Genomic DNA, 72,089 nt, shown 5'->3' with positions numbered 1-72,089 from the left:
AAGTTCAGTGTTAAAATTGAAGAGATCAATGTTATGCAGCCTGAGGATGTTGATGATGATTATATCCTTGCAGCTTCTTTTAGTACTTCGTAGATGACAGAGATATACTCTATGTATGCATAGTGTTGGCTCTTGGACTCAGGTGCGTCCTTTCATGTGACACCTTACCGAGAGTGGTTTCATTCATACCGTACTGTTTCAGGTTCTATGCACTTGGGTGATGACAACTCTCTTGATATTGTGGGCATTGGTGATGTTAGGCTGCAGTTTCCTTCTGGTAGTAGTTTTGTTATGCAGGATGTACGCCATGTACTTGCTTTGACACGCAGTCTCCTGTCAGCTGGAGAGCTTGATGACGCAGGTTATCATGTATCTTTTGGAGAATCTGCATGGAAGATCACTCGTGGCAGACTTGTGATTGCGAGAGGTGCCAAGACTGGCAGTCTCTATCCCTTGATTGTATTAGCTTCTTCCCTTGATCATGTTTTGTCTGTGGGTTCTATCCCCCATGTATCTCTTTGGCATGCCCGTTTGGTCCATATGTCTTTGAAGGGAATGAAAATGCTTTCTGGTTTGCATACTTACACATAAGAAGTTTAGTAGGCCACGCATGAGTGAGCCCTTGGCATTGGTACATTCAGATGTCTGTGGGCCCATGCCTTGTCAGTCTATGGGTGATGCAAAGTATTTTGTTACGTTTATAGATGATTTTTCACGAAAATTTTGGGCTTATCCCATTGAGCTGAAATCCGATGTCTTGGTTGTGTTTCAGAGATGGCTTGCATTGGTTGAGAACCAGTCTTGGTATAGGCTAAAATGCCTAAGGATAGATAATGGGGGTGAGTATGTCTCACGTGCTTTTGAGCAGTTATGTGATGAGAGGGGTATTAAGCGTCAATTGACCGCCCCCTACACCCCCCCAGAATGGTTTGGCTGAGTGGATGAATAGAACCATCCAGGAGCGTGTACGCAATATGCTTAGCCATGCAGGCCTACCACAGAGCTTTTGGGATGAGGCAGTTAGTACAGCTGTGCATGTCATAAATAGATCACCTTCTAGTGGTTTGGATTTCCAGGTTGCAGAGGAGGTATGGACCGGAAAACCTCCCTCTTATGCGCATCTCCGTGTCTTTGGATGTGAGGCATTTTGCCATGTGCCCAGGGACAAGAGAAGTAAGCTGGATCCTAAGAGTGTCAAATGCATTTTCCTTGGTTATGGAGATGCAGGCGAGATGAGTTATCGTCTCTGGGATCCACAGGCACAGAAAGTCATCCGCAGTCATGATGTAGTCTCCCATGAAGACAAGATGCATAGGTAGCCTGAGAGAGTTGTTGAGATCCACAGGGTCATATTTCAGGAGGAGCCGAGAGCTCTCGCACAGCCAGTTGGACAGCCTACAGCTGCAGTAGATGCTCATGGTTAGGCTGTTGGACAGGCAGCTAGGCAGGCATCAAAGCCATCGTGAGACGGTCTACTAGAGGCAGATGTCCAACTGATAGATTTCAGCCCTCGGTGCATTATGTCTTGGTTACAGATGCAGGAGAGCCTTTCACTTATGATGAGGCTATGCATAGGGGTGACAGTCACTCCTGGGAGAGGGCTATGCAATCTGAGATAGACTCCTTGCATAAGAATGAGACTTGGGATTTGGTTTCCTTGCCTACGGGCAAGAAGGCTTTGCCATGCAAGTGGGTGTACAAGCTGAAAAGTACCCCTAGACACCCCAAGCCGGCATACAAGGCTAGATTGGTAGCAAAGGGTTTTAAGCAGGAGCATGGTATGGACTTTGATGAGGTCTTTTCTCTTGTGGTTAAGATGACCACCCTGCACTTAGTCTTAGCTTTGGTTGCTCAGCTTGAATTGGATTTAGACTAGATGGATGTCAAGACGGCTTTCTTACATGGGGACTTGCATGATGAGATTTATATGGAGCAGCCTAAGGACTTTGCAGAACCTCGCAGGGAGCACCTAGTGTGCAAATTGAAGAAAAGTCTTTATGGCTTGAAGCAAGCACCTAGGGAGTGGTATCATAAGTTTGATGCCTTTATGCAGTCACAGGGCTACAGCACGAGTGCTATAGATCCGTGTCTTTACACGAAGAAAGCTCGTGATGGTTCTTTATTGATTTTGGTACTCTATTTGGATGATATGCTGATAGCAGGGAAAGCTCATGATGAGCTAGATGCTCTTAAGGCTCAACTCAAGAAGAGCTTTGAGATGAAAGATCTGGGACATGCCTCTCATATACTTGGTATGCGCATTAGATGCGACAGGCATCAGGGACGACTCTACTTGTCATAGAGGGAGTACATTTATAAAGTCCTTGAGCACTTTCGCATGCAGGATGTAAAGCCTATTGGTTGTCCATTGCCTTCTTATGTGAAGGTATCATAGGCTGATTGTCCATAGACAGATGAGCAAAAGGCCGAGATGGCCAAGATTCCCTATGCATCAGCAGTGGGTAGTCTTATGTATGCCATGATAGCCACTCGTCCAGATATTGCCTTTGCAGTTGGTGTTGTGGCACGCTATATTGCTACACCTGGCAAGAAGCATTGGGATGCCGTGAAGGGTATCATGAGGTACGTGAAGGGCACTGCAGATATGTGCATATGCTATGGCAGCCAGGATACAGGAGTCGTAGGGTACACTGACTCTGATTATGCAGGACATGCAGATAGTAGGAAGTCCACTTCCAGCTATGTATTCACCTATGCTAGAGGTGTTGTTTCTTGGATGTCCAGGGTGCAGAAATGCACGGCCCTTTCTACTACAGAGGCCGAGTATGTTGCAGCCACTGAGGCTTGCAAGGAGGCCATTTGGTTGGGTCGTTTGGTTGCTGACCTTAGTATTGATGCTATCCCTACACTGCATTCGAATTCTACGAGTGCTATTCAGTTAGCCAAGAATCCGGTATTCCATGCAAAGACGAAACACATTGAGGTGAGGTATCACTTCATATGTGGGGTCGTTGAGGACAAATCTGTTGACCTTGTCAAGATCTCGACTGACCAGAATCCTGCAGATCTGCTCACGAAAGCCTCTCTACAGAGTGCTTTGCCTTCCTCAAGAGGTTAATAGGCATGGGATGAGATTGTCAAGATTGTGGGAGAGAAGGAAGGAGTCTCGCTTGAAGCTTTCTTGCTTGCACAATGGGGGAAGACACACAAGGGTGGAGGCTGAAAACAGTTTTCCTCTTCTTAGTTGTGTAAGCCAAAAGAACTCAAGTACAAAGAAATAGAAGAACCCTATATATGGGTCTCAAACCAAACTCAACTAACTAAGGTGGCATACTAACTGAGCCACGAACTAGAGTAGATAAGGATAGCTATCATGTAGCTATTATTCATGGGCGGTGTACCAACCGCGTCTGCAACTGACAAGTTGGTGACATAAATACACAACGGTCACCCTGGCGTATCACGAGTGGAGCTCGATATCTCAACACTCCCCCTCGAGCTCAATCCCAATTCCTGCACACCAAGCAGGTCTCTGAACTTGCGCAGCTTCTCTGCGCCCAATGCTTCGTGAATATGTCAGCTACCTGATCCTCTGTGCTGACATAAACTAGATCAATAAGACCTAGTAAAACCCTCTCTCGCACATAGTGATAATGCACCTCAATGTGCTTTGTTCTAGCATGATAGACTGGGTTATTTGCCAAGTTTATACTACTCATGTTGTCACAATAAATGACAACTGGTCCATCTGTAGACTGATGCATATCATAAAGTAGCTTATGCAACCAAGCTACCTCACATGCAGCCATTGCTGCACCCCTGTACTCAGCCTCTGTGCTCGACAAGGCAACTGTAGGCTGTTTCTTGCTGCTCCAAGTGACTGCAGCACTCCCAAAAGAGAACACATATCCACTGGTAGATCGTCTATCAGAAATACTACCAGCCCAATCAGCATCAGTGTATCCATGCAACTGTATCTGAACCCCAGTCTCATAAAATAGTCCATACTGCAATGTGGACTTCACATACCTGAGTATGCGTCTAGCCGCATCCAAATGTGGTTTCCTTGGAGCCTGCATAAACTGACTTACCAATCCAATAGCATAGCTCAAATCTAGCCTGGTAATAGTCATATAAATCAAACTTCCTACTATGCGTCTGTACATAGTAGGGTCTTCTAGAAGCTCACCTGCATCTGTGCTCAGCTTCACATTTTGCTCCAAAGGAACTGAAATAGGCTTACAACCTGTCATCCCATATTTGGACAGCATGTCCAATCCATACTGCCTGTGCAAGAGCTGTATCCCACTTGGTGATCTAATCACCTCAATGCCCAAGAAATAACGCAGCTCTCCCAAATCCTTCATCTCAAACTTCTGCTTCAATAGCATTTTCACATGAAGGATATCTTCATCACTGTCACCTGTCATAATCAAATCATCAACATAAATGACAAGTAGCATAATACCTTTCTCTGTTTTTCTCACATAAAGTGAGAAATCTGCCTTGGAAATCTGAAAGCCAATAGTGACAAGATACTGTCCTATCTTGTCAGACCATGCTCTAGGTGCTTGCTTCAAGCCATACAAGGCTTTCTTCAACCTGCAAACAAACTCAGGATGAACAGCATGCACATAACCTGGTGGCTGCTCCATATAGACCTCTTCTTGCAAATCACCATGCAAGAAGGCATTCTTTACATCCATCTGATGTAAAGACCATCCAGCAATGACTGCTCTTACAGTTGCCATTCTTGCAACTGGACTGAATGTTTCTTCATAGTCAATGCCATATGTTTGTGCATACCCCTTGACTACTAATCTTGCCTTGTATCTGTTCACAGAACCATCTGCATTGTGCTTCACCTTATAAACCCACTTACAGCCAATTGCATTCTTACCTTTAGGCAAAGGTACTAACTCCCATGTAGCATTTGCTTCCAAGGCATCCATTTCTTCATCCATGGCTTTCTCCCATTTTTCTTTTCCCATGGCTTGCTCAAAAGATGTGGGTTCTGGTTCCTGTATCACTTTGACCATATATGCATAGTGAATGGCTATAAATCCATCATATTTCAGCCTATCCACAGGATACCTAGCTCTCGTAGACCTGCGCAAAGTAGGTTCACTCCCAGGTGCTCTCAAAACATCCCTGGTCTTCCTTACTCCAGGTGTAACAATAGAAGGAATACCCAACTCATCATCAATGCTCTGTTCTGAGCCACTGGATTCACCATCCACATAAGAGTGACCTGCATTCACATCAAACATGGACTGATCAACCTTCTCTTTTCCTTTTCGTGATACCTGCATACCACTATCTGCATTACTTTGAGAAGATTCTCCTTATCTCAATCTGCCTGTCCATGGTGAAGAATGTGAACCACTACTAGAGGACGCTCCAGGTCCACTAATATTTTGTGACTGCTGCTGTGAATTTTGTGCAGCATTACCATTTTGTGCATCTACATCATCAATCACATTTACTGGTTTATACCAGCTACTCATCTCATCAAAAACAACATCTCTGCTCACTGTAAACTTACGAGTAGAAGGGTTATAGCATCTATACCCTTTTTGCTGCAGAGAGTAACCAATAAAGATGCACTTCTCAGCTTTTGGATCCAACTTGGATCTCAACTCATCTGGCACATGTACATAGGCAATGCAACCAAAAATTTTCAAATGAGAAATATCTAGTTTCCTACCAGTATACCTCTCCTCTGGAGTCATTCCATGTATTGCTACAGTGGGAGTCCTGTTCATTATGTAGACTGCTGTAGCAACTGCTTCAGCCCAATAAAAATCTGGCAAGTCTTTTTCATTGAGCATGGCACGAGATACCTCTCCAATATGCCTGTTTTTCCTTTCTGCAATTCCATTTTGTTGTGGGGTATGACTGCATGAATATTGCTGCTTTATGCCATGCTCCTGCAGGAACCTTGCAAACTCATTTGAGAGGTACTCTCCCCCTCCATCTGACCTTAGGCATTTTATCTGCAGGCCTGTTTCTTTTTCAACCATCGCTTTAAGAGTTTTGAAATGCCCAAAAACTTCACTTTTCTTTTTCATAAAATACACCCAAACTTTTCTGCTATAGTCATCAATAAAACTGACAAAATAATGACAGCCTCCAAGAGATGCAGCTTTAGTTGTCCACACATCAGAGTGGATTAATTCCAATGGCTTCTTACTCTCTTGAACATGTCTAGGAAATGGTTTCCTTGCTTGTTTTCCAAATTGACAGGCTTCACATACCTTATGCATTTCTGCAACCTTGAATTTCGGCAAACCTACAACATTATTTTGGGCCTGCATTGATTTAAGTCGTTGTACATTAACATGACCAATGCGTTTATGTCAGATATCAATATCTGCAACTACACCGGTCCCATGTGCAAACATTGCTGCACTCAATTCAGACATGTCTGCATCCAATGTAAACATTCTGCCCTTCTTCTTTCCTTTTGCTATCAAGCGACCTTTATTTTTCATATCCTCAACAAAGCATCCATGAGGATTAAATCTGACCTGCAAGCCCTATTCAACCATTTGATCAACAGAAACCAGATTCTTGGTGATATTCGGGACATGAAATACATCGGACATGTATTTCTTTTTCCCATCCTGCATAGACAATGGAATTTTTCCAATCTGCACAATAGGATGTGCAGTATCATCACCAGTCTCCACAAATCCTGGTTTTTCCATTTTCCTTGCATCCTCCATCCATTCTGCATGACTTGTCATGTGGTTTGATGCACCTGAGTCAACATACCATACATCATTGCTTTCTTCTGCATTTGTCACAGAGTTGTTCATGTGCTGCACCATAAACAGATGCTCATTTCTGTCATCACCCTGTCTACTAGAGGATGCATAATTTCCTTGTTGCAGTTTTCCATTCATGATGTCATTCTGCTTTTTATAGCAGTCTTTAGCCATATGACCCATTTTACCACAATAGTAGCATTCAACATTACTGTTTGCATTTTGGCCTATTTGCCATCCACCACGACCTCTTTGGCTCCCCCTGCCTCTAGAGTTACCACGTCCTCCTCCATAGGACTGGTTTTCTTGAGTTTGCTGCATATTTTGATTTCTACCACGGCCTCCATATCGGCCTCCTCTACCTCTGCCTCTACCTCTTCCACCATTTGAGTAGAAGACAGCTTCTTTTGAAGTTCCTCCTGAAGAAGATGCACCACCATTTCTTTGCTCCTCAGAAATTAGAAGAGAAATCAGCTCCTCAAAATCAGGAAATCTTTCACGAACTGAAATGGATATCCGAAACTGTGCATAATCCTTTCCTAGACCATTCAAGGTCACAGAAACTAAATCATCATCTTCCACTGGTGACCCAATGGAAGCAAGTGCATCTGCAATCTTCTTCACCTTCATGTGGTAGTCATTGATGCTCATATTTTCTCTTTGCACATTGTGCAACTCTTGCTTGAGCTGCATTTTTCTGGCTTGCGTATTTGTGCTATACATTTTTGACAAAGTATCCCATGCCTCCTTTGGCGTACTTGCATCCTGAATATGCACAATCATAGAGTCTGAAATGCTGATAGACAGCCAATACATAACTTTTCTGGCTCTTTCATGCCATGCTTTAAATGCCTGCATTTGCTGTTGATTGGGAACATCAGGAAGAACTGGTTCTTTTTCATTTCCTGCAACAAATTCCTAATATCCTTTTCCCATAAGGAAATTCGTCATTCTAAACTTCCATGCTTGGAAGTTGTTCTTGTCAAGCTTTTCAGTGACAATCTGTGAAAGAGAATCAGATGCCATTACAGAAGACTGCAAAAAAATTCTGTCACTGCAAAAACCACAGCTTCACCCTCACAAGGGAAAATCTGCAAAACTGGCGAAAGTGGTATTTGACCACACAGTCACTTCCTAGTGACGATTTTGCATCAATAGGCAACAGGGATGATTCTGTAACTCCCAATGTCTCTGCGCACAAGCATACAATGCAATTTTTACAATAACTATTCACCGACCTGTAGAACAGTGGCTGCACAGTATAAAACTGAGCCTTTTCTTGAGTGCGTGCAGAAAACTTCCGCCTCCAAAACAGGCCCCGAAATGGCCTCAAATCAAAAAAACAAGGTCGTCAAGGGCTAAAGACCTCTCCCGCAACATATACTACCCTCTTGCTTCACCGCGAAGGGCGTCTCAACCTGAGACAATGCACTCCTGCACTTTCCGGTTGTGCTACCTGCAGAGATCTGCTCCCAAAACAGAATATGAAAGCAACACTGCTCCTCTTACCAGAACACCGCGAGCTTGGCTTGCTTTCTTGAGCTCCTTACCACGAACAAGGCTCTGATACCATGTCAAGATTGTGGGAGAGAAGGAAGGAGTCTTGCTTGAAGCTTTCTTGCTTGCACAATGGGGGAAGACACACAAGGGTGGAGACTGAAAACAGTTTTCCTCTTCTTAGTTGTGTAAGCCAAAAGAACTCAAGTACAAAGAAATAGAAGAACCCTATATATGGGTCTCAAACCAAACTCAACTAACTAAGGTGGCATACTAACTGAGCCACGAACTAGAGTAGATAAGGATAGCTATCATGTAGCTATTATTCATAGGCGGTGTACCAACCGCGTCTGCAACTGACAAGTCGGTGACATAAATACACAACGGTCACCCTGGCGTATCACGAGTGGAGCTCGATATCTCAATAGAGATGACGTCTTTCCTCATCCTGTTGTACATGTGTATATGTTGTACTGTCTTTTTTCTTTTTTTTTCACTCCTCACTAGGGCAGATTCGCCTTTAAGTGGGAGGTTGTTGGGGGTAAAGGCGCCTCCGTCTAGTCGCCCATGTATTACTACACTAATAGTCACCACCACTGCACACTGCAGGTGGCGGGCGCTCGTCACCGTCACTTTATTCTTTATTCTTTTAGTGACAGTTTTAATAAAGGAAGGCCTGGTCACACATTGTGAATATTGGAGTTCCCATTTCTTGTCTCTCTCTTTCTTGCTCTTGCTCTCCTGCCATAGCTCTCGAGTGCAAGCTTTGATTCTCACCTTTCAATGCACACCTTAGGAACACTTAGTATGGGTCATCATGTTGTTTAGGAGTACTTTTCTATCCCTCATACAAAGAGCTCACCTTTTTAAAGCATCTAAGCATTAGTTATTGTCTAGTGTACTTTGTTTGTGTGTAGTTGCAGATTCATTCATAACAATGATAGTGTTGTCATGCATTAGAAGATCTCTCTCTCTCTCTCTCTCTCTCTCTCTCTCTCTCTCTCTCTCTCTCTCTCTCTCTCTCTCTCTCTCTCTCTCCAGACTCATTAGTGAGATTCTTTCTCTTCAATTATCTTTTGAAAGTGTTTAACTTTTGAAAATATTGTATATAAGACCATTGAACATTGATTAAACCAATAGACAACCCATCATAATAACTTGTACATGATCCCTAATTGGAGTACCAAGGCCTAACATTTATGGTAATGTGATAGTTTGAAAGGGGGATAGAGATGTTAACATTTTATGGTAATGTTGTAATTTGAGGGGGGGATAGGAACATTGACACCCATGTAATGTTTTTCATGTTCCCTTGCAAAGATGCATTATGTTTTTATCAAAAAATAATGAGAGAGGGTCTTGTCTTATTATTCATATATTGCCAAAAGTAAGTTTAGGGTCTAGGCTACCCATCCCTCATGGGTATTAGAGTGTTGTCAAATCATTATGGTCAATACTTTCATTGTAGGGTTTATCACATTTGAATCTACTATTGCCATATGATTAATACACATGTATATGATTGCACTTGGCACAAGTTAATAGGCTATAGTTCTCATCTAGTGTACTTTGGTTTGTATATGCCATTGCTAATATCATTTCAATACGCAAGTGATCACATGCACACCTTAGGAACATTTAGTATGGGTCATCGTGTTGTTTAGGAGTACTTTTCTAGCCCTCATACAAAGAGCTCACCTTTTTTAAGCATCTAACCATTAGTTATTTTCTAGTGTACTTGGTTTGTATGTAGTTGCAGATTCATTCATAACAATGATAGTGTTGTCATGTATTAGAAGATCTCTCTCTCTCTCTCTCTCTCTCTCTCTCTCTCTCTCTCTCTCTCTCTCTCTCTCTCTCTCATTGGGCTCATTAGTGATATCATTTCTACTCAAAAATCTTTTGAGGGTGTTTAACTTTTGAAAATATTGTATATAAGACCATTGAACATTGATTAAACCAATAGATAACCCATCAAGAGAGTCTAAATCGTACATGATCCCTGATTGGAGTACCAAGGCCTAACATAAATATTGACCTTGTATATAGTTCAAAACCCTTTAAGAACTTTCAATTGAAGATCACTTGGGAGAGAATGTATCCTTTACACTATGGTTACAAAGTGCTTTACACTATGGCTTTTGCAAATGGATTAGACTAAACATGGTATTGATGTCCCAAGTCCATTTGGCTTGGCACTACAAGATACTATATTTAGTGTCGTTATTTTTTTGTCTAAAGAGACACAAAGTTTACCTCATCTTACTATGCAACATGTTATCCCATGTAGTAACTATACTTAAACTACTCATAATCAAATGGGAGTCTAATGCAAAATCCAATGGAGAATATCACTAAAACTACACATAATCTAATGGGAGTCTAATGCAAAATCCAATAGAGAATATTACTAAAGAGATATAAAGATTATTGATAAAGCATGAGATTGATCAATTTATGGAGTTTAGAAAGAATAGCTAGTAATGACTTGTACCAAAGATGGTATCTATGTCCCATGTCTTTATGATTTTGGCACAACAAATATCATATTTAGTGTGGTTAATTTATATATGGAAAAATGTAACTAGTGTTAAAAAAATGCTAGTAGATTTTATCTTTGTACTTCTTAATGCAAGGAGAAAAAAAAACATTTTCCTTTAATGATGCACTATGTCTCCCTTTAATGAATATATTTCTTGTAAATGTTTCTTGTCTCATCTCTCTCCCCACACCCTTTAAGCTCCTCGCTCACCTTGCAAATCCTTCTGCCTCTCTCACCTAGCCTTGTCACCTGCCATCATGATGTTTTATATCCCCGACCTACACTTTGCCATCATCGCACTTGCTAGGTTACCAATTGGATAGTGCTAGGCTACCAACCAAATAGTGCTCACCATCATCATTGTCATCATCACACTTCTCTCCATGCTTCTGTCAGCGATGTTGGTTATGAAGTAAGAGACCTTGTTGTAGGTAGTCAACATAGTTCTAAAGGCAATGGACATCATCTTTGAAGTCACAGGCATTGCTGTTGTCATGGGCATCTTGCATTGATGCATTGAGTTGTGTAGTGTGGCATCAAGTAATTAATGAAGGTAATGTCCAGCTGCCAAACCTAACGACACTTGAATGATGCTTAATTTATTTGTTTGTTGATAGTTAGAAAAGAATGAAGAAATATCCCTTTAGTCCAGGATTAACTCAATACCTTTGCTACTTCTAAACTGAATCACAAGAAGACAGAGGTCAATTAGAATAGCCTTGTTAAAGTTCCTCCATTCTTGGGACTCCTCAAAGCTAGTCTGTAAGGGGCCTAAGTCATCTTGAAGCCTAGAGGCCTTGGGCAGGTGTCTGGGTGAACACATGCAATCATCTAATGTGGCGAGGGCAATAGCATGATAGACATACCATTTTGTTCATCCCCACATTGGCAAACACAATCTATGGTGCATATTTATAGGATGGCTCGGTAGAATCTCCTCCTTTGGTAAACCAAAAATATCATATCATAGCCCCAAAGAGGTAGATATCTTCTCCTCTTCATCATATTTCTTCTTTTTAAAATCTATTCATTGTCTTGAGTTTATACAAGTGAGTTTATTGAGCGGGAGAGAGAGAGAGAGATAGACAATTAAGTATTTTATAGCATTTAATTGATAAAAATGATACCTTTAACCATTCAAGTGGTTATTAGATATTCCATGAATAGTTCATTCCTTGGTTTCAGTAGATGACTAAATTTGACCTAGATTAAGCATTGAAGAAAGGGAATATCAACTAAAAGTTTGTGAATGTACTTCAAAATGAGTGACAATGATATGATTAAGCATTGAAAAGGAGAAAGTTTACAATTGAGTTTGTGCACGCACCTTCAATGAGGATTGTAGTAAGATGGTCGAAACTTCTCTTCAAGCATAAAATTTAAATGAGCTAAAAAAAAAGCTTCTAAAAGTATTGAATCTTTATGTTAAAGGTTTTCAATGTCATTTTTAAGACAATATTACTCAAAAACATATGTTTTCAAGCTTTTGCAATGAATTTGGTCTTTTTTTAAAGTAAATATTTTGAAAAGTTTATGGATGCTCTTATTGCATAAAATCACCCAAGTGGTTTAAAGACTTCAATGAATTTGATCTTTTTTAAAGGAAATCCTTGAAAGGTTTCCAAAAATTGTCATGTGTATTCAAGGACTAATTTAAACACCCCTACTGTCATGCATTATTTGTATATTTGAGTTTTTGTGTATATGCATATTGTCTTGTTACTTGTGGGACATGTGGATTGCATGTGTTGTGTATTTGACATATATATGTCATGATACCCCCGTCTTGTGATAAGTTTATGTAGGGCCGAAAGGTGCTTGCCAAATAGGCACTTAGCCATGAATTCGGCAAGTGTGTCTTTTGGTGGGCATGTCATAATTGACTTGGTGCTATGTCATGAACTCAACATAGAGGTGTCATTTTAGTTGTGACGCCCTCCCTTCTCCCTTAGATATGGATGGGCACTTAGTCGTGAATTCGGGTAAATAGTGCATTGGCTTACATATGGATGAATAAGTGATGGGCATTTGGTCGTATATTCAACTACTCAATGTCGTGACATGCTAGTTATTTAGTATTATTTGATGGAATGGGCATTCAGGTTGTATATTCAGCCATAAAATGTCCTCACATGTGTATGTGGCAATGTTTTTGCGTTTTTTATATTGTTGAACTATGACTTAATGTAGTTTATGTAACACTTTCAATGTCTAAATGGTATCATGCAATTGCATAGTTTAATCAAGGTTTACATGCAATACTAGTATAACTTAAGATTGATGTTACATAATTATGCTTTTAATCAAAGATCACATGTCACACTGATTTACTTGAATCAATCATACGTGGCAATTACATTTTTTATTGAAGATCTAATGCAAACTATGTTACATTTTCAATGTTTTTCATATAATGCAATCATATATTTCTTTTTCGAGGTTATAAGAAATTATTTGTATACATGTGTGTTTTTTAATTGTGATTATGAGTTTTGTCAAGTTTTTTCATGCCTTTATATGCAAGTGCAAGGTTCAAGCCTTCATTATCATGCTTATATACTTGCCTTTTTTTACAGAGGACAATTTGTGATTTACGATGGCCCTCAACATTGCCAAAGCACTCTGTATTTGCTTGATAGAGGCCATATCATCTTGCACAGAACATCAAATATCCCTTGTTAATAGTACGATGTTGCTTTTGTCATATTTTGCAATCGAGCATGTGCAGCCATGCATACAATGTTGCAATAATAAGGGCTTTCACACTTAGTCATTGATGTGCTCTGGGATTCAGAGAAAAATTTGCATCTTTGTCGCACACTTCTCAAAAATGCACCCAAGATGTTATAAGATCTTAAAGAGTTAGCACCAACATCTACATCAAGGAGAAGCTAGCCTTATGGAACACGAAGTGGAGAGAGGAGGTGGCACGCTCAAAGAGGGTGAAGGACTTTTTTGGTGCAATTTCTTTGCCAAAGCGACTTAATACCACCATAGGTGCAAGTCCTAGTTTCAGTCCCACCATGAAATGAGGTGACTTGTCAGGGGTAGGAACTATATCAAGTTTGGTGTGATTTTTGAGTTCCCTTTGGGTTACAATCTTCCCCTTCTTCAATTTCAAGTGTGATGCATTGCCTTTACTTTTGAGTCCCCCTTGGCTCAATAAGACCAAACTACATCAATTCCAAGTGGAGCGTGGGATGCAAAAGGTTAATGCATCAATTGTGTGATGCATTGCCTTTACTTTTGAGTCCCCCTTGGGTTACAATCTTCCCCTTCTTCAATGGTGGTACACTAAATGATATATTGATGCCAGGTCCTTTTCTAGAATGTAAATACAAAAGAATAATCGAGCATCTGCACAAGCCATCAATGGGATTCATACCTGGTCCTGACATGGTGCCCAATGTAGAGGAGATGGCCAGATTTGTGGGTGTCATCAAAAATATGTTGAACATTATTCATGCATTGCTAGATGGGATGAAGGCCGTGCATAGTGCCAGTGTCATCCATTCTGATTTGCATACTAACAATATGGTACTAGACTTTACTAGAGATAACACCCCTAAGACCGGTATCATAGATTAGGGTCTAATGCTTATTTATGGTATGACAAGACCAGCCCTAAACTAGCAATGTGGGGGGGTTAGATGATCCCATGCACATTATAGATGAGCATAGACAGAAAGGAGCATTGGAAAGGAAAAGAAGGCCATGGACTGCACCCAAGATCTACGACACTCCGTGCCAGTCTACATATGGTAAGGAGTCAGATGTGTGTGCAATTGGTTGGCTCATCGTCTGCCTCGTTGAGTTTCGGTGCTTAGTCCAATGCTTGTGGTTACATAGGGAGCTAAGAGATGCTCCAGATAAAGACATCATGCATCTAATAGAAATCAAGGCAAGGGACTGCATGTTGGCATATGATAGGGCCATGCGAGTGTCATTTGCAAATCTTGATGACTTTTTGAGGACAAAGTGTGGCACTGATCCTGTAAAGGCACAAAGGCTGCTCATTGAGCTTGGCCTTATCCTAGCTCACCCTTTCTAAATAATTCACATCTTACAATAACATCTAATCTAGTTTTGTTAGTCTCTATGACTCGTGAATCCAAAGATGCCTCAAAAGGGATGACAATTTTTGTGAAACTCTATGGAATAGACTTGTGATTTGTAATATGGAATACATCCTATAATTTGTAATATATAATACCATCTTTTGAGCATGATACTCCATTCCCATGCCATCATGTAGAATGTAAATGCTCCACATGCTCGAGTAATATCCACAATGATTATTATAATTCAATTTATAAAGATAATATCTCAGTCCACCTTGTACTGGTGACCTCGTCTACAATGAACGTGAGGAAGAAATGAGGCATTCCCTATACGTTGACCATTTTGATAAGGTCCTTCAAGTTACACCAAGTGCCAAGATGGGGATCCTAGTATTGAGGTGGGAACACTGTATCGGAGGATGTGCTTGATGACCTCTTCATTGGAACTGTGCTTATTTGTGCACCTATAGTTGTCGATATCCCTTTGTAGGCAAGTCATTCTTATGTTATTCGCGATCAAGACAACCTGTTTTAGCTAGTATAGAATCAAAATGTAAGGCTTGTGTAATGTGTACACAGAGAACAAGGTTGGAAGCCTGCATCTTGATGTATTTGCTAAGGTAGATGTGCCATCATAGGCACCATGGCCAAGTGGAAATAAGAATGGAAACATTGCATTTTCCAAGGTGATATCTAGGCAGGGTGAGGTTCTTGCAAGCAGGCCATCTGTCCTGAATGTCATTGTTCTTTCAACGATATGGTTATTATTTCATAATATGATGCATGCGAACTCGTGTTGATCGGCTCTTGGAAGGCCTGTCAGGTCGGCTCAACTACATTTTCAGGCAAACGATAACATCTTTCATTCTCATGATCTTCTATAGGGTAGGTGCGGCTGGATAATTGGGTTGTGTGCATGGAGCATGTTCTCATTGACTATGCTAACTCCATCCTGAGTATCAATGATTTCTTTCTTGGTAGTGTCCCCAAGGGCTTCTACTAGAAGCTCGCGTGACACTCTACCCCTTCCCAGAAGATGTTAACCCCCAAGGCTCCTAGGGTAGGTGTGGATGGATAATTGGATTGTGGATCATGGGTTAATGGTGTAGACTTTGTGCTGTCCATTCAACTTTTCAATGCTTTCCATATGGTAGAGCTTCCTTTCATTAAGATTCTAAGTGGAATTGAAACATCCATGGATGTGAGGGTTAAGATTACACTAGGCTCTATTTCATGATAGTAAAATCTGCATTGTCTCACATCATTTAGAATTCTCTTCTTTGGCTCATGCATTTGGTGCCTTAAATAGAGCAGATGGAGTTCCCAAGGTTTAGGAGTTCAGTAGTAAAAGACTTACGTGAAGAGTTAGAGAAGCTAGAAAGATTGATGGTTTCCAAAAAAAACCTCAAAATTATGGTTCTTTCACTGCTATTACCACCCATTCCTTGACCATATCAATCGTGGCCAAGTATTGCTTATGGTTAGGATATTCTTCACCTTTGCTATAGAAGCCTTCTCTACTTGAGATACTGGCATTCCACTCTCTGCAATTGATACAGGAGCTCCGTGCCTTGTTGAGTAGTCAAGCCTTTGCTTTTCAACTTGAATTCAGTGCACTTTCATCTTTTCTTATTATTCTTCTTGCCTATTATTGATCCATTTGTTGTGGTCAGTCCCTCAATGGCTATTTCATCTTTCCTACTTTACAATCTAGTAATAACATGGACTAGAATGGGAAAAATATCTTCACCCTTGATCATTTATAGTGAAAAGACTCAAGGGCATCATGTGTGTGATTGCCTTGCTACTACTGGCTTTTCATCTCAAAAAATTATGATATGTGTGTGATTCTATATTTAGGGAACCATTGGTTTGCTTCATTTTCTTTAGGCTATTCCTATCTCTGATGGATATTTCATCTTTCCTACTTTACAATCTAGTAATAACATGGACTAGAATGGGAAAAATATCTTCACCCTTGATCATTTATAGTGAAAAGACTCAAGGGCATCATGTGTGTGATTGCCTTGCTACTACTGGCTTTTCATCTCAAAAAATTATGATATGTGTGTGATTCTGTATTTAGGGAACCATTGGTTTGCTTCATTTTCTTTAGGCTATTCCTATCTCTGTGGACAATGCAATGACATGTATCCTAGTTTTTTGCAATTCCAACAAGGTATTGTTTCCCTAGGCTAGATCATTCATTGTCCTCTTCCATGTTTTGACATCGTAATGAGCACATGCCTATAATAAATTAGGATAGGGTGACCCTCTTTGTCATAGCAAATAAAGGGGTAAGTGTGCTCCTTGTCCTTGACCAATTCCTCAACATAATGGACAAAGACATCACTTGGGGGATGAGTAATGATTGGGCATGGTGGTCTAGGAATACCTAAGGGTTTAATCTCGTTTCTTAGAATTAATTATCTTTTCTCTTGGGGAGCTAGCAAGGCTAAAGGTGGTGCCACTTATAGCTACTATGGGTAATTGATACCTTGATTGTATTGTGGGTACCCAAAATTAGGGTTGGGTTCTTGAAGTCTTCATGGAGCTCTACAATAGGTAGCTTTTTGCCAAAAGCATCTAGTTTGTGCAAATGTGTGCTGGCCTCAAGCACTTCAAAGGGAGGTGATCTCCGTTGCAATGTGAGTGCATCGCTTATTTTGATGGCAAGTTTGGGATAGCTTTAGAATCTCTACCATTTTCAAGACATCTAGGTGTTTTTTTCACATTAGTCGTGTATAATTCACTACAGCCTTGCCGCACCTTAGTTGAAGGTCTTGATGGTTACATGTGGCTTTCTTGTCTCTGCTTCTCTCTTAGTGTCAATCATAAATGTGGATTGCTTCATCAAGCATGTCATTGGTGTTAGAGTGATTTAGGCCTAATAGTGTGATTGAGGCCTAAGTTTCTTGCCATGGTTTTGTAAATCTTTTCATGGTAAATTCCCTTCATGAATGGTTTGGTCATAGCCTTGGCGATGGGTCTTTCAACAACTAGTATGCATTTAAAAAGGCTTCATAATTTGGAGACATAGTCTTACATGCTCTCCTCCTCCTGCTACTCAATGTTATCAAGTAGATGATGTGGTTGTCACTGTAACTGGCCTTTGCAAAGTGCTTGATAAAGAGATCCTTGAGTAGGATAAATGAGGATTTCTTGATGGCATCCAACCTAATGAACCAAGTTCATCCCTTCTCTCCAAGTCACAATTTGAATGCTTGTGATTTTTTAGCGTTATCCATAAGGTTATTCACCTCTCGAGCTTGCTCAAATTGTTCAACAAAGTTGTAAGGTTCATCCCGTACTCGATACGTATCTAGCTATTTTGCTTACCAACAAGATTTTAGCTTGGACTTTACTTCTCAACATATTTTCCATCCATGTTAGGAGATATTGAGTAGTATGCATGCCTACTTATAACATATTAATGTGGTCAAACGTACATCGCTATGCACTAGATCCAATAAAAAATCTCATGAGGATCCAACCGTATTCTTTAAATATTATCCACTTCCACTTGTATGGTTGCAAGTTTTTGTTTACTGTCATTGTTGATGTCCAACAACTAGTTGAGGGTGTTGGTTCCTTATCCTTGAAGTTCCATAAGTTTCTATCCCATAGCTTCAAGGGTCATGGTCGAGATGTCAAAGTCTGTTGCATGTTGGAAGCCGTAAACAATGGCATGAAAGTCGGCCCATGCTCCTCCTAGCATTTCAGCTCTTTCCATTGTACTTGATAAAATCCTTATGGTCTCTTGATTGGCTACCTATGGTGTAGTACATTGTAGACTACATTATATGTAGTACATTCTGCACTACATTGTGCATATATGCACTACGTGGTGTGTGGGATTAGGTCTAGGGTTAAAAGCTTTTAGTGTGGAGTGTGTTGCACAATGTGTATGCTAGGTGAGGGTGATTGGTGCAAATGGAAGTGGGTATGTGCACCTTGTGCCATGCAATGGGTACTATGCACTGGTGCACTAGTCCATGTACTAGTGCATTGTGTAGCGCATATTGGATACTAAGGTGATAAAATAGTGGAATGTAGGTTAATCAATGATGGTATTGTAAGCTAGATGCAATAACTAATGCAATGGTTTACCTATGTCCTATGTGCTATGAGAGCGTACAGTAGTGTATTGCAAGGTGTCATTTCTTCCTTCCTTGCTCCTCTTGGCTCCCCCTTGTTGCAAACATTCCAACAAGCGAGATAGATGTTTTAGGCTAATTCATGCATTAACCAATGTAATTAACATTTTGAGGTGGATAATGAGATAGAATTGAAACCCTTGATCTGTAGTCCAAAATTTAATTTCCAAGACATGTCAATAATTTGTGGTTTTCAAATTTCTACAAAATTTAGTCCTTGTACAAATTCAAGTTTGTTTACTACTACAAAACTACTAAGAAATTCCATAAATATATTCACGTTAGCCTCTCATAATCTAAAGAATCACTTAGCTATATAAATTAGGTGTGCTATCATAGTGTCTTGGAAATGATAGTGTAGGATTAATTTGGACAAAAAATGGAATTATGTGGTACAATAGTTGGCTAGTTGTATCTCCTACATAAGGAGGATGCTTGATAAGTATAAGGTTCAAGAATAGCTGAGTGAAGACTTTGCAAAATATGGAGAAAGTAATTATAATTTGAAGAGGCTAGTCATCTCATTATGATGTGAAAAAGTGAAAGCAAGATGCAAACCACCTCATGGTACTAGTAATAGTAAGAGAGATGTACATGCATTTTTATGGAATAGAGGGGTACATGATGTCTCTAATTTTGGCTAAACAAGATGATGACCAAGTGGACTGGTTGGCCTATAAGATGAAGATTTACAAACAAGGTATTTACAGTTGATTTTATTAACTATGCAAATTGATTTGGCAAGTTAATAAACACCACAAACTATAATACATGGTTGAATATGTTGATTGCCTACTAAAAACTAGCAATATTGACACTTAGAGGCTTTTAAGCATACATTAAGGTGGTGACATATTTTAACTTGTGGTTAGCTCTATTGATAGCATGTTGAAAGTAAGATGGGTTGTTCACCCTTCTTTATAGGTGGATTGTAAGAATGTTATAGCATAATGTCTAGTTGCATATTACATGTAAGTGCTAAATATGCTACAAAGATGGGTTGTTCACCCTTCTTTGTAGGTGGATTGTAAGAATGTTATAGCATAATGTCTAGATGCATATTACATGTAGGTGCTAAATATGCAAGTAGTATGATTGGACATGATTGAGTTAAGAAAATGAAAAAAACATAGCATGGAAGATATAGGAATATTGTAAAGTACAAGCACACCGGAAATCCATTATTGAAGGGTTTCAGGTGGACTTTGGGATCTACTGTTGGTTGCGAAATAGAAAAATTGGTAACATTTAATTCGTATGGTTCATTTGCAGCATCAAGAAAGAGATTGTGCAAAACATGTGCCTCCAGAGGGGCTCCAAAGCGTAATGATGAGGTTCTTGTGTGAACTTGGGGTTCATGCTCGTATGTTCATAAGGTGGCGAATTTGGATATCCAAGAGGAGAAGTTGGACAACTCATGTTAGAGTTTTAAAGAGAAGGTGAGTGAGGAGATCACACATCCTAGCCTGTCCTCACCCTAGCAAGCTTAATCACAAGGTAACCAACCATCAATTTAAGCATTATTGTTGCTCCATACCACAAAGAAACTTTTCAAAAGCTTTTTCAAAAAGGGGTAAAGAGCTTTTCAAGCATCTCCCAGTTCCTAAGCTGCATACGACTCTAGAGCTCTACCACATCACCTCTACATTTTTGTGAATTATTCCATAGTGAAGACATCATGCACAAGTAAGAATTTCTTAGTTTCAAGAATAACATCATGTTAACCCATTCTACAATTCACAATGGGGGAACATGATGTTATTCTTGAAACTAAGAATTCTGAAGTGTTCTGAAAAGAATTTCAACTTGAGAATGAAAAGGACTACGATTGGACTGCCTAGGATAAGTCTCAGATGGAGAATTTGACACTAATGAAGTACATCCATAAATATAGATAGATCATAATCTGACTTGATGCCATAGATGACTTTCAAAAGGTTCAAGGTTTTATTCGAGGCATGGACAATGAGTACAAGGCCATGGTGAAAGCTCAATATCCTAAAATGCTAGAAGAGGTCATTAGGAGTGCACTCATTTTTTATGATAGATAGGAAAACATGTTGAAGTTTTCACCTTGTTTAGCAAACATGAAATCCACACACCCAAGCACCCACAAGGGGGATTTGGGGTGTCTCCCCTCCAAATAATATAGCCATAATCAATGATCAAGTGCCATCCTCTTGAGCAAAGTGAGGATTATGTGTCAGCTGAGAGCAAAGAGGAGGTTTCAATTTTGTAGCAACCCATCACTCTACACAACTATTGTGCTTATGATGACTTGTTTTGTATGCTTCCGAATTAGGTTCCCCGGGATCCAACTATGGAGTTCAGCCAGTATTGTAAAATGTCAAAACATCCACCTGCCAAAAGTCCGTCAATTTCCAATTTTTAAAGCTGTTATAGCAGGCAGCACATTTCAAGAGCCCGACACCATGCACAATAAAAAAATGGGTCACAATCACATGTTTGTATCCCTTCACAAGCTCAAATTATGGTTCGGTGCTTACAGTCAAATCTTGAGGCTTGGAGAATGCTTCTATTTGCTTGCTCACTGAAAGCAGTATTCAAAGCCTCGCCAGATGTGAATGAGGCCTCCAACAACTGCAGAGCCTGTGTGCACACATCATAGATATTGCGGGACTACATTGCACAAATCGAATTTTCCGCAAGTTCTGATAAAATGCTAGATTTTGAACATAGGGGGTTTCCTACAACTGCAGTTTTTGCCAGAGTTGATATTGAAAACATCATACTTCAGTGAAAAGTGTATAAATCTTGGAAGTCATGTTTGTCTCTGATAACACACTATTTACAGTTAACTTCACAGAGAGTTGTATCATCCTCACTTCATGAGTTTGCATCATACCTCATTGACAGTCATCGACACCTCTAAGCTGTGAATGTTTCCACTTGTAGAGATCCTGTGCTTGTTTAGCAATGCAATGTAGTTGATAGAAGAGGCAGGCAGTATGTTAAGATCATCAGTAACAATGAAAGAAAGATCATTTTTCACATATCCTCGAAAGCCTTCTGGCGGCTGGAAGGCCCACTTGTTGGCACTGCCACCAAGAACAATAGGTATTTCTCTATTTGTAAACTCTCCACAAGAGGTACACTTGGCACGTGCATATGAAACACAGGCACACTGATTCCAGTTTTTGTTACACTTGTAGACATGCCTTCCCATTGCCGGCAGCACTCTGTTGCTAATCACCGCAAGTTCATGAATCATATTGTCCATGCAAGAAGGACATTCATCATTAGACAAAAAGGAAACACCATGCATCAGGTTACATGTGTACACCACAGATGCAGCTCCTCTAAGCAGTGAAATAAGGATGTTCGGACTGCACATTGTCTTGTGAAAAGTAGGATTCGTAATGTCCTCCCTAGATACAAGAAAAGTATCTTTCCTAAGCTTGTAAAGACTCTCATACACATTGCTTATACTCCCCACCTTGGGCACCATCAACATTTTCCCCTTTGATAACTTGTTCATCAACCATGCTATTGGGGTGTTCAGAAAGCCCTCCAGCACATCAAAAAATTCATTCCCCACTTCCATGTACACAATTTCTCGATTGTGTCTTTTTATCAAGAACTGAACAGGGGTGCTCCTATGATCCACCTACACAAAAATGACAGATGTACTGAAGGGCATTAGTTCTGATCATGCAAAAGCCAAAACAATTGTGTCCTTTACCTCACTCCTGTGCATTTTATGCCTTCTATGGAGTTGCATCTCCACATCCTCCATCTTTGTTTCATGAACTCTAATTCATAAAACACAAAATATCTAAAATTGGCAGTTCCCTCACCTGTTCTTCCTGTTTCCAACATAGCCTGGAGGCTAGAGATCCTGTTGCTCGACTGTAGCTTTTAACTCTCTCCCCAAAAACAATGTTGAGTGTTCTTTTAGATCTGAAGGAGCATTCTAGTAACATTAAAGTCTACAAATCAGAAACAAGTGCAAAGAGTTAGACAACCTGCTTTTGAAGAAAAGCTTTAATCATGTTTGCAAAGAGAAAGGTCGAAACAAACGGATGTTAAGCATGAAAAGGTTACTGTTTTTGCTTTTCAGTAAGGAACTGCCTCTATTTATGAACTAGCTTATGAACTAGCTTTTGGGTTGAAGGTAATCAGTCTACTAACACCAGCCATGCATGGCAGGAGGGACTAGAAAATCAGTAGGGTGGCGGTTCTGTAGAGAGAGCGCTCAAGAGCTCCCACATGCCTCCACAGCAGAGGTGTTCTTACACACTCCCATCTCTCCAAGGAATCCCCCCATGCTAAAATGACCCACTATATGCTTGATAAGATGATGGGTGCCTTGAGAGACATGTCTGTGCTCACTCTTGGCATCCACACATGTGCAAAAGAAGAAATGAGGCTATTGGCTGAACCTGAGTGAGGTCGAGATGCACAAACTACTCTTGAGACAAATCAGCAAGAGGGTACAGAAAATGCTTCAGAACTTAGAAGAGAGAACAGCCCAACCTGATCACAGCATGGCAAGTTTAAGCTCAATCCCATTATGATGTATCATTGTGCTGAATATGCTTCAAACCCCAATGTCTCCAGGATCAGGGATAAGATGAGCTGAGAGTAGTGTCAGAAACACCATAAACAGCTCCAAAGGGTGTGTCATACTCCAGACAGATCCTGAAACATAGTAGTAGCAGTCCACCAGGTTCTAATGATGGTGGCAGCAAAACACAGGTCCAGCAGGCTGGAAACACAGATCTGATGCTGGCGACGATGAAGTCAGCACTGCGAGCAGTATCAAGAGGCTACACAGCAGCTGGGCGGCCTGCTGATGCAGAAAATGCAGTTGAAGGCGATGAGAAAATGGCTGGATCAGGTTGACAGCAGTTGGGTAGCCTTGAACTCAGCAAAACACAGGTGGGTGAGGCAACAGATCAGATCACCAGGTTGTAGGGATGTTGCCAACTGAAAACACAATGACCAAGGGGCAGGAATTGGTCTCGGGGCAGCAGACGACTCTTGGCAGCAGTTGTGATGAGCCTCCACTAATGGTGATATCCTACAAGCTAGCAAAAACACACGTTGGTAGGTCGATTGGGTAGTCAGCCTCTAACAACCCCCAAGACAACACCACATGATAAAGACAAAGAATCTCCCCTCAACAAAACCCACAAGATAACACCATTGAAATCACTCACTCCTCACTAAGACTTCAACTCAACACTTAGCAGTTTAAACCTTCAAGCTCAGAATTTACCATTTTTAGAGAGAAACTGATGCAGAAACAACCATGGCTGAGACTTTGACAACACAAGCTTTCAAATTCACACAACTCCTACTTTTTAGGGATAGCAGCCCCATGCAAAAACTGCCCCACAAAGCGTGATTGCCTCAAGCAGTGCAAAATCAATTGTAGATCCTTTCTATTCTTCTTTTCTCAAAGCACACATAAATACAAACCAAAAACGCAAGTAACCAAAGCTTTATACGATGCCAATTCGGTTGCTACAAGCATTTCACTATTGTAGACATTCCATTATTGCAACAAAACAGCGCTTACACTAATATAGCAATGGATAATCATGATAACCTTCATGGGGAACCAAGTCGGTGGTGTAGATGCTGCTGAATTCACATGTTGCCTCATGGAACATAGAAATTGCCTCATAGAGCACTGCAGAAATACACTGCTGCTCTATACAACAAACACATCTTTTCTCCAAGAAGCACAAACTTGTAAACAGGAAGACACTTTCTTTGATTTCAGATTATCATTTCAGCATAACAACAGATACATCTCAGCATACCTTGCATTGATGAAGAGTTACAAAGCTTTGAACATTATGAGCTCTAATTTATCATTTTCTTGGCAACAAATCCTTCTGAATTTCCACTAACTCGAGTTAGTGCATTCAACACCTGCCCATAATGCATATTCTCTACCACATACCTAGTTTCAGATGTAGAGATCTTTTACTTCCATTCTTCTATCTTGAAGAGAAGCCTCATACAAACAACTAACATACATCACTCTTAACACGACGAAGAACAGCCCTCTGCTGTCTCTCACTCATATCCATACATCAGAACAGATCTACATACTATGTGCCCCACGCAACAGTAGAAGAAAACAAGACAAAAAGAAAGACTCTTATTACCATTATCTGAAAACTGAGAACTCGCATCAGCCAATTGGCTTCAACAGCCCGATCTTTAATATATTGCCATCATGCTCCATGACTCCAATAACTTCAACTGCATGGCTTCTTTCTTCTAAAAACTTGTTCTTCTTCTTTTTAGCATTAGATTTCTCCCTTCTCTTCAGACTGCAAGATTCTTCTCTCTCTCTCTCTCTCTCTCTCTCTCTCTCTCTCTCACCAATTGTCTTGTGTAGAACCCTTCTCCCTCTCTCTTCTTTAAAAAAAAAAACTTCTCACGTTTTTACTTTTCCCCCTATTTTACCAAGTTGCCCCCTACTTCCCCTCAATTACTAGATAACAAACATGCCTCCGCCACGTAAAACTCCACTCGGGGACTCAAATCAAAAGCGAAAACACGTTCCCTGTATGAGGATACCTCTTTCTGCATGAGACGCATGTCTCAAAACTGAAATATCACAACCACATGTCAAACATGCATGGTACCACTTGGGATTTCCACCTATCAACTCGGCTTCTGCTACGGATAGGTGTTAGAAAGACGAAAAATTTAATATTTACATGTGTTACCCCACTTGACCCCATGCAACATCATGTCCCCCGTCGCTCTTTTCCACCCACCATGATTAGCCACCGCCCAGTTTGGAACACAAAGTGTGAACAAACCTTTATTAAAGGCTTCGAAAACATCTGACAAAGACAAACTCCTTTTCCCGAAAATCTACCTCATAGAGCATTGCACAGAACAGCTCATCACTCTTGACCATATACTAACTGAAAAGGGGTGAATCTTGTACTTGTCTTCTGCATTGTTCTACAAGCCCACAAAGCTTGATGTAAATAATTGTCCCAATATTTAGGATGATCTTCCGTCATCTTAAAGTGAATCTTTTGTAACATTCCATTGAATGCTTCCACCAGCCCGTTGCACTGAGGGTAATAAGGAGTAGCAAATCTATGTTTCAAGTCTAGCTTCCCTGTTAATTCTCTCAATAGCTTATTTCTGAAGCCAAGACCTTAATCTGTCACTATTTCTAGTGATATTCCAAATTTGCAGCATATGTCCTCCATCAGAAAGTGAGTTACATCCTCTTTCTTGCAATTGCTTGTAGCCTTAGCTTCAAGCCATTTGGTCATATAATCAGCTGCAGTAAGGATGTAAGACTTTCTTGTTTTTGTACCAAGCAAAGGTCCAATAAAATCCAAACCCCACTTCTCAAACGGTCCATAGGCAACAATGGCTTTAGTAAGTCCTGGAATTAGTACTCTTTTTGCATATGACTGGCAAGCATGACAACTTTTACACCAATGAGCAACATCTATACTTAGACTAGGCCAAGTCCTGCTAGTAGAATTTTCCTTTTAGTAAGCTCAAAACCAAAATGACCACCACATGCTTCCTCATAACAAGAAGATAAGCAAGCAAGAATCTCAAAACTATCCAACACACTTCCCAATACATTATCAATCCCCTTCATGTACAACTGATCATTTATGAGCACATATGCCCTAGCCTTTCTAACAATGACATACTTTTTGTATTTATCAATCAATGATTTCAACTCCCCAGTTTTTAGAAACTCTTCAATCAAGTGAGGGCTTTCCCTACCCTCATATCTAGGATTATCCACCCTCACGGCAGCAACATACTAGGAAAGAGCATCTTCAGCCAATTCATGAGGTCTACGGTTGTTCTCCCTACCAATATGCCAAATTTCAAATTTTTGCAGCTGCCTCATGAGGCCTTTTATTTTTAACAACCAATCCTTCAAAATATCTTTATTGGCTTTCCAAACATTTTGAACCTGTCTGACCACCAACATAACATCTCCTTTTGCAACTATCTTCATGTATCCCCGCTGAATACACTGTTTCAGGCCAGCATGTAAACTCACATATTCAGCTTCATTGTTACTTTGTATCTCTTTACTTTCTTCACTTCCAGAAAAGACTTTTGGATTTTTAGCGTCCATAATGACAAAACCCAGTCCTCCCTTTTTTAGCACTCTTCTGTAACTGCCATCAAAAAACAAGGTAGCATCTTTATCCTTCATCTCCTCATGAATTTACGGACGCGGAATTAGTTTCCGTCTTATAGCAGCTACACTTTCAACATGTTCTTTATAAGTCAAAACATCACCTAAGCTAGCTCTTACAGCATCCTCCTTCGAACATGTAAATTCAAATTCTTGCAAAGCCAACAGCCACTTAGTAACTCTTGGAGCATTTTCAGCAGATCGCAAAACCTGTGGAAGCAACTAAGAACTAGTAAGTACTACAAATGGTTTTTGAAACAAGTATGATTTTCATCTTTTAACTGCATATTACAATCCCCATACCAATAATTCTTCTTCCATCCAAGCTTTTTCAATTGCTCCAATGGATCTGCTTATATAAAACAAAGGCCCCGTATAAGGCATCCCCTTTTCCTTCTACATTAAAATGGCTCCCACTACATTTTTCCCAGCACTGATGCTAATGAAGAAAGATTCATCCTAGTTTGGAGGCATAAGAACTGGCAAAGTACTTAACTTTTCTTTAATATGCAAGAATGCATCCTCTTCAACTTGCGTCCAAACTAAAGGATCCCTTTGAGTTGCTTTATGTAAAGGATATACATACTCAACCAGCATATAGAATGATCTTGATAGATACCTCAACTTTTGAACAAAGCTCATCAGTTCTTTTATAGTTTTTGGAAAATCCATAAGAAGTAAAGCCTCAACTTTACTAGACTCAGGTGAAATACCATTAGCAAACACTTCATGACCCAAGAGTACCACTCTAGTTCTTGCTATTTTACATTTATTAGGATTCAGCTGACCGCCATACTCATCAAGTCTGCTGGAAAAACTTCATTAAGTTTTTGAGAGTGTAATGCCCTTGAGTTGTACACGCGAAAGTCATCCATAAACACCCGTAAAGATTTCCCAATGAAAGGGGTAAATATCCAATTAACCCATCTAAAAAGCTAGCGTATGCATTCATTAAACCAAAGGGCATTACTCTAGAGCAGAAGCATCCCCATGGGGTGATGAACGTTGTTTTCTTCTAATCTTCTTCTGCTATTCTGATCTAAAAATATCTAGAGTATCCATCACATGCACTGTAAAATTCATGACCAGCCACTTGATCAAAGATCTCATCCTGAAATGGAAGAGGATAGTAGTTCCTCTTAGTCGCTGCATTAAGAGGCTTGAAATCAACACATACTCTTCACTTTCCATTCTTCTTTGGCTTGATTACAACAGGAGACACCCACTCTGCATCATCAAGAGGATAGATAAATCCCGCATCAACCAATTTCTGAATTTCAGCTTTAAGTACATTTTTCTGAATTGTACCAAGTCTTCTAAGTTTTTGAGCCACTGGTTTATACCCTTCTTTCAATTTGATATGGTGCACAATGCTGTTAGTACCCCTCAGTTGATGATCACTGATATTCTGTAGCAAACAATTTCAGGTATTTCTAAAAAATGGCTAAATATTTATCTCTTTCATCATTAGTCAAGTCCTTTCCTAGCATATTCATAAGCTTCTGCTGATCACATGTTTCCTGCATGAGATCTATACTTCCTGCAGCAATATTTACAACTTTTTCCTCTCTTTTTGGACCCTGGATTGACAACTTAAAGAGGTCAACATCCCTAGAGAGTAGGCTAGCTTCCCATTCTCTACCTTCCTCATCAAGGCTGGAATTTTTTGAATCACTACTTTCATCACCTCCAACATCACTTTCATGTTCATTTTGAATGAGACCCTATTTTCATGTCAAAGACCACCCTCTTATGAGCTGGCTTCTCTAGATAGAGTTCCAATTGACCTCTATATCAGTCTTGTCTGGACCTCTTACCAATCAACCAAGGTTGTCCCAAAATGAGAGGATATGCCCCCAATTTTGCAAGCATAACATGGAAATCCAAACATGCTCTTTGGCCTCCAATGTTGATTTCCAAGTTCTCAATGACTCCCAAACATTTTACTTTTGAGTTGTTTGTCATTTTAACCTTAAACAATGACTTCCCTGTCATTTTAAGGTGCATTTGCAGCATTGCTTCTTTAGTGATTACATAAACTTGCACACTACCATCAACATAAATTGGATCAATTTTCCTTCCGTGTATCCATGCGTTCATGACAGGTATAATGTCTTTCACATCTGATAGGTATACCACTCCAACATGCCCAATTTGAGTTTTTCCTTTCTTGATGCTAACCAACCCATAGATTTATCCCTTCTCTTCAGACTGCAAGATTCCTCTCTCTCTCTCTCTCTCTCTCTCTCTCTCTCTCTCTCTCTCTAATTGTCTTGTGTAGAACCCTTCTCCCCCTCTCTTCTTTAAAAAAAAACTCATCACATTTTTGCTTTTTCCCCTATTTTACTAAGCTACCCCTTGCTTCCCCTCAATTACTAGATGGCAAACATGCCCCTTGCCACGTAAATTTCCACTCGAGGACTCAAAATCAGAAGCAAGAACACATTCCCGATATTAGGATACCTCTTTCTGCATGAGGAGCATATCTCAAAACTTAAATATCACAACCAAATGTCAAACATGCATGGTACCACTTGAGATTTCCACCTATCAATCCGACTCCCACTACAGGTAGGTGATAGAAAGACTAACAAATGATATTTGCATGTATTACCCCACTTGACCCCACGCAACATCATGTTCCAAGTCGCTCATTTTCACCCACCAACGTGAAGATGACAATCAACAGATGAGTGACCAGTAACTCCTTCGAATGGGTATGGGCAATAGTTTGAGGGTAGTAGGCTAAGAGTGATAATGATTAGGAATGAAGGATGCACTGCACAACTGACTCTATTTATAGAGGATTTTGATGCATTTGGTCCACTATTCAAAAAAAAAGCCACTTATTTTTTGTGATTCAGCATAAAATACTTTTTAGGTACTATTTTAAGGAGAACTAATTAGGGATTAATACACTATAATTAAGTATTAGTGTAAACCCTAATTTTAGTGGCTTGATGTGTAGTAGTGGATATATTGAGCCAACAATCACATGCAATGATGTTACTTACTTCAATGGAGTAAGATTCTTCACTCTATGAAGAAGCTCTTGATAGAGGATCATCCCCTTGTTAACAAACGTGTCTTGTACCATCATCTCCATGGTTGTCTCTGTATGTAATATGGACCTCTTCGTACCATACAATTCATACCATGAATATCTATATGATCCGTATGAAAAACAAGCATGTCTCAACCAACATGTATAGTACATTCCCACATGATTGTCCTACATTTCGGCTGCACATTTTCTACCCGTTGTTGTTTGTGTGGCACTTTTGGCCTTGCTCCCCCTTGGATACCATGATCCACCCCCTTTTCCAGCATTGCACACTTCTCCCAACCCCCTTGGATTCCAGCCAGCTTTTCAACCTTAACTCTTGACCCCTTCTTTGAAGTTTGACTTCACACACTTCAATTTCAGCCTTGGCCCTTGGATTCAATCATTTCAGCCCTTCAACCTTGGATTCCAACCATGATCTATCTATGCTCTTGAGTTTTGGATCCCTCTCTTCTCTCACACTCTTTTCTAGTCTACAAAACATGATCCTTCCCTCAATCCTTCCACACCAAATCAGCAAGCATTCTCATCTCCCTCTCCTAAGCATCACTTCCGTCTTAGCGGTCAAGCTCTCACTCTCTCTCTTCCCCCCCATCCCCTCCCTCTTCAAGCATAAATCTATCAAGCCTCTCCCATCTCCTCTCTATCTTGCTCTCACTATCTCCTTCCCCCCCCCAAAAAAAAACCCCTCCCTCTTCAAGCATCAATCAATCAAGCCTCTCACTCTCCCTCTCTCTCAAGCCCCTCTCACTCTCTTCCCCCCAACCCAAACCAACATGCGACATTGTAGGCATTAGCAGTGTGCAGTTGGCATTTCAGCATGGTTCAGCATTCACCTTGCATAATGTGAGGCATGTACCCTAGATCAAGAAGAGCTTGATGAGCAAAGGATAGCTAAATGATGAAGGCTATTGCACCACTTTTAGGGATGGCAAATGGAAGATATATAAGGGATCTAGGATTGTTGCTAAAGGCTCCAAGAGTGACACTTTGTATCCATTACATGTATCTAGTGTGTGTAACCATGTTGTCGCCATAACCAGGCAGCTAAGTGTCTTTGTGGCATGGCTGGTTGGGACGCACGAGTCAAACTAGAATGAAAGTGCTTTCTCGTTTGGGTTATTTGCCATATTTTAGGTATGCTGATTTTGACCATTGTGATCATTGTATATTTGGTAAGCATGCTCAAATGTCACATAAAAAGTCTCTTTCGTTAATATCTTCACCCTTAGAGTTGGTACATTCAAATGTATGTGAGATACCACGGTTGTCTCTAAGGGAAAAGAAATATTTTATCACATTTATTGATGATGCCACACGCAAAGTATGGCTTTAACCAATCCATCGTAAAGGTGAGGCATTAGATAAGTTTAAAAAATCCCTAGCACTTGCTTAAAATTTGACCAGCAAGACATTAAGGTGTCTTTGCTCTAACAGTGGTAGAAAATATCTGTCAGAAGCCTTTCAAGCCTTTTGTGACAGCAAAGAGATAAAGACGTAGCTCATTGCCCCTTATAATCTGCCCCAAAATGGTGTTGCCCCAAAATGGTACACTTGATAAATCGATCACCGAATAGGTCTTTAGGGGTGAGAGTCTGCAACCAACATGATTAAATATTATTTACAGCAATTAACAAATTCACAAAATTGAATTGCACACTTTACCATACAATCTTGGGCATTGGACATCCAGTTGGCCCCAAAACTTGCACCCCTTTCGATATTTATTATTGAAGAAGAAATTGATGTACAATGAAATTATCCCAATCCCTTTCGGTATTCCAACTCCCCTTGCTGTCTAAAATGACCAACAAGTCTTCAATCTGATTTGCACCTTGATTCGGATAATCAATTAGCCTTCATCCGCTTTGATAGAGATGGAAAATGCCCCAAATTCAATAATTTGCTGGTCCCTCCACTTAAATAGGCTAAAAACAGCTTCAGCCCTATTGAATCCAATCTTGGAGCTTCCAATTTCTAGCACACTTCTCGAGGTTGCTGCTTAGCCCTAATTTATCCTGCAGATTAGGGTTTACAACAAAAAAAAATCTAAAATTTCTCAACATTTGGTGATCTCAATCCTGTAATCTTTAGAGCAAGGCTGTAGAAAGGCTGGAAGATGAGAGAGAATGCTGAGGAGAGAGAAAATTCAAACTTGCTTCACAAAAAACTGAAGAAAATCAATCATTTACTGCTATTGCCCTGTCTCAACAGCCTATAGATGCTGTCACCTGCAATTGATTGGTCTTCAATTGCCCTTAGCTACCTCAGAAGATCCCCCAATGGCTGCAAATCAGACCAGCAACATCTTCTCCCTCTCTCTTGCAAGTTGAATACACTAAAATATCTCTCTCCAACCTCTAAGGACGTTTTTCAAACTTACGTGGGCATTTTTTATAAGTGGCAACATTCCCAAATGGTTTTTCCAGCATAATCCATAATTAAATATTAATTTTCAATCTTAAAATACTAAAAATTAATCTAATAATCATTTCGGTGTCTTGAAAAATAATCTGATTGGCCAATAATTAAATTGGCTAGGCAACTTCCATTCTCGAGTATCTCTGCGTCATCTTTGACCATCAAATTGACGTTAGGTACCATTAAACACCACTTCTCTAGTGTCACCAACAACTGACACTTATTGCCAAATGAATGACCTAGGCCAACAATTTGCACCAGATACCACCAAGTACTTATGCAACAAACTTACACCAATTTTTGCCTTTGAAATCTCGTGATTTCCTCAAGTCCTGGGCTCATAAATTTACTCTAACCCCAGTTACATCTCACATATGCAACATTCACTTAACCGTGTGATAAAAAATTAATCCACATGTTAAGTGAGGTTTCAAAAATACATATCCTCATGACAAAGTCCCTCAAGAAGTATGGTCAAGCAAGCCACCTTCGTATGCACACTTGAGAGTGTTTGGCTACGAGACATTTGTGCACATACGCAAGGAACAACCCAACAAATTGAAGCCAAAGTCTTGTAATTGCATTTTCCTAGGATATGGTGACGAGGTTAAAATGGGATATAGATTATGGAATCCCGAGAAAAGGAAAATTGTATATAGCAATGACGTTGTCCTTCGGGAATATCACATGCATAAACAACCTAAAAAGATTGAGGAAATCAACAGAGTTGTATTTTGAGAAGAGATACATGTACAACAACAAAGATTACCCGCTATACAACAGCAAATACCCGCTGCAAATGACTCTATAAATGCAGGGAATAATGCTGAAACTGATCGGCAAGAAGTTGCCCATGATATACCACAATTTCAGCAAGAAAATGTGGCAGTAGAACAACCGAAACATGCAAGACAGCATGCTCAAACATTTGAACAACAAGCTGTTAATGCAGATTTGCAAGCTAAACAATCAACAAACACTAATTATTGGATGCATAGATCGACTAGAAATACAAAACATCTGAATAGGTTTGTTCTTGGTGTAAATTATATTGCTGATTATGTCATGTTGACAGATTGTGGTGAAACGTCATGGTTCAAAGAAGTGGCTGGATAGAGAAAACAAACAAAAATGGCATAAAGCTATGATGTCAAAGATGGAATCTCTAAAGAAGTATGGCACTTGGGATTTGGTGCATTTGCCCAAGGAGCGAAAAGTCTTACCATGCAAATGGGTTTACAAGATGGTCACTTTCGGTTCCTCACCAAAGTACAAAGCACGACTTGTTGCAAAGGGGTACAAGCAAGAACATGGGATTAACTTTAACAATATATTTTATCCTATAGTCAAGATGACTACATTGTGAACCATATTGGGCTCGGTTGCATGTGAGGATATTTTTGACATGAAGGATCTTGGTGAGGCAAATCACATTCTCGGCATGCATATACTCAAGGACAGATCAAAAGGTCTTCTTTATCTGTCGCAAGAAGAGTATGTATCTAACATTTTGCAACACTTCAATATAAAGGGGGGAAAAGCAATTGGTGTACCATTGCCTCCATATGTGAAAGTCAATGCAGAGGATAGCCCTACATCTAATGATGAAAAGAATGAAATGGCCAAGATTCCGTACGCTTCAGCTGTGGGTAGCTGGTATGCTTTGGTTGCTACACGTCCTGACATAGCATTTGTGGTAGGAGTGCTTAGCAGGTACATGGCACATCCTGGCAAAAAACATTGAGAAGCGGTGAAAGGCGTCATGAGATATCTTAAGGGCACAAAGAATTTATGCATCTACTTTGGAAAACAAAAGGCATTTGTTGTTGGCTTTACGGATGCAAACTAGGCTGGTCATGTTGACTGCAGAAAGTCTCCTTCAGGGTATGTATTCACCTTCATAGGGGGGAGCATTTTCTTGGATTTTCAAGCTATAGAAGTATATTGCATTGTCTACTACAAAGGCAAAGTATGTGGCTACCATTGAGGCATGCAAGGAGGCTCTATGGCTTTCACGTTTGGTAGGAAAGCTTGGCATTGCTGAGACCCATGTCCTCCATTGTGATAGTCACAGTGCTATCATGCTAGCATGGATCCCCGTCTTTCATGCAAAAACGAAGCACATACAAGTGTGAAGTATCACTTTATCAAGGATGTACTTGACAACAAAAGCATTGAGCTTGTCAAAGTACATACTGATAATAACCCTGCAAATCTTCTCATAAATAATCTACCGGCAGAGTGGTTTGCTCATTGCCAACAAATGATGGGAGTTGAATAGTATATGTATTTCAGCTTTGTACATACTTAGACTACAGTGTCTTTAGATGGGAGATTGTTGGGAACAAAGGGCCACCGTGCCTTTTATATGTGCACAGGTTTAAACACACCCTAAACACTTATACTTTACATATATCTATCTCAAAAACCTAAAAGAGGTACAACTCATTTTGTATCCACATATCGTGCATCTCTCTCACTCTACTCTCTACTACTACTCACATTTTTTCTCTCTATCTGCCATCGCCATCGCTGACCATTGCATCTCCACTACACATCGAGCACTTCAAAAGGTCCTTGCAATGTATCGCAAGCATAGCACACTTGAGTTAAAGAAGCCTTATTCAACTCGATTTGCTTTCATGTGGTTGTTAGAGTGCCTTTATGAGGTGTAGTCTGCATCCTTCGCCAAATAGTGGTGTCCACTCTATGGAATGAGTTAGATGAGCATAAGACAAAGAAGGCCCATGCCTTGCAATGCTTGTGTCTCAATGAATACTTGCCGTAACTCCCTTTTAAAGGGTGTTGCATATGAGTAATTGTGAGGGGTACACCATGGGGATTCTCATTCACTATGGAGGGCACATTAGTGCATTTCTTTTTGGGCACTTTTGGCTATCCTAGGCACTCTATTTTGGGCTTGGCCACTTAATTACCAGTTATGGCTTCAATTTGCCTATATATAGATAGCATGCCCTCCCACTCTTATTATCCATCATTAATCCTTCACAATCAACCAACCCTCCTCATTCTCTCATTCCCCTACAACCATCTAGCACCTACACTAATGCATAGAGCTACGTGTTGGGGCTGACTATTACAATCTTGTACCTTCAGCCATTGCAATCGCATTGTTTTTTCTCTCTCTTGCATTCTCTCTTTTGTCTCCTCTCCGTATTCACTTTCCTATTTTTGTTGCGCACTCTCTGATGGTATCAAAGCCATGCATGGGAGCCAAAGATCTCAAAGAGGAGCATGTTGTCCGCAACAAAACCAACCAGGTGCCATCCACACATATTGCAGCCCTTGCGTTTGGCCTCAAACTAGGCAGAGCAGTCTGTTTCCAGCCCTATAGTCTTTGTTTACCAAGGCTATTCTGCATTTTGACCTAGGCAGCTATTATTGAAATAGGGCGTGTGAGAAATCGGATTTGGCTATGGAGGCGAGAGAAACGAGATAGTGATAGTAAGCTAAAGCAAGAGAGTAGAGTGTACTTGTTGAACTGAAAGAAGAGTGAAAGTACAACTCTAATTTAGGTCATAGATGGACCTAACCAACCTTCTGCCAAAAAACTAGAGTTAGGTTTATTTACTCTTGTGTCACTACTTTAAGTTTCTAAGACACTAGGTGTACACACCCTACATTGACACTTTAATAAGTGTCCACACCACACGAAATACATTGGGCACTGGCTAGAATTGACAAATTCTAACACCCCCATGCAATGCCAATGCCACGAAGTACAAAGATGGCCAATCGCCAAAGCGTAATAAGTTCAAAGACTTTCGAAAAGCCTCAAACTTCTCAACTCGTAATGCTTTGGTGAAAATATATGCAACATTTTCCTTTGTGTGTGTGGATATATACATCAAGCTGATCTCTCCTACATAACATCTCTCTCTAACATAATGGTAACGGACCTCAATGTATTTCGTGCAAGCATGAAACACAAGATTTCATGCCACTACAATAGCACTCTGACTGTCAGAAAGAATGGGTGTAGGAACCTCCAATGATAAATATAGATCAGCCAACAATCTACGCAACCATACACATTCAAAGTTTCCGTGAAAACTACCCTATACTCAACCTCTCAAGACGAGGTAGCCACTGTAGTTGTTTCTTACTTAGCCATGAAATGCAAGAACGGCCTAGAAAGAAATAGTGTCCACTAGTAGACCGCCTTGTGTTTGCATCGCCAGCCCAATCTAAATCACTGTAAGCCAAGACGTCCCCCTCCCCCATGGACAGAAAATAATAATGCATGTGACTAAGTGCCTTGCAAATATCTGAAGTACCAATTTACGGTTTGTCAATGTACAATCTGTGGGCTATGCATGTACCTGCTCACCTGAGATACTGCATACTGAATGTTAAGGCGTATGTGACAAAGGTAAATAAGACAACCAACACCCTGACTGTAAATTGCAACATCATACATCTCTTCACCATCATGCATAGACAACTTTAAGCTTGGCTACATAAAAGTGCACATAGGTTTGCAATCTTGCATATTAAACCTGTGTAACAACTTATCCACATTTTGTGACTGTAACATGATGATGCCATGCTAATTTTGGGTGAGCTGAATCCCCAAATAACAGTGCAGACAACCCATCTCTAACATAGCAAACCTTAAAATCTACAATTTTTTACGTGTAGGTCTAGTGAGCAGCATGTCATCTACATAAAGAATGATAATCAACAAGTCCCCCCCCCTTCATTCTTAATGTATAGAGTGGGAGCAATTGGACTATTTTTTAACCCTTTGCTAACCAAATAAGTATCAATTTTAAAGTACCATGCATGACAAGCCTACTAGAGGAGGAGATCACCTACCATAGAGAAACCACCAAGAAGTCAAAATGCAAGCAAGGCCTGAAGATGATGTCACCAACAATGGATGATGACCCATGGAAGAGGTGGAGCTGACATCAAGAGATAGAGAATTGTCGCCAAGGTGTGAATGGTCGCCAGCTGGAGAGGAGAAGCCACTACCACTATAAACACAGCCTAGGGAAGTTGGAGATTGGTACATGGCAACAGGGATGGAGATGATGAAAGGAGAGAAGATAGAGGTGACAGTCTCACGAAGTGAGTGAGAGGTGGATGTGGTGAAGAATAAATGGGAGGTGCCGGATATATAGGCACAAACAACCTCAAGTCACGCCCACTAAAGTCTCTCATACGGTGCTCCAACACTCTTGAAGACCCTAGAGAGTCTTTTTGGGGCTGGAAACTAAAACGAAAAGTGGAAATGAAGGGAAACTGTAGAAATGATGTGGTTTCTCAACAGCTGCTATCCCCCCTCCAAAAGACAACATCAAAGAGATGTGGAAACCAAGATATGACTTTGGAAGAGAGTTCAATGTAATGTTCACCAATTCAGCACCCTGAATAACCTCATCAACATTGAGTAACTGCTCACACAAATCCTATATGTGAGTGAGGTGATCTGTCATACTATCACCCTCATCCATGTTCACATTGGCCAACTCTTAGCGGACATAAGATATCTTGGCCTCATTGTGTACTGCAAACATATGGTCAAGTATATCCCATGCTAATTTTGAGGTCTTACAAGATCGAATGTGCAAAATAATTGCCCTTTTCATTGAAAAGGCAATCAAGGAAGGTGTCTGTGCATCCTTCCAATCCTATTTCCTCTGATCCTCCGTAGGAAGGAGAGGAGGGGCAGTAGCACCAACACAATGACCAACCAAATACTTCAGTGCTGAAGTATAGTGTGTACTTCTTAGAGTATCAAAAAACTCCTTAGGATTTAGAAACAAGTAGCAAACTGTCACATCAATACCAAAGTGTGCAAAATCTCACCCAAATCAGCACTCAGTCTGGAAATAAAAGCAATGCACTGCTTTACACTCCTATACCACACCTACCTCAAAATGTTGTCCACAAAAGTACAAATTACAACAACTTAATGCCGATTCTCACCAAAATTTATTGAATTTCCCCAAAATTTTCCACTAAATCTGATTGTAACAACAATTAAATGTTGATGTACCATGTGTTTTTTGCCTCAAAGTGCATGTTGGGAAAAAGCCCCAAATTTCTTTCCAAAATTTCAAAGAAATTGAAAAAATACCTTAACAGCTCAAATTTTTGCAAAGATTTCACCTCGAGATGTGTGCCAATAGTGAGCAATAGCTAGAATCTGTCTCGTGATGTATGTTGGAGCCTGTGGGCCAAAAAGACCCAAATTTCTTGCGCAAATTGGGTAGAAATTGTGCAATGTCCGGTTGTCAAATGTTGATTCACACATTTGGAGAGAAATCGAGCAAAAACCCCAAATTTCGAATGCCTTGGGATGCGTAGACCTTGACACCTTCAGTAGGCGAAGTTGAAAAGGCAGCCCTACCTGGCTGGGCAGATTGAGGCGGCAGCAACAACCAGAATGTAAGCGGTGGCAATAACCAAGGAGCGGTGGCGACAGCACTACTAGGAGCAGGCGAGCGGCAACTAGGAGTAGGCGGCACGCATCTAGGAGGCACAATACGTGAAGTGAGGGGCAGCACAAGGGTCACACCTCCAAGAGGAATAGAAGGTGTTGTCAAGGGAGGTGCAGGTGCTGCAAATGGGGCGAAGCACTAGCGCACAACGGGCAGAGATGGACAGGATAGTGCACAAGGCGCAGGATGCTGAGGCGTCACTTGCAACTGTGCACAAATTGGAGATGCAACTAGCATGCAAGCACAGGATCAAGCAGAGCTGCCTAGGCGCTAGCTAGTGGTGCATGAGAACTGGGTAGTAGACAAAGAGGTGATGGCAGCTTGGTGGCTGAGTCAAGAGACACCGGGACTGAGCACTATTGTACAGCAGCTGAGCTTCACACAACTGTACTCTTCCTCGAATGAACAAATGCTAATGGCGGCAGGACCTCATGCAGAGCAACACCACCGACAGTTGCTGTTCAAAATCCACGTGGGGGCTACTTTGATACCAAATGTGAGAAATCAAAATCGGCTATGGAGAGAAAAACAAGACAGTAACAATGAGTAAGCTGAAGCAAGAGAGAAGTATACTTGTTGAACTGAAAAATAGAGTGAAAGTACAACTCCAATTTAGGTCATAGGTTGACCTAACCAACCTTCCACCAACTGACTAGAGTTAGGCTTATTTATGTCACTACTTTTAAGAACTCAGACACTACTAGGTGTACACACCCTACATTGACACTTGAACAAGTGTCCACACCACAAAATACATTGGGCACTGCCCAAAATTGACAATTTCAAAAAGGGCAGCACTATTCCTACAGCTTCTAACAGGCTGGACGGCACCATTTTTGTAAGAACAAGCCTGCATTTTCATGCAGGCAGCACCCCTGCATCTGCGTTTTGGATCTGAGCAGCCTCCATTCAGCTGGGAAGCACCTATTCAGGTTGGACGGCACCTTTGCAGGTTGGGCAGCATGTTTTCAGCAGACAGACTCGTTCTTTTGCTGTGTTTCATACTGGCTGGTCTTTTTGTGACCTGGGTGACTAGTTCTTGGTGCTGGGTGGCCCCTCTGTCAGGCCTGAAGCAGGGCAAATCTGCACCAATTGCAGGTACTCCAATTCCCGGCAATCCTGGTCTCTTACTAGCCCCTGCATTGGCTGCGACTAGAAGTCAAAGACCTGTTTTCATCTTCGTTTACTGCTCTACCTCTTTGTCCAACATTGTGTGTTCCTTCCGGCATGGGATACTCCCCGTCTACCTTGCCTAAGTCAATCTTCTTCTACACTATGGCCTGACAGACCCCAATTATCCCGAGGACACCTCTTATTGGTCCTTTTCATTCCAATGGCAACATCTTTGTTTCCTAACAGGTACTTGTTGAAGGAAATCCATGGCCAACGTGTATGCTCAGGGGATCGTGTGGCTCAGGTTGATTTCGACCAACCACCATCCTATCTCTCTTTCCCACTATATTCTTCTGGGGACTCCAATCCCCAATTGGCATTGATGGCATCTCCTGAGCCAAGTGCCAATCCTACCCTCTATCCACATCTGACAAGCTAGATAGGATGAACTACCCTCTATGGTCTTGCCATATGGAGTGACTCCTTGATGACTGTGACCTTTGGGATTTTGTTACTATCCCTATATCCCGGCCTACCATGGATCCCCATGTTGGTGTGACTACGGATTCAATAGCTTTATGGGATTGGTTGAATGCCAGAGTCCACTTATGCTCTTTTTGAGTTGCACAAATTCAATGCTCGTGCATGTCAAACATATCCAAACCATTGTAGAGGTTTGGAGGAGATTGGCATCTCTCTTCCGGATCTAGACATTTGGGCATCGATCATGTCTTGAGTTGAAGCTACAACTACTTTCTGTCGTAGATTCTCCTACAATGAGGGATCACATCCACAAGATGGAGGAGTTTCAGAATGAGCTTGCATCCCTTGGTACGGACCTCTCTTTAAAAGACCTAGTTGTGACACTTCTCACATCTTCTATCACCGACATATGGCATGTTCTCCACAAGTCTTCTCACTTCTCATAGTTGAGAGACTCTCACTTGGAAGGGGCTAGTGCCATTGGTGCTTGAGCAAGATGTGCGTCACAATGAGAGAGATTCTTGCAAAGCCTGTACACATGGTTGTGCTTATGCAACTTTATCTCCAAGCCAAGTAAAGGAAATGGAAGAGAAAGTTGGAGTCATCTTCCAACTCTAATAAAGATCTTGTGGGAAAGTGTAGAGGATATCCCACATGTCCTCATTGTGGGAAGACCTTGCACCCTGAGAAGTGCTGGAGGAAACAACCTCACCTTCATCGAAGATCTCCGTCTGTCAAAAGGATATCGTCATTGCCGGTGACCTCTCTTCGATGCCTACTAGTGTTGGCACCTTGCCTCTATTGTCTAACCATCCCTCAAGCCCCATTTTTTAAAATTGAGGCTCTATATGTTCTAGAACTGGGCTTCCATCTTCTTTCAGTTTATGGCCTTCCTAGACTCAGGACCCACGTTGTCTTCATCGAGCCATCCATCTTTGTTAAGGATTCTTCTACAAGAGTCCCTTTTGTGGCAAGTTAGACGTAGAGGGGACTATCTATGCTCCATCCCCCTTCCATTGTGCAAGGCCCTTTGAAGCAACTTTCTATTGCCGCACCCATTCCCTATTATGCACCATTCATCCGACAGGTTTCATCCCATCCCCCACCCTCTCCTCTAGTAGTTCCCTTAGAGAGGGTCGATATCGATGATGCAGTTGTGGATTTCCTAGCCCTTTGCGTTTCAAGGGGGGCTTCCCAAGATCATGAGGAGTTTCTTCAAGGTTTCCACTCTACTTTGGGCCTTTCCTTTATGTGACAAACTCTTTTCTTCATTATCGAGCCGCCATTCCCCATCGCTTGGCCCTTGGTCCTTGTTTCTTCTATGCAACTTATGGTGCCTTCAATAGTTCTTCACAATCGTCTCATAGTTGGGTCAAAAGCTTGGCTCACCCATTCCTGATTGGAGTTTCAAGAATAATCTTTTCGAGCCCTCTCCATTTCCATTACCCTTTACTGGCCTTCCGTTTGATCGGATTTTTCTATGAAGAGGTCTTGCTCCTTGGTTGGCATTCTTCATCGGCATTGGCACTCTTCCTGCCACCCACGGATCCACATCTCCTTTGGCCTTCTCCCACATCCAAGATCAGAGAGGAGGTGTTAGCAATCATGTGTCTTGTGTGGTCATCTTCTACCTGTGAGCCTTAGTCTAAGTCAGACAAGGACATTAGGAGCTTTGACATTATATTTGTTTGTCATTCTATGTGCTTCAAGCACTTTAGATGAAGGGCCCATTAGTGCATTTCTTTTTAAGCACTTTTGGCTATCCTAGGCGCCCTATTTTGGGCCTAGCCACTTATTACCAATTATGGCCCCAATTTGCCTAAGGCAACCTGTCCACCCACTCTTATTATCCATCATTGATCCTTCGTGATCAACCAACCCTCCTCATTCTCTCATTCCTCTGCTACTGTTTAGCGCCACACTAACCCGTAGAGCTACATGTTGGGGCTGACTATTGCAATCTTATATGTTCAACCATTGCAGTCACATTGTTTCTTATCTATCCTACGTTCTCTTTGTCTCCTCTCCATATTCACTTTTCTCTCTCCGTTGTGCACTCTCAAATCTTAGAGCTCTATAGCAACTACCGCTCACAATCAACGTGCTCATGGACAAGGAGTTCAAGTAGGTAGCGGCAAAGTGTGGTCATTCGACGCTCTCCAACATCAATGAAGGGTGATTTAAGTGGTTTGCAGACATATGTGAGGCAAGGCTCTAGTATAACTCTCATCATATGTCTCATGATTACATCCCTTCCTTGCCTACACAACCATTGCCTAGGGAGCCATCATTTGATGCTGATGGTAACCTCATCAATGAGGATAATTACAAGACAATCTCACCATCCGATTCTGAGGAGTTATCCTTAAGGCTCTCTAAATATGGTCCTAATGATGAGGATAATTCTGCACAACTACCTATGTTTTAATTGTCTACCATTTACAAGGCAAGTACGCCCTCTTTTCTCTACTTTTATTGCATTTATTGCTTAATCAACTTGCATTTTTATGAGCTAACCGTGTGTTTTCAATGCTTAATGTGGTTGCATGCTGAGCAACTATGTTTTCAGGTCTATCTTTGTGTTTATTGACTATAATTATCAATTTCCAATTGTGTTTAATCAAATTTCGTCTCCTAATTAGCAATTGTCTTGTCTCCTAATTAGCTTTGGTGCGATTCAATACTTAGCTTTAGAGAGGGTTCTTGTATATTCAATTGTCATATTTTCAAACACCACACTCTATGTATAGTTGATTAATTTTCTATGTGCTTTCTATGTTGCTTGAACTCTTGAAACTCTTGTGAGTCTCCCTTCTTGGCACATATCTATCCCTCAAGATCCCTTGCCTCAATTTATCTTCTCTATATGTATCTCCTCATGGCTCCTCTGAATTCTACAACTAAGGACCAATATGCCGACCTTGTTTACTCATCTACACATGTTATGTTGGAGACTTGATGTGTATAGATCCAAGTTTCCCTGAGTTGTCTCTAGGTACTCCAATTATTCAATTTCAAAGAGGTGACATATGGAGGAAAAAGTATCAATGCTATTATTGTGGCAACAAAGGACATCTCCTAAAGAATTGCAAGACATTAGCCGCTTTGTGGCAAGAGGAGCGAACACTAACAAAGGGCAACGAGGCTTCATGATCTACAAGTCTAGGTTCAAGCTCTAGCCATGTGGCCTCAATGATGGTTGTAAGGGCCTCCATTCCAACTTGCTAGTATGGATGACAGAGTGTGAGAGGCTGGTGAGATGGGGTGGCAAGCCTAGATCCAAAGAGGGGTTTTCCCAATCGCATTGACCAAAGTCTAGTAGTTAAAAATCCTAGAGTTAGGATTGGCATCAAGGTTTATGACGAGCCATTTGACAAAGAGCACGACTAGCTCCTTGTCTAAGTTTACATGAGGGGGCACTTTGGCAATCTAGCCGAAGGTGAAAAATACATGGTGATTTATGGCCTGCGGCATCCATAACAAGACGATTACTTGTGCTACTTCAAAGGCATTGTTGATGGGCATAGAGAGCTACAAAGATTCTTCGCTATTTTCGAGAACTAGTATGATTGACATTGACATTAGGTTCCCTCCGAGGCACCTAATTGTTTATTAAATTTGATTCCTTTGCACTTACTAGATATAAAGAGAAGTGCATTAGAGCTGGCCACTAGTCACGAGTCATGGTGAACACATGGATTAGGCTAAAGAAAAGATAGTACACGCTTCCAACTATATGACCCGATTGGGCACGTGTGACTGACACTCAAGAATATCAAGGTCAAGCTCGCACTAGTGGAGCTACCCCCTAATTGGAATATATATCTAGTGGTTCACATGAGCACTCAACAATCCCAAATTAAAAAAAGCCACAACTGGTGGATGCTAACAGGTGTCAAAATGTTGTTAGTGCTAGATTAAGTATTGCTTCGTGGATACAAGAAGGGTACAAGAAGGAAGGAGCTTCAATCTCCCAAGTCTCAAAGATATCCCATGCATGAACCATGCGGATAGTGAAGTAAGTCATTGCAATGGTAAGGAGACATGGCATGCACGGATGTGGATCACAAATCATAACTTACACAAAGGTATCAAGCTATTTCTAGATAGCAAATCATAACTTACAAAAAGATGTCATGTTGTTTCTACAACTAGAGACTGCACATTTTCCAAATGTATAAAAGCAAACTATCAATGACCAATTGAGATCATCATCATAATCAACAAACTAATCTTCTTGTTTCCTTCTACTCGTGCCTACTTCAAGGAGCAACAATGTGACATCTTATCTACAAACTATGATATTCATGAGATTGGGCAACCCAATGTGTTTGTAGCTCATTGGGATGGAAGATTGATCGAGGGCGAGCGTGCAACTTCATGAATTCAAAAGGAAAGTGTTTTCATGCTTGGACTCTCAAAGCCATACTTCTATAAATATCCATCTAACTCTTTTAATAAAGATTTAAGGATCTCTTCCATTGTGTTTGGGTTCTCTCATCTTTTGTTGAGTTATGTAAATTAGGACCTTGTGGTTCACACCTAGTCACTCTTTCTAAAGCAAATTTAAACCCTATGAGAAATTTGTCAATTAATTATCCGCATACAAAACCAAGGTCAATAGAATGATGATGACGCCATGTCAATATGCCAATAGAAGCAAAAGCAAGATGCATGACCCTCTTTTGAACATTATGTAAAAAGAAAGCAAAATTCAAAAGCTGAATACTATGAAGAAGCTCCTACAATGAGAATGCCTCAACCATGAAGTTTGGACAGCACTCTAGGATGGATGGCCCTAGCAAAAGGGAACATGGTGAATGTTAAACTGATATAGAGCTCTCATCTCCTCGAAAGTGACAAGGGCACCAAAAAATTTGGTGAGCTTTTTGGCGCATGTGCCTATGTCTTTCAAGAGGCAATCTTCCACCTTTGTTGAGGCTCAAATTGCACTATATTAGTACTTTTATACCTTAGTACTAGCATATATGTAGAACCAGCATATGGAAAGTGACCTAAGATGTCATATGAAGCATTCAGGTTTTTACCTAACATGCAGGCGCCTTCCTGACAATCAGGAATTTGTGTCTTTTGTATTCCTGCGTGATGAGAACTGATATCTTCTTCAGGACAGAGCCAGATTCTGGTTGTTTATGTCTGGTTCTAATAATGTGTATCTGTGTCCTGAATATTTGCACTGTCTACTGCAAGTTATTTGATCAGGAGTGAATATGATGATGATAAACTGTGTGATCGTTTTCAGGACAGTGGTTCAGCATTGATGAATATAATATGTAGTTCGTGTTTGTATATTGTTCCTAAAGATTAAATGTACGAAATGGCTATAAATTGTGTCAGGAAGTTCCCTGCAGTGCTAATTTCCTGCATTTTCTGTTATGGTCCTGATGGTCCATAACACTTTGGCGATCCTGCCCAATTTCATGCGAATATTTTCATGATTTAGGTATACGGCTTGGAAGAAATACTTACACAATTTGGCTGCAGGAATTTAGGATGCTAATGGCATTGAAGATGTACAAGGTGCCTTGCATGGGGAGTCTTTATGTCAGAGAATTATCCTCATTCCTCCAATCTTATTTTCACAAGGAGCAGATCTCGAGCATTGAGGGAGGCTTTGTCAAGACAGCAACAGCAATCTATGAGGTCTGATGATATAGATGAAGTGGTGCAATTAGGCAGGCTGGATGAAGAGGAGTTCACAGATGTTGGACATAATCTTTTGGGAGTGGGTTCTGCTGAGGGCACTTCCACAGTATATCATTCTCCTGCCACCTCTACAGAGTCCATCCCTACACCTCCAACCCCTTCCAACATACCAGATGTATCAGATAATGAAGAACCAGTATTACCTCCTGACTATCAGGATACTCCCCCAAAACAGGCACTTGAAAGACTGCAGCATGCAGTTCTAGGGAGAACATTCCTGTTAAGGAAGGCAGGGATTTTAGTTAATAAATCTTTGAATTTTAATCCTTTACCACCTCAAAGGAAACCTAAGAAGAAACACAATATGAATCAAAATCAATTGTTCAACCCAAAGGTGAGGGCATCTAAATTTTCAGGCAGGAAGAAGGAAGATCCAGATTGTCATGTAGCTCAGTTTGAAACAAGCTGGACAGCAAGTGGATTTAATCAATTGTATGGAGGTCAGGTTAAAGAGCAGCAGTTCGCAGCCACTTTGCAGGGAAAAGCCATGGACTGGTTTTCCAGTTATGGCATGGCAGCATTTAACACCTATGATGAATTGAAGAATGCATTTTTGGGCAGGCTCGGGAAAGACAAAGCACCAAGAGATATTTTGAGGAAGATAAAGAGAATTAAGCAAAAGAGGATGTTGGTGGAAGATTATGCTCAAAAGTTCAAGAACCTATTGAATAGGTTGAATAATGCTGATGCACCATTAGTGGAAATGCAAATTACTTATTTCATTAAGGGTTTGCAAAGCAAGATCAGGAATCCAATTGATAATGTAGAATTGGGACAGAATGGTACACTGGATACCATGATTAGGGCTGCTATAAGAGTGGAGAGAAGGCTGGGTACTTCTCGTTCAAAAAGACATAAAGAGGATGATTCTTCAGGATCCGAGTCTGACACAGATTCAGATTCAGAATCTGAATGTGATACTAGTGATGATGATAGTGAAAATAGTTCAGATTCAGAAAATGATGTCAGTGATTCTGATAGTGAGACTTCTCGTAGGAAGTAACACAAGAAGAGGAAGGAAAAGTCAGGATCAATCAAGTCCAGAAGGAAGAAAACCAAAGACAGAATGAAAGAAAAGCAGAGGAGACTAAACTAGATAGAAAGATCAAGCAGAAGCTGAAGGATTTAGGTCTTTCAGACACTAAGAGGAAAGAAAAGTATTGTGAGATATGCCAAAGAAATGGCCATGAAACAAGGACATGCTCGTACAATCCTAATGTTAGGATGCCACAGCAGATGCCAATGGGGCAGCCTAGGCTGAGGGCTTTGCAGCCAGTTGAAGTAAATCAGGTTATGACTGACACAGTGCCTCAAAGACCTTTCAGGGGATCTGGAAGAATACAGGCAAAGACAGCCTTGGGGAAATTTAAGAACACAGCAGCAAACTACTCCAATGGGAGCATGCCACTATTGTGGAGGTCAAGGATACTTTGTGGGACCAAACTGTGAACTTTGGGCAAGGCATAGGACTGAGAGAGGAATGCAAGTAGCAAGGAACTGCAATGACGGGAGACCTACAGGAGCATCTCATCTACAGCATCCACCTGCCCCAGTTGCAGCAGTCCTAATAGAGTTACCTGAGCACGATGAGGAATGGCAAGTCCCTGCTGATACAGGAGCTGTTAGTGGTAGGGAAATACAACAAGAAGAGGTTCAAGAAGGTCAGGAGAGGGGGTCAGGTAACTTAAATGCTACAAGTATGCATATTCAGTGTGATTGTTTTAATTGCATTAAAGTTTAGGATTGTCTTGATGAAGCTATGGTATTAGCGGTTACTAGAAGCCAAGCAGGCCGGAAGCTTGATTGGCAGGAACAAGAGGAAGCCAGGAGAAAGGTGACAAAGCAGGTCAAAAGACTGCAGAAAATTGCAGAGAAAGACAGATTTGAAGAGCCTGAGGATCGGGCAGAGTCAGGAACACTGTTTCCTGATGATCAGGATCAGTCTCCTGAAGATAAAGAATCGGGAAAATTTTAGGAGGGAGGTTCACCAGAGCTATTTCAGGCTCTAGCAAAGTGTTCCTTGCAATTAACATTGGAGCACATCTTGGATTTGATCCCAGGGTTCAAGGAGAAGTTACTCCTGATGATCAGGGAAAAGCAGCAGGAGGTTATTGAAAGTACATCAATTCAAGATCAGGTACTTCCTGACTGTCAAGCAGTTATACCAACTCAAAAGGAGGTGGTAGATTATCAAGTGCCTACTATTCAAGTTGAATATCAAGGGAAGAAGTTTGATGATGTCCTATTGGATGGGGATTCTGGAGTTAATATCCTTTCTGAACATACATATTTAGCAACTAAGCAAGAAGAGTTGCTACCAGCCCCATTTCAAGTCAGGATGGCAGACCAGAGGAGGTTACTGTTAGCAGTCATGTTTGTCATGCCTTGTCATTGTCATCTCCTGCCTGTGAGCCTCAGTCTGAGTCAGACGAGGACATTAGGAGCTCTGACATGTCTGTCATGTGTTATGATGGGGGAGGCTAGTCACTCTTGATTAGCTGTCTTAGGATGTGTATTTCTTTTTGGCCTCTTTTAGTGGGCAGCCACTGGCTGTCCGGCCACTTTTTGGTCATTGTTGTGGGGCGCCCATTTTAGGGCATTTTTAGGGTTTGCGCCCATTTTAGGGTTAGGGTTAGGGTTTGTCTTTTGCCTATTTATAGGCAGCCCCCCTCCCCACTTGGTCACTTGTCTTCTTGCAGATTCCGACACTCCTTCTCCCCCGTGGTGGTGCTGCCATCATCATCAGCCTGATCTGGTGCCTTCACTAACGCTGTGGGCTGCGTGCAGGGACTGATCAGTCCATTTTAGTGTATTCAGCATTCATTTCAGTCAGTGCAGATTTCTCTTCCTTATTTTCTGCTTTCTCTCTCTCCCTCCCTCCATGTTCGTATTTCCTCTTCCGCAGCGCACTCTCACAGTTACAGCCTCTGGGAATTCTCAGGAAGCAAGAAATTCAAGTTGTTGGTCTGAAGTTCAGGGTAAGCTTTGTGGTATTGAGAATGTCAGAGATTGGAGATTCTTACAAGATGTTGTTGGGAAGACCGTGGTTTAAGTTGGCTAAATTGAAGCAGGATTGGGGGAATGATTATGTCTGTATACCACGGGGATTGAAAGAGATCAGATTATCAACCATTAATAAGGTAAACTTGAAGAGTTCTTCTCGACCTGTGGTAGCTCAGACTATTAATTTGGCTGATGAAGTGGAAGATGATGAGGAGAAAATGTTTCTTCAAGCAAATCCTTCTGTAGTTCCAGTGTTTGAAATTGATGTGGATAATATTATTCAGAAGTATCAAGATTTTTTAATATCTATGAGCTATAAAGTTCGCGACCATTCAGTGGTTCAATATGCAGGAGGAAACCAGTCAAGACAACAACCTAAAGCATTTCCTGAAAGTCAAGAACAGCCTGATGTTCAGGAGAACTCAGGAAATGAAACTTATAACAGGATTCAGGATCAGGGCAGTAGTTATCCTGAAGAATTTCAGCCAGAGCAACTTGGAAATCAACCTAAGGAGGTGGATAAATGTAGGGACAGTCTTGAAGTACTTGATGAAGAGAGACAAAAAGCAATCATTCAAGCTGAGTTGAGATATGAGCACACCTTGAGAACATCTGCAAGGGTGGTAGAAGATGAGATGCAGAAAGTCAATTTGGATCTTGAAGGGAAGGTTAAACTCATTAAGGTCAGTATTTTTGTGGAACAAGAGTTCAAGCGAAACCTTGTTCAGTTGTGCAAAGAGTTTCAGGATATCTTTGCTTGGGATTACACAAATATGAAGGGTTTTGATCCAGCTATTTGTCAACATAGAATAAATCTTAAAAAATATGCCAAGCCAATTGTTTAGAAAAGATATAGGATGAATCCCAATTATGCCAAGCAGGTCAAGGAAGAAATTGACAAGCTTCTGAGGGTGGGATTCATCAAACCAGTCAATGAGGTCACTTGGTTATCCCCTATAGTGGTGGTACCTAAAAAAAATGAAAAGATTCGGGTTTGTGTGGATTATAGGAAATTGAATGCAGCTACTATTACTGATCCTTTTTCTATTCCTTTTACTGATTCTCTTCTTGATGATGTGGCTGGTCATGAAATGTATAGTTTTCTGGATGGTTTTTCAGGCTACAATCAAATAAGGATGCATCCGGAAGATATGGATAAGACAGCCTTCATTACTGAATGGGGAGCATATGTTAGTACGGTCATGAATTTTGGATTGAAGAATGGGCCTCCTAAGTTTCAGGGAGCTGCTCATAAGACCTTTGGGCCATATTTGACAACTTTTATGAAGGTGTTTATTGATGATTTCTGTGTTTTTGGCAGCACTAAAGATCATCTTCAACATCTTAGGTTATGTTTTGAGAGATGCAAAAAATTTGGTATGTCCTTAAATCCATTCAAATCAGTATTTGCAGCAAAGAGAGGAGTGCTGTTAGGCCATATTCTCTCTGAGGAGGGCATGAGCATAGATCCAAGAAAGATTGCAGTTGTTCAGAAAGCTAAAGCTCCATCCAATGTGCAGGAAGTTATGAGATTTGTCGGGTAAGTGAAGTGGCATAGTAGGTACTTGAGGTATCTATCTCATATATGTGCTCCTCTTACTAATTTAACCAAAAAGGGGATGCAGTTTGTCTGGAGGAAAGATCATGATAAGGCCTTTGGTATTCTCAAGAAAATGCTTGTTGTAGCTCCTATATTGCAGCCTCCTGCATGGGATTTACCTTTCCATATTTTTGTTGATGCTTCTGATCTTGCTGTGGGAGCTGTTTTGATACAAGATAAGGTGCCTGGATGGTATAGACCTATTTACTATGCAAGTCGGAGATTGAGTACTGCTGAAAAGAATTATTCAATAACGGAAAGAGAAGCACTTGGTATGATGTACTCAGTTCAGAAATTTAGACATTACTTGCTTGGGAATCAGGTTATATTTCATGTGGATCATCAGGCACTGTTGTTCCTGATCAATAAACCTCAATTAACAAGCAAACTTGCTAGATGGACGTTGCTATTGCAGGAATTTGATTTCAGGGTTATTCATACTCCTAGGAAAGAGCATGCTGTAGCTGATTATCTTAGCAGATTGGACAATGATGATATGGAAGCAGGAGTTCCTGATCAGCTGTCTGATGCTGAACTTTGAAGTTCAGGCTATAGATCCTGACTCTTATTATGATCAGTTACTGCATTTCTTACAGGAAGGAGTGATGCCTGCACACCTTACAACAGATCAGAGAAGGAGATTAGCTTTGAAGAGTCGGTCCTTTCAAGTTATTCTGAATCTTTTGTACAAAAGAGGAGTTGATAATGTGTTGAGGAGGTGTGTTCCTGAATTTGAGCAACTAGCAGTTCTTCATGAAGCTCATTCCGAACTGTCAGGTCACTTTTCTGGAGAAATTACAGACAGGAAAATACTACAAGCAGGTTTATGGTGGCCTACTCTGTTGAAGGATGCTCATCAATATGCTAAGGAGTGTTTGCAATGCTTGAAGGAAGGTCAACCTCTTGACAGGGATAGAATGCCGGATCATCCTATATTACCACTTGAACCATTTCAAAAATGGGAAATTGATTTTGTTGGACCTATCAAACCAGCAACTAAAGACACAGGTAACAAATATATTTTGATTTGCACAGACTATGCCACAAAGTGGGTGGAAGCACAAGCCCTTAAGGATAATAAAGCAATTAGTGTGGCCAAATTTTTGTATACTAACATTATGACTAGGTTTGGATGTCCTATTGAGCTGGTCAGTGACAGGGGTAAACATTTTTTGAATCAATTATTCGGGACCTGACTGTCAGGCATATGATTCTTCACAAGAAGTCAACTCCATACCATCCTCAGGCTAATGGGCAAGCTGAGAGTTCCAACAAGATCCTACTCCGTATCTTGAAGAAGATCGTTGAAGATAACAGGAAGGATTGGGATGTCAAGTTGGATTCTGCTTTGTGGGCTTTCCGGACTGCATACAAGGTGACAACTGGATTAACACCTTTCAGGTTAGTATATGGATTGGAAGCTGTTGTCCCTATGGAATTTGTGGTTCCCAGTTTAAGAGTTGCTGTTGAACATAAGTTGGATCTGGAACAGTCAGTGCGGCATCGGATGGAACAGCTCCTGAAGTTGGAGGAAGACAGAGTGTTAGCTGCTTATGTGTTAGGAATCACGCAGCAAAGGAGACAGGCTTGGGTAAATCGACATATCCGCAAGAAAATTTTTGAAGAGGGGGATTGGGTAGTTGTTTATAATTCTCGGTTGGGAAAATTTCCCGACAAATTGAAGCTTAGATATGCTGGACCATTTATTATTCATAAAGATATTGGGCAAGGTACATTTCTGCTCAAAAATTTGCAGGGCAATATCCTGAAGCCTGCGGTCAGTGGTTTTCGGCTTAAAAGACTACTGCAACCTTATTATCCACCTGTTAATTTAATTTTTCCTGTTAATGTAAGGAAATCAAATTATGAAGGTTACATGTGTGAAGAGTCACTTGTGCATGATGTTGACATGACATTTGACACACAACAAGTTCACTTACAGAAGACTTGGACTTCACTTTCAAATGGAGAAGGAAGCAAGCATTCTTCATGATTCTCCTTTCTCCATCACCGTGTGCTGTGCGCCCTGTTTGTGCCGTCATGACACATACACGCCGAAGTTCTGCCCGGAAGCTGGTTCTTCCAAAGTGTGCTCGCCAAAAGGAGGAGGACGATGAGTATGAGCTGTCGGAAGATGATCGGCCTGGTCAACACAAGGAGGACACGTCAACACCGATGTCGGTTTCTCAGCTGTCAAGCCCAAGTGTTGTAAGTACATTTGTTGATTCTTCCCTGGTCCTTGACGTGGATGATGCAGTTCATAGCGCTTGGCTGCAGCACATTGGATTATATGCGTTTGCATGTTTACCATGGTCTCGGTGGGTTGCCAATGCTAATGCATCCGCCCAATTGGACATGATGAGGCAAAGTCAAGGCATGATTGCAGGCCGTTTGGAATTGACTGTTGCAGTGGTTGCACGGGTATTTGCATTACCCATGAATGAAAATCCAACTTTGTGAAAATATAGTGATGAGCAGATGTATCAGGCCTTTGGGAAGCCTGCTGGTCCTCGGCATGTTTACATTTTGAAGAGAGTTGATGCTGTCAGAAAATTGCAGCTCCGATGGTTTATTGAGCGTTTCATGTTATTCATCAAAACTGACAGCATAGCAAGAGAGACTTATGGCGTTATTTATTATGCTAAGAATGTGGGTATGTCAAATTGGGCAGGTTTGATGTTTGATAGGCTTATGGCTGAGATTAATATCTCTAAGCCCAAGAAGGTTTTTCAGAAGTCGTGTATGGGATGCTATTTGGCTGCTCTTTATGAGTATGCACAATCCAAATTTCCTGATGTTTTGGAGAATGTCTGACTCGAAGCCATTCTCTTCAGTGGATAATGCAGTGCATGTTGATGATCAACATGTAGAGTCCGATTCTCATCAAAAGGATGCTGACAGTGATAAGGTTTTTGCCGGCCAAGAGCACCAAAAGGCTATATACAGGGACTTGATGCAGGTCGGTTGCTCAGAAAGTTGCCTTGGATTTTGTTCCAAAGGATTCTATCTCTTTGGATGATGCAGCAATTCATGAAAATAAGGGTAATGAAGATTTTCTTAAGCCTGTTGGTTATGGGCATGCTAAAAAGAAACCTAGAATCGGTAAGATTTGGTTGAGAAGCATGCAGGAGCCTCAGGTTCAGCAGCAGACTTTTTCTTAAGACCCTGTGATATCTGCAGCATCTTTGGATGTTAAAGAGCGTGTGGATGTTGTTCAGCCCAGTGTTCCCTTTGTTCCAGATTGCTCTCGAGTGGATGAAATTGCTGTCAGTAGTGTGTCAGATGCTTGGACTCTTATGAAAAAGGTGATGTCATTTTCTGAGCAGGCTAATAAAAATAGTGCTCAAACTGCAGCTAAATGTAAACAGATCAAGTTCCAATTAGATTTTCAGCAGAAGCAGTATGATGCCTTGGTTGAACAGTTGAAGATTAAGCAAGATGAATATGATGCTTTGCAAACAGAGTCTCTTGGCAAAATTGCAGCTTTACAGCAATTAGTGGATAATAGAAAAATGTCAACTGCTTTGTTTGAGAAATGGGCTCAAGAGTTGCAAGATAAGTATATGCATCAGTTGCAAAGTTTTGTTGATATGCATGCTAAATTGCAGGTTGAGCATCAATTGTTGTTGGAGAGGTTTCAACCTCTTAAACATGTTGAAGAGCAAATTTTGAAGAATTTGAAAGTAGATGTGGATGCCTCGATTGTATTGAAGTCTGAATTTTCTCAGATGCAGCAAGCTTTGATTGGTGATGTTAGAAACATTTGACAGCTGGTGATGGGAAAATTTGACACTTTGGTTTCTAGACCTTATAATATGCTTAAAAATGCTTTTGTTCCAGCTGAGTTTGATGCATTAATTCAAGAAAAGGATGCACTGCTTCAGCAAGTTGCAGATTTGCAAGCTGTCAAAGTGGATCTTACTGCTAAGTTGCAGTATGCTTTGGATGAGAAGAGAAAAAGTGATGACTATGTAGCATCTCTTTTGCAGCAGAAGGATTTTAAGTTGGAAGATAAGGATGCTACTTTGCAGCAAGTTGTGTATGAGGTGCTTCTTTTTGCTCATGACATGATGTAATGACCTCTATTAACACTTAGAATCAATTATGCAATTGCACAAGAGGACTATGAGTATCCTAGAGGGGCTCTACTCATGGTTGCTCAATGTGGCTTGTCAAGGGGTGCAAGGCCTCTGGCAGGGCATAATTGTATTCTCTGGGTTATTTCTTACTTTGTATGCTTTCCGTTATATAGCTACATACTTGTGGGTTTGAGTCTTGACTGTCCCAGTCATCCATCGGGCTGTGCCAGGTGTTGAGGCTCGAATTGCACTATATTAATACTTTTTTACCTTAGTACTAGCATATATGTAGAACCAGCATATGGAAAGTGACCTAAGATGTCATATGAAGCATTCAGGTTTTTACCTGACATGCAAGCACCTTCCTGACAGTCACGAGTTTGTGTCTTTTGTATTCTTGCGTGATGAGAACTGATATCTTCTTCAGGACAGCGCCAGATTCTGGTCGTTTATGTCTGGTTCTAATAATGTGTATCTGTGTCCTGAATATTTGCGCTGTCTACTGCAAGTTATTTGATCAGGAGTGAATATAATGATGATAAACTGTGTGATCGTTTTCAGGACAGTGGTTCAGCATTGATGAATATAATATGTAGTTCGTGTTTGTATATTGTTCCTAAATATTAAATGTACGAAATGGCTGTAAATTGTGTCAGGAAGTTCCCTGCAGTGCTAATTTCCTGCATTTTCTGTTATGGTCGTGATGGTCCATAACAACCTTAACAAAGCAAAATTGAGTTATCATGATACCTCAGTCTCAGTTATGGATGTCTCCAATTTGTCAAGAATAGCCAAGTTTGGAACCTTGAGCTTGCTTAGGAGTTCAAGGTTCTCTGTAGTGTTGCAATTTTGAAGGATGTTGAGGTCATCGGTGACAACATAAAAGAGGCCTGCAAGGAAGGCAAGAGATTCAGAACATAAAATTAGCAAAATATTTCTAGAAATTCCCTCTTTAGCATGAAGCAATGGAAATCACATTTTGGGATCTACCAAAGGTCCACTAATCTGAAGGGGATAATGTTCGTATGGCCAAATGCGCACACATGCAAACACATATACATTGAGCACAGGCCCAAAACAGATCCACACTTTGCAGTTCATTCCAGCACTGTAAAACTATGCAGCTAGCTTGTACAATAACCTACAGACACATACAAGGGCAAATCCCAAGCTAAGCTCACACATATCAAGCTATAACAATGAACCCACACTTTCTCAGCTATCTAAAATGCCTTTGATTTGATACTCTGAAAGCATAGACTTGTCTAGCTGTGTGCCTCTATGCAACAATGTTTCTCTAGGAATGTAATCCTTAATTCAAATATTAACCTTGTGTTCATCATACCTTCAAACCTCTGATAATGATGAGAACCAGCACAACCAGATTCTGCATCTATCATGCATAACCACATGCCTAAAGGTATACATGGAGGTCATTTTCTACAGCATGCCAACACATGCTTGGCTAATGCAGGTAGCTTACAATGATGTACCTGCACACGAGCAACACATATGAAAACATGAAATATTCCCTGACAGCAGATGTGGACCACAGAGCAAAAAGGCTACTTGAGGAGTGGACCAGCACATACATGATCATCAGCGCAGGCAAGGCGATCCAGCTACCTTACAACAGTGTGCTCTAGTATGCACGGTGTCCACATGGGCAATGATGCAGCCACACATAGGTAGCATAAAATCTGTTCTGTCCCCACAAGCACACTGTGCGACGAAGGGGCAAGACCCAAAACAATTCTTCAAATAGAGAAAGGCAAGACGAAAGAAACCTGAAGCTTCTCGCACGGGGCCCACAGGAGCATCTCTGATGAGGCGGCATAAGCTCTGGTAGGCATTGGAAATGCAGCCCAGCTGAGGCGTACACGAGTCCTTGACGGAGAGGATGTCGAGAACTGCGACAAGGGGCAGGTGCAGGTAGCAGAGGAGCAGATCCACGAAGGCCTTATCAGCTTCCACGTATAGGACCTTGCGGCTGACCTTGTTTGCAACCAGTCGGACACGGACTGCGCTGCTTGCTGGTGCCATGAATGATGAGACCTTCAGCAGTTACTTGCTCCAGGAAGCGGCCTAGTGAAGGACTCTTAGAAGCCTGCTCATAGCTGTGCTGCAGGTGCTTCATGACAGACTCCGGGCAGCTTCGTAGCTTCTTAACTCTGTGAGAGAGAGCGTGAGAGGAAGCGCGAGATGTACGCCTCAACAAGAGTCCCATCCTACACGGCTCTAAACATGCACGAGAAGCGCATAATAGTCTCATCATAGGGGCATAACATGGGGTCTATCAATTTGCGCCGCCTTTGCCACCATTCTTAGAAATGTGGCTTAGGCCCGGTTCACACAATGGCGGACGGATGCACGCTTTTTTTGCACTTTGTGTGAATATATCTAACAGCCGGCAACAAATATCACAAGTTCTTACTTGGATTGTTTGTTTATGTGGCTTGATAGTGCCCGCATGATCTTGGCAGGAGTTCAAATCTCACGGCTCCTTTTTATTCCAAAAAGGTAATGGGCCTTGTCTGATACATTACGGTCGGACATGTATATCTTCATGCGGAAATCATCTTGACAAATCCCTTTTCAACACGTCAGCATCTTGAGCCTGCACTTATGTGGCCGTTCGCACTGTCTGAACCAGGCCTTAGACTCGTTACACACCAAGTTACGGACAGCTAATCCCTACCTAAAATATGGGCATGCACTTTTTGAAACCGGACGCGGACATGGGCACTGTATCTTTACATATCAAATGGACACAGTTTGTAAAAAAATAAAAAATATTAAACTTATAAAATGTTTAATTAGTTGCAAATGCAAAAAGTGCACCCTTGTCCGCCACTTCACAAAGTGGGCAGGGGAGACTTCCTGTCCAAAAGTGGGCAGGGGTTCACCTGCTTAGTAGGCAAGTAATAGGTTATATCCTCTCCAGTGTGTAAGGGATTGCCAACACCCAACCCTTAAATATGTGTTTTGATTAGTTAAAGCTTATAAAATGGGTGTTCCTCATTTGGTGTGTAACCAGCCTTAGATTAAGTTTTGTGTTTAAATATATATTTTAATACAATCTATCTATTTATGTCTAAACATGGGACTATGTCTATTTGGGCCCTAGGTATTCACAATTACTCGATTAGCTCGAGTATTGTATAACATTTTCTCATTCATATACACTTTATGGGCTCGCAACCCAAGCATGGAGTTGGATGGGGGAATAAGCAAAAGGTGGGGGCATATTCAATGTCACATGCTTGGTGTCTAACAACCTATGGACATTTGAGCCCACCTACTCTACAATTTTACACTAAGGCTAGATACACATCAAATGGGTGATGTTTTAGATATTTCAAATGGGCAAAAGGTAAGGGCATATTCAATGTCATGTGCTTAGTGTTAGCAGATATGTCATGGTTGAGTTTGTGCATATGAATCAGTAGGCTAGGGCACCAATATATTTGTCATATGATTTAGGCATTTTATTTTGCCATTTTCTATGTTATACTAGCATATTTCAGTCAGTCAGCCAGCATCAACATTTAATGCTAGTTGACTTGTCATATTATGTGGCAGTTTTCTTGCCAATGTCAGTGCCTTTACAGCTAGTGACTCACATTGTTCTGTATTGTCTTATGTCTTGGTATATGGATTCCATTTCCCGAGCATTTATCTGAGTTCTCTTCTTTTGCAATGTTCTTTTGTTCTCTCTTTCCTTTCTCTTCTATCTTGTGTTCAGTAATCTATTTCAACATAAGTAGACACTTTCATTACTACATCCACTTCTAACATGGCATCAGACTATAGGATATTTGCTCTTGCTGATGTTTTTTGTTGATTACATGTCTTCCCCTTCCATTTGTTGATCAGGCGACCTAATGCTAATTGCATACAACCTATCTGTGGTCCACAATCGCCTGCATTTTATCTATAGGACCCTACATTTTCAACATGTGATAACTATTTGCCCTGTAATAGTCAGTTGGCTGCATTTATTGCTCAAATCAGCCCGGGTTTTGGTTTATTACCCTAAATACTCGCTGGATAACTATGTCTACATATTGTTTTTGTGGTTTCAAGTATTTTCTAGATGTGTTTTCACTCTCCTACAGTAGTTGCCCTTCTATTTTGATCAAACTTTGGTTTCTACTACGTGTGAACTCTCATTATATGCAGTCTTCACTGTTGATTTGGTTGTATTCTCTCTCTATATACCTTCTATCCTCTATCATCTCTTCCTATCCTCTCCAGATGGCTTCTTTGTGCACTTCTACTGATGATAAGTTACATGGCCCTTACTATCTAACTTGGAGTGCTATCATGAAAGCTTGGTTTGTGTAGAAGCGATTATGGTACATTATTTGTGGAGCTATTCTACATCCTTAGCACTCTTTTCCAATCCCAAAAAAATTTGATAAGGACAACCGTGAGGAAGCTATGCTTACATGGGATAGGATGATGTGCGTGCGTGTTCTACTCTTCTTCTATGTATTTCTAAAGAAGTTCTACTAACAATTACCTCCTACAAGACACCTCTTGAAGTATGGGCAAAGCTTCAATTGTTGTGTGACACACCTCCACCATGCGTGCAGTGACACTTTATGGACAGCTCCAACAAGTGAAGTTCGATTTGAAGTATGAGCAAAGCTTCAACTATTGTACAAGACACCTTCCACCATGCGTGCAATGAAACTTTATGGACGGCTCCAAGAAATGAAGTTCGAATTGAAGGACACTATTCCATCATTTTTGCTCCATATTACATAGGTACCTTCCAAATGCACGTATTGTAGGGATGATACTCTACAAGCTCTCCTTGGAGTTTGATGGAGTGGCCAATGCTTTGAGGATGCAGACATCATCAACCCCTATGAGTTTTACCCATATGTCCTCGATGTTGCTTGAGCATGAGGCATCTTTGCGTCTATAGGGTAGGCTTCCATCTCATTATGGAGGTTATGGTGAGGGTCTTACATCTTCAAAGAGGGGTGACAGGAAGAAGAAGTCAAAGGCCTAGTGCTATCACTATGAACGAGTTAGTGGCTTCTAGGAAGAAGAGGGAGCAGGATGTGGACGCCTCTATCGGGTCATCCTCCTCCTCAGACTTTGATACAGATCCTCTACCCAAGGCAAAGGCCAAGGTGCAGAAGGGATTCTCGTCTTCAAATTGAGGGAACAGCTTGGCAACCCCTCCCTTTACCGCTTTCTAGGATAGGTGTTGTGGTCATTCCTCATGACTCTCCAATGCTAGAGAGGGAGTGTGAGATGGTGGTAAGGTGGGCTAGGTGTGCCTAATTTATACTTCTATACATGTGCACATGTTCTGGAGAGGGATTTCCCTAACGCATCTTGGCAAGTACAAACACTGAAGCTAGGATTAACATCCAGGTTCATGATGGGCTAATACGTGATAGAGAGTGCAATTGGCTCCTAGTTTGTTGCCCACATGAGGGGACGCTTCGGCATAGGGGAATCCATGGTCACATATGTTCAAAGGCATTTTTGGCAGGATAGTCTTGTATGCTATTGTGAGACATTGTTGATAGACAACAAGAGTTGCTATGATTATTCTTTTTTTCAAGAGCTGGTATGATCAACATCGACATTAGGTTTTCTTAGAGGCACCTTAGTGGTGGCTTGCACACCCACTACTTGGGTATCCATGGTTCTTTCTACTCTAGTGGACATTGTTGTGTGTACTATGATAGGCCATTATCATTGTATATTGTATTGTATCAAATCACCCATGATCTGAGAGAGGGTATTCGTAAATATGTTAGTTCATGGTTGAGTCAACGCATGTAATTCAATGGGCTAGGGCACTAAGATATTTGTCAGATGATCTCGGCTTTTTATTTTGCCATTTTCTATGTTGCACTAGCACATTTCAGCTAATCAACCAACGTTAAAATGCTAGCCGACTTGTCATATTATGTGGTAGTTTTCTTGCCTATATCAGTCGATCTCTCCTCCTCCATAGGCATTCATCTATCATCATCACTTTAGGTTCTTGATGGAGAGGAGCCAATGCTAGTGCCTTCATATTTAGTGACTCACATCAGCTCTATATTGTCTCATGTCTTGGTATATGGATTCCATTTCTTGAGTATTCATCTAATTTCTCTTCTTTTGCAATGTTCTTCCCTTCTCTCTTTCCTTTCTCTTCTGTCTTGTGTTCAACATGTCTATGCTTCCATTACTGCATCCACTTTTGTCACTTGGTGTGTAACAAGCTATGGACATTTGAGTCCACTTGCTCTACAATTTTACACTAACGCTAGGTACACATTGAATGGGCATTGTTTTCAATAGCCTCTTTAGGTACCTCACCTAGGTGACTGAACTTGCTCTACCATAAATCACGCACCTAGAAGCATGCTTCGAGATACATCACAATGTATGTATTTAGAGAGGCTCGAGCATAATGCAAAGTATTGCAAAAAATGTTGAGGGACCTACTTTTTTGAATTTGTTGGAAACAAACTGGAATTTACTATGGGGTATTGTTGGTTGGGACGAACAATATGTAGTCATGGAAAAGCTTCTCAAGTTTTTAATACCATTGATTATGCATGGTATCGTGAAACAAAGTAGTGTTATTTTAGATAGGGCCCACTCATTGACCAAAGCATTTGTTTTGGGACTCCATTTATTTTTCACAAAAGCTCCTAAATATGATGGAGAGATGGTTATGTTTTGTGCCATATTTTATCTTCTTTGGTTTTCTATATTACATTTCTGATATGTTTCGTGTTTGCTTTCCATTATTTGCAACGTGCAAGCATTCTCTCTTGTGTTGTGTTGTGAGTTACCTACAAAACCAACCAAAGCTACTAGTTAGTGAGGAGTAAGAAGTATCAACAGGTTACAAGTATTCAAGAACCACCTCAGTTGTTATGCCCTTTACACCATGTGGATAATACCTAGTTTGAAGCAAGACAAGACATAATTATTGTGGTACACAGCGGTTGCCTTTTGTCTCTTAAAATGTATTGATCTTATTGCCTATGCAAATAAACATGTAGTATGGAAGTTGCCATAGCTTGTGAGAAAAACCTTTCACATGGGTGTACATTTATTAAACTCTATAAAGTTCTTAAGATTTCATGGGATTGGTGGTTTTTTAAGCTTTTAGTTATATTTATTGGGTAGAATAAAGGTAGAAGATGGATAAAGAATTGCTATGAGAGTTGATTGAGTAGGTTGATGGGTTAGAGTAGTGGATTAGTGGGTGGGGTGGGTCAAAAGATTTATAGACTTGTAGATTAGCTAGTAGGGTAGCTACCTTAGGGCATAAGTAGGGTATATAGTATACTTTTAAAGGAATAAATGAAGTCAATGAATTACGATAGCATAGACTTATGGATTAGCTAGTAGAGTAGTAAATCAATAGTACTCACTTCCTTAGGACATATATACTTCACTATATAGTATAACTTTCTATTTACAAAAAAACTTGACTAGAAGAAGGCTTAGTGGGTGAGTCAAAATCTCATAAATTTAGCTTTATGCTAGCAAAACAACGTTGGTTACTATATTAGGCTATATATAATGTAGTTTTTAAACAAAAATTGACCCAAGGAGATGCATAGATGATTAATCGAGAGAGTCCAAATAAGAGAGAAGGGCAGCGTATTTCTATATAGGAAGAGAGGAGGAGGGATTGAGAGGAGGAGGGATTGAGAGGAAGAGAGAGACTCGTACAAGGTAGGAAAAATACAATAGGTTGATGATATTACCTTGTTGGAAAAAGGACGAGAGAAATAGTTGAGAGCACCAGAGCTATTTCCTGCAGCTTCTTCTAAGGGAAGCTAATGCCGAGAGATGCTACGTCTTGTTGGAAGGGAGGTAATGACCATAATATGGAAAGAAAAGGGAAGGCATTTGGCTAAGCAAGGAAGAATTTCATGCTTTATATAGTGGAAGAGGACCCTTCATTCATAAATGTTCCAATTGCTAATGGTAGAGTGGGATATTAATCTGCAACATCAGAACTATGCAAGTAATCAAATTCTAATAATCATGATTATAGGTGCAGCTATGTGATGTTTTGTAATTACATTTTTGGTTATTTTTTTGGGTTAAAGAATGAAAAAATAGGCATACACCCAAAATTGAAGAAAAGCTTTGAAAGCTTTTAGACTTTTCAAGTTTGTAAACTACAAAAGCTTTAAAAAGCTTAAAGGAAAGCTTTGAACGTTGGGAAGCCTTAAGCCTATATAAAGGGGGGAAAGTTAAGTAGTATGGGCCATTCTTTTCATTATGAAATTCATCTCTTATTTGAGGAGAGAGGAAGGTCATACACAAGTGTGTGGAGATGCGTATGTCAATTCCTCGGTCATTGCGTTTGCAAGACAAAAGGTTAGATTCAAATCTTCATCATTCGTTCTTTTAGGATTAGTTTAAACAAATTTCTCCTTCGATTTTTTAGTTTATTAAGGTTAGATTCAAATCTTCGTCATTCGTTCTTTTTAGGATTAGTTTAAACAATTTTTGTATTTCATCATTTTAGTTCATTATAATTAGTCAACATCATTAGTTAGTCTTCGTCCGTCCTTAGAATAGTTAGTTTTGTCAATATTAGTTTACTATAATTAGTCAACATGATTAGTTTATTATAATTAGTTAACATTATTATTTATTTGGTTTTTGTCCTCCCTTAGAATAGCTAGTTTTGTCATGGTTCAAATGACTAGTTTTAATGTTTACACTAGATTTTGTCAACTTAGTTAAAACCATTAGTTCAAATGATTAGATTATATTATTATACTCAGTAAATATATTAGTTACTACTAAATTAAGCACTATTACTAGTATTAATTGATTAGCTAGACTTATTAATAGTATTACTATTAGTTTATTATCAATGTTAGATAGTTGGACTTATTAGTACTACTAGTAGTATTAGTAGTTACACTTATGTTAGTTAGACTTGTTAGTACTATTAGTCCTACTTAATTAGTTAGACTTAGTCAAAGTAAGTGCCAAGTTTCGGAATTGATTAATTGATCATAAGGAATCACAATTTGTCATTGCAAATGGTAATAACCTAGTCATGCCGAGTCCTAGCAAAGCAAACTCTTAGAGAGCTATTGTTAATAGCTAGCATGCCATGATAGACTTGCCATAGCTACAACTGATTATCACTACATCAAAGCCATCACTAAGTTCAACACTACCTCTAGGTGGAGTTGGACGGATTCAATACTTGCACATGGAAAGTCAAAGTAGTGGGTTGATGACTTGGGTAAGCTAAGGTGTAGTGTAGGGCTTGCAAAATACAAGTTGATGCAAAGCAAGGTGAAGCTAGTGAATCACTTGGGTACTAGCGAGGTGCTGAGGGACTGCTAGTTCAACTTATGTAGTATTAGTAATAGTTAATTAGATAGACTTATGTAGTATTAGTAGTATTTGTACTAGTTAATAGTTAAATAGTAGTTGTAGTACTAGTAATTAGACTTATTAGTAATATTAATAGTTGTAGTATAATTAGTTAATTAGTTACACTTTTGTAATATTAGTAGTATTTGCAAGGTGAAGCTAGCAAATTGCTTGGATGCTAGCGAGGTATTGAGGGACGGCTAGTTCGACTTATATAGTATTAGTAATAGTTAATTAGATAGACTTATGTAGTATTAGTAGTATTTGTACTAGTTAATAGTTAATAATTGAGCTTAGTAGTAATATTAGTAGTACTTAATTAGTTAGACTTATTAGTAATTTTAATAGTTCTAGTGTAATTAGTAAATTAGGTACACTTTTGTAATATCAATAGTATTTGTAATAGTTAGTATGCAATTAATAGTTATAGTATTAGTAGATAGACTTATGTTAGTTAATAGTTAAATAGTAGTGAAACAAAAATGAAAAAAAAAAGATATTTTGAATGTATGGTGAAAATAAAAGCGTAACGAACTTTCAAACGTACTGAAAAAAATGAAAACATAAAACTTCAATAAACCGCATGCTATGTAGCATGTTTTCTCATTTCATTTAATTTTTTTAAAAGTATTTGAAACATTGTTATTGTTTATTGATTTCATTTATTCATTTTATTAGAATTACTATTAAGAAGAAAAAAATCATCATCCGTGTACGTAAAAAAATAAACTATCCTTGAATTTTTTTTAAACGAAGTATAGCATGTTTTTTCGTGAACAAGTGTATTGCAGTTTTATGATAAAAACATATTGTTCTCATCAGCATCAATAGACACTACGAAGAAACAAAGTCACAAGGCATCCTTCAGGACTTTTAGAAACATGAAAATTATGGCTTCTAGAAAAACATCACTGAAACCATTTGCTACAACTTGGTACAACATAGAAAAATTTGAATAATCTTAGGCGACAGAATGTGAAAGCATCATTGAAAGACTAACAATGTGTGCATCTTGTGGTATAGTCACAATGCAACATCATGCTGTCAACTCGCAAAAGAATGATCCATCTATAGAAGAAATACAAGTTACAATAGCTTTGTCAAGCACTATTCTCATCCTTGCATGCCAACAACACGGAGTCAACATGATGATAACTAAATGCCGACCATGTGTTGCGAAGAAAGAGGGAAACAAAAACGTGGTATCACTCTTACTAGACTACACAAAACGAATTCTCAATGCAAAGCCGTTACAACTTCAACTATTGAGCATCATTGATACATCCATCTTGGTCTATTGGCTATAGCATAACATCCACATCCAAGGACAGGGCTTTGCATCCTTAGCAAGCAATCCATTGAAAGGATTATAGAGCTCCATCATGAAAGCTCTCCATTTGACCCTATACTGAGCCTCAGGGGTTAATATCTTCTGGGAAGGGGTAGAATGTCACGTTGCACTTCCATTAGAAGCCCTTGGGGACACTACTAGGATAGAAATCATTGATAGCCAAGATGGAGTTAGCATAGTTAATGAGAATGTGCTCCATGCATGGGAAAACCCTCCAACCAAACTTATTCACTTCAACTTGACTGTCATTGATGGATTTAAGGTCCTCCCATAAGGCATACTAAAGGATCATCTAATCAAAATAGCCGAGATATAGTTTTCAATTAACTTCATTGTCATGAAAGGGATCATTGTTGCTTGGATATCCTTGGAACTGGAATGCACAACTCATTGGACTAGGGTAATGGTTTAGACTTCCTAGGGAATAGGAATAATATAACATGATAGAAATGGACATGTTTCTTGGATATCCTTGGAGGCAAAATGCACGTCTCATTGAGGACTAGGGCAATGGTGTAATCTTCCTCAGGAATATGAAGGATGTAGTATGATAGAAAAGGAGACTTGGAAAACATCTTCAATGGACCTAGATGCAATTTTCATCATGCTATAAGGAGATGCTAGATGTTCTCCTATCCAACAACTCTCACAAACTACATCCCATCCCCTAAAGACAAGCAAGACTGGATGTATATACTTGCCACTCTAGAGTTGTTGTCCACAAGGGAACCTAAATATCAAGAAGCTCACAAACACCTAAGTCAGTAACGAGCATGAGACCCTATTGTCCAAACGATTAACCCCTAACTTAGTGCCATAAGTTCTTACTAAGGGCTATCATATTCCAATTAAAAAGCTTGAATTACACAAGTTGTTAAGCCAACAATGGCTATGTTTTCATGACAAGCTAGAAGCTAATCTCCTAATTTTCAAAGAGTTACTTAATAACCCTACTTACTAATAAATGAACCTCCATCAATCTTGTTTTACTATCACAATGACCTCTTCATCTTCCTAATGCATGAGCAGGGGGTGGACATCAAAGAAACAAATGACAACCTATGGATGATAAAAAAGGCAATGACAAAGATATCAACTCAATTGAATACAATATCAATGACCAAATGATAGACCATATCTCAACTAACCCAAAGCACCCATAAATACAAGATTTACTCATTGATGCAAACATTGTCGGAGGGGTTTTAGTCGAAAGATCATATCCCTCGGGGATTAGAGAAAGAAGGAAGTAGAGAATAGGAGATAGAAGATAAGAAAGAGAATATATAAGAGATTCAAATGAATCCTAAGAATGCTGGAAATCAAGTTCTCTTCAAGACATGTCCATACATCGTGAATCAATCATAAAAACTTCTGCCAAGTCTACCAAAGCACTATGTATTGATAAAATCTAAGAAGGTAAACAAAATCCTTGTATGGAACTCCAAATACACTTCAATCCTGTGTATTCTTGATTATTACAGCAATCATAAGCTGATTGTTTGATGGCTAAACTCTAAGACGAATGGTTCTTGGATTATCTAGACAATTTCTACTACTACCTGAAAGCAATCTCCAAGCATTAGATCTCTTGGAGCTCGTTGTTATACCACATGCACCAAACACTAGCTTCTTCTCTATTGCTCAGATAGAAAATTTGATGGTTCCATTGGCTCTGGAAGGGAGGTAAAATTGTAGGACACTTGCTCAAAATTCTCCAGGATTGCTCCTTCTCCTCTCCTCCCATGTGGAGTGTTGTTTGTTGCTTGAAAATTGCGACCACATATCGTGCGATTTCGAGAGCCCTTCTTTTTGCATGAGATCTCCCAATTTGGTTGAAAAGCAACTTGCTTTTTGCATGTTACCCTATTCTAGAATTTTTCTACACCTTTTTAGGATATTTACAAGAAATAATATCCAAAATATCAAAAATAGGCTAAAATTGTCCAAAAATCCTGTATTTTGAACCATCCATACTATGGACACTAACACTAATGGATAATATGACATTGACTCTCTAGATTAATAAGAAAGCTGGACGATAATTCACTCTAGGGTTTTTCACATTGTGTCCATGTGTAGTGGCACGACATCTACCCCCTCTGAACATGCACATCCTCTGGTATGGGCCAATGTCCTAGTTGTCACCAGGTTCATAGTCCTTCTCATCCTCTACAACCATATCCTTTGCTTCTTCATCTTCCATATCTTCTTGGCTAGCCCTTGTAACATGGCCACTATTTTCATCTAGTTTTGGCAACTCATAGGTAGTAGATTCCTACCTCTTGAATAATTTGAGTATTATTCCTCCTATCGAAAATCTTATGGCTGTCCCATCCAACTCATTTAATGCATAAGTAGCATTATCAAACACTTTTCTTACCATGACAAGCCTTGCAAGCTTCTTAATGTGAAATAAGATGGGACAAAATATATCTATATTCCATTCCAAACCACCAAGCCCTACAATTAACTAAAAGGAAATACTAAGGAAGCATGCAAACATACATTTTCATATCCTTTGCCTTTACTTTCTAGAGGATAGGCCAAGCATAAATTGACTTCCACTTTGCCGTAGCATAATTATAGACTATACGTCTAGTAAAGGGAGACCTCAAGGGCAGCTACATACTAGTGCACTAGGTTAGTGCATAGTGCACATAATTGTAGTGCGCTATGGTGGTGTACATGGGGTCAAATTAGGGTGTACGGATGAGGATGGTGCACTAGGATGCAAGATGCAATGCTAGGGGTAGTGTACTAAGTACTGTGCTAGGGTGGATAGTGCACCACTATGTGCATGCATACTAGTGTGTGTATGCATGTAGACTAATGCAATGCACTATGCACAAGGGGTAGTGTGAGGTTGTGACAATTACACTAATTGTAGTGCAGGAAGGTAAAGTGTAGTGTGTGCATTGCTGTAGTGCACTATGAGGGGCTAGTGTATGGTGATGGGCAATGGTGCAATACATTAGTGTAGTGTGCACCATGTGCATACATATACATATGCACTTTGCATTATGCATTGTGCACACCACAACCAACCAATGAATATTTGACTAATTAAATATGATAGGTAATCAAATGCATTAACTTTCCTCCCTCCACCCTTTGAATCTCCTCTCTCTTCCACCCCTTGTAAACAAGATGGGAATCAAAAGAGCTAAGCTATTAGGTGGCCCCACCCACTCTCTTTTTAATACATCACTCCCTAATCCTTTAATGATTACACATAATTAAAAATTAATGTTGAGAGATATTCCATAATGAATTCATACCTTGTGTGATAGTCACATCTTCTCACTGGCTTCTTACTTGGTGGCTCTTCCTCTCTTGCTTCATGGATTTGGATTACCTTTCACCCATTATTGGAAGCTTCTCCTCTTTACAGTCATGGTTAGATGATGAGGGTTGGAGGTATGGGGTATGGTGAAGATTGTGAAAAGGGAAGGATCAAGGAAGATTGAGGTGGGGAAAGGGATATATTATGGGGAAGATGGTGGCAAGTAGGTGTAGAGTTAGAAGGTGATGGTGGTGATGAAGGGAAGGTAGGGTTGGAGAAAACATAAGGACGGTGTAGTTTAAGGGGACAATGGGTGGAAGTAGACAAAGGTGGAAGTGGTGATGGGAGGCATGGAGCAACATGCCGAGATCGATACTTGAATGGTTTTGCTCAAACAAATTGATGTTGTGCCAGCTAGTCTCGTCTCCTCTCTCTCTCTCTCTCTCTTGGCACTTTGAAAACATGTGCTAGTTTCCCCTACCCTTGCATATAGAGCATCACATTCATAACAAGGTAATTCAACCCAAGATCTTCCTTCATAGTATAGAGATATAGTGATGATAAAGATAAGTTCTTCTTGACAAATCTATGGAGCTTTTAGGTTGGGGATTCCCCAACATATGTGGATGATAATTGATATCTAAACATTGTGGACAACTTTCACCCAATGATGATGCTATTGTCCTAGATTAACGTGTACACTTAATGTCAAACACCAACTGAAGGTATACTACCAATGAATCATTGCTAGCCATCAAGTGAATATATGTTTTTCTACTAGAAAGGCAGTGATTCTCACTATAGGGCACATCAAATTCAACCTAAACAACAAGCATATGATCTCTACGTGGCAAGTAGGGTGGTGATCCTAGCGTGTCAAGCTCCTAACAATTGAGAGGGCAACATGCGATCTTGGCATCCAACATGATGAGGAGAGAGAGAGAAAGGACATTTCTAGTACTTTTTCCCAGACACTAAAATGTAAGTCCTTTTTTAATTCAATAAATATAAACCAAATCAACTTAAATTATTCTTTCAAAAAGACAAAAGAAATTAGAAGGGCGAGACCCTCATTCTCACATGGGGATAATGGCATGTCATAAGATAACTTGATGATTGTGGTTACAAGGTGATCTTTGGAGAACATCTATAGAAAATTTTTAAAAGCTCTCTTGTTGGTTGCCAAAGACTATAAATCTAGTACGTTGTATCCTTTGCATGTTTTTTGGGTTAAAGACCAAAATTTATGTGTCAATGAATAGCCATCAGTTTCTTTATGGTATTGTTGTTGGGGGCACATGCCAATTACTAAAAATAAAAATTTGTGTTGTTTGAATTATCTTTCATGTTTGAACTTCTCTGACCTTGGTTTTTGTGAGTGTTTATTTTTTGTAAATAAACAAAGTTTTCACATAAGAGAGGCATATAACTAGAAGGCCAATGTGCTAGGATTTGGTTCATAATGATTTGTATAGGCCTGTACCCATGGTCCCATTGGGTGGAGCTTTTATTACTTGGAAATAGAAAAGGCCCATAATTTTTATCAAAATAAGATTGTTGTGTGAATCAATTTGATATTTCATTGAGAGTCACACTCCCTCCTACTCTTCTTCTAGGTACTCAAATCAAACTTTGAATACGATTGTCCAGGTGCTCAAATCAAACCTTAAGGATAGTAGTCTCAAGCTTGGTTGCAACTTGTTTCCTCTATAACTTTCCCATTTGACGTTTGAATACAATTGTCCAGGTACTCAAATCAAACGAATAGACTTGTCTACAAGCCAACATGGGCATAATTGCAAAAATCCTCTTAAAATAGCAAAATATATCACCTTTTAAAAAACACATTTTTAAATATTTTTAGGCATGGATGCCTTCTAGCACTCAAGATAACGTCTTGTTTGTGTTTTGATCCACCCAAAATTCTCATTAAGTTATTAGAACATGACAATAGGTATTCATACTATTTTGGAGACAAGTTTTGAACTTAGAAAACATGTTCACATCCTAATTAAAACTTCCATAAGCAGTATCTAAAATGATTGTATAGACATCTTACCCTTGCTTTTCCTTCACTAAACGTGTAGCCACATGACATCCACCCTCTCCAAACTTGCACATCTTCCAGCATGTGTCAACCTATGCATCCCTTTAGGGTCAAAAAGCTCTCTCATCTTCACCCAAAGTATCATGCCCACAATTATAATTTTGTCGGATTCATAAATCCAATTCACAATCATTTTCAAAAACATTTAGCTATCCCAATCACTCACACTTGGATCATAAGGCATCGAAATCTCATACATCCCACATACCATGTAACCCTTGATATCCAACTCCACGAAACCAATAGGCCCTCTAGGATCAAATGGTAGTGATATTATATCAAATCTTTGTAGCATTCCAGATTGTGTAAATCCATCTAGATTGTATGGCATCATTGCAATATTCCAGATCATGTAAATCCACCTGGATTGTATGGCATCATTGCAATATCCCACATCCCTTTGACTAGTAGTAACTCACTTGGTTTTGATCCATCAAACATACCCCCCACTTTTGTCCCAACATCATACATAGAAAAGCATATATCCACATATACATTGTCATCGTGTATAGGAGAGCATATGCTCCTAGTTTCAAACCTCCATAAAGATGCATCCTCCATGATAAATATCTCTTAGCTAACATTTTATTTTTCTTGCACAAAATTTGGCATCTCTACAGATGGAATGAGCTAAAGTGGTGATGCCCTCTCGAATATATCTGCATCCATCTCATCAATAACATCATCAAACATATCGAATTCTTCTTTGTCCAAGGTCCATATATCATCTGCATGCATTGGTGGCAATGTAGAGCTGGAATTCCACTCATTGTTTCGTCCTCATTTAATGCATTATCTACATGCGCTATTTTTGTAGCGTCTACCTTCTTA

At 40.2% G+C, this 72,089-nt stretch overlaps 1 protein-coding gene across 2 annotated transcripts; it reads right to left on the bottom strand.

The window, feature by feature from the left end:
• Window positions 1-20,916: 20,916 nt before the first annotated feature.
• On the bottom strand, window positions 20,917-57,391 carry LOC148036562 (uncharacterized). Of its 2 annotated transcripts, XM_087678546.1 has the most exons (7): window positions 56,915-57,391; window positions 55,878-56,017; window positions 55,474-55,626; window positions 22,807-22,938; window positions 21,855-22,616; window positions 21,496-21,598; window positions 20,917-21,348 (listed from the first exon to the last, which is right to left on the bottom strand). In XM_087678546.1, the coding sequence occupies exons 1-7, from the start codon at window positions 57,168-57,170 to the stop codon at window positions 21,287-21,289; spliced, it is 1,608 nt and encodes a 535-aa protein (XP_087534672.1). In that variant the 5' UTR covers window positions 57,171-57,391; the 3' UTR covers window positions 20,917-21,286. The 2 variants fall into 2 exon arrangements, with proteins under 2 accessions (XP_087534672.1, XP_087534673.1); XM_087678547.1 differs by lacking the exon at window positions 55,474-55,626.
• Window positions 57,392-72,089: the final 14,698 nt, after the last annotated feature.

The sequence above is a fragment of the Lygodium microphyllum genome, chromosome 5 (assembly GCF_053477565.2).
Source record: "Lygodium microphyllum isolate KBCC chromosome 5, Lygodium_microphyllum_v1.1.10, whole genome shotgun sequence".
Taxonomy (NCBI): domain Eukaryota; kingdom Viridiplantae; phylum Streptophyta; class Polypodiopsida; order Schizaeales; family Lygodiaceae; genus Lygodium; species Lygodium microphyllum.
The sequence above is the reverse complement of the archived record's forward strand: the minus strand, read 5'-3'. Positions and strand labels throughout refer to the sequence as shown.

Bases quoted from the DNA above. Each gene is read 5' to 3' on its own strand.
- LOC148036562 (XM_087678546.1), bottom strand. From the start codon at position 57,170: ATGGCACCAGCAAGCAGCGCAGTCCGTGTCCGACTGGTTGCAAACAAG. The intron at 22,939-55,473 runs GTAAAAACCTGA...TCTGATTTGTAG, and splicing joins GGAAGGTGCTTGCATGTCAG to ACTTTAATGTTACTAGAATG. The intron at 21,349-21,495 runs GTAAGCACCGAA...GACTTTTGGCAG, and splicing joins CCAAGCCTCAAGATTTGACT to GTGGATGTTTTGACATTTTA.